General features: G+C 42.4%; 2 protein-coding genes across 2 annotated transcripts; one reads left to right on the top strand and one right to left on the bottom strand.

Moving 5' to 3' along the window:
• Nucleotides 1–24,194: 24,194 nt before the first annotated feature.
• Nucleotides 24,195–39,453, bottom strand: SARAF (store-operated calcium entry associated regulatory factor). Its single transcript, XM_075556734.1, has 6 exons — nt 39,237–39,453; nt 32,034–32,212; nt 28,482–28,899; nt 27,741–27,882; nt 27,214–27,368; nt 24,195–24,982 (listed from the first exon to the last, which is right to left on the bottom strand). Exons 1-6 carry the CDS (start codon nt 39,334–39,336, stop codon nt 24,957–24,959), a joined length of 1,020 nt encoding a protein of 339 aa, XP_075412849.1. The 5' UTR covers nt 39,337–39,453; the 3' UTR covers nt 24,195–24,956.
• A 6,522-nt stretch (nt 39,454–45,975) lies between these two features.
• Nucleotides 45,976–62,092, top strand: LEPROTL1 (leptin receptor overlapping transcript like 1). Its single transcript, XM_075556733.1, has 4 exons — nt 45,976–46,119; nt 53,969–54,044; nt 57,764–57,950; nt 59,580–62,092. Exons 1-4 carry the CDS (start codon nt 46,104–46,106, stop codon nt 59,694–59,696), a joined length of 396 nt encoding a protein of 131 aa, XP_075412848.1. The 5' UTR covers nt 45,976–46,103; the 3' UTR covers nt 59,697–62,092.
• Nucleotides 62,093–72,089: the final 9,997 nt, after the last annotated feature.

Here is a 72,089-nt window from a genome sequence, read left to right as displayed (position 1 = left end):
CTAACTCGGCTATCCTTTTTACTTTCCTTCGTGTGATAAAATTTTATGAGAAAGTGCCGAAAAGCTACATAGTTGGGCATATTGAACTGGTACAAGTATTGGAAATTTCAAGAAATCCCAATTTGGACGTGACCCTTACCAAGCGTTGCCAGCCAGCTTGTCACTAAGCCTGTGGGCCTTCGAGTTGGCCAGGGCGCTTCATTAGTGAGCTCCAAAGGTGGCCTGCTGAGTGATTAGGAGAAAGAATGGAGAGTGAATTTGCATACTTCTAGATTGGAGCTTCTTGTTAACACTGGATAGATGATTAATAACTGTGGAGAAAATAGAGGTCCTGCTGTGTGGCCCACGGGGAGCGATACGTAATTAGCAGAAACATCCCTTGCCAAACAGAGGGCTACTGCGTATGACTGATGAACAACCTCCTGACTCCACGAGCTGGAACTGAGCCGAACTCCTGTCACTTGCTCCGGTAGTTTGTCTGTGTGATTCACTGACAAGAATAGCGGCTCTTTGAGTAAAAACCCTCCCCTACCCAGAGCCTCTCAGTGCTGTCTGACTCCTTTGGAATTCACTCGTTTTCGCGATACGTGATTAAGTAACCTCTCTGACTCAGTTTTTACAATTAAGGTAAATTAGAAAATTAGTGACAATTAAATGAGGTATGGGGAAAGCTCAAGATATATGGCCTGTCAAGATAAAGTTATTACATTCTGTAGCACTTAATATAAGCTCCTCAGGACTTGGGCTCGCTTAGCATCTGAGGTAGTCTTAAATGAACCAGAGCAACGTGTATATTAACATGGATGACCTTTTAAGTGCTATAAATTCATAAAGTTCACATAAAGCTTTGTGTTGTGGGGAGTCAGGGTGATTCAGTTTCATAGTGACTCGATAGGACAGAGTAGAACTGTTTTCAAAATTGTGCTATGCTACCATACCGAATCCCCTAAATTCTCCCAGGCCTTACCCTACCATGGTATCATGGAAGAAGGAAGAGAAAGAGGGGCCCCCGGAATAAGAGGGGAATTATAAATTAAATCAAGCTGGAAAACAGTAGAGTCGTGAAAGAATGTCTGTGGCTAGCCCATTCTTAAAGCTGCGCTTATACAGGGCTCACGGTGAGCTGGTGAAATGTAAGTAGGGACTGTGAGAGGAGCCAAAGTAGTATGCTCTTTTTTTTTTTTTCTTAAACTAGTATATTCTTGAACATTTTTGTTGCTCTTCTTCTTAGGGATCTCTCAGTCAGTTCCAACTCATAGCCACCCTACCTATGTACAACAGAATGAAACCAGATCTTTTGCCACTCTCGGAATTATTGTTAGGTTTGAGCCTATTGTTACAGTTACCATCTCAGTCCATCTCACTGAGGTTCTTCCTCTTTTACATTGATACAGTACTTTACTGTGTTAGTCTTTAGGGAAACAAATACACAGAAACTCTTGGATAAGAGAGAGTTTGATATAAAGGTTAAGTGCACATCAAGAAAACATCCCCACCCAGTGCTACCCAAGCCCACAAATCCAACATTAATCCATTAACCCATGTGTCCAACACCAATCCACAAAGTCCTCCTCCATCTCACAAAACATATGCAATGATGCTGACTGCAGGAGGAAAGCCGAATCAGTGAACGTGTAAGCATCTCAGTGCTGGCAGGGGTCTCCACACGGCTGCTCCAGCACCCAGGGCTGCATCGGGGTAGGTCCATGTGGCTTCTCCTCAGGGATGTTCTGCAGGAAGCTGGGAACTGGCTAAGGCAGCTGCACCCTGGTCCAACCATCAGAGAGTAAGAGACCCAAAACCAAGAAAGGCGAGGCCCACCAAGCCATTTATCTCTCTGCCCTTCAATTAACCCACGTGTGTTTATCAGCCAGGTTGGCACAATAAACTTTAACTCATTTACCACCCATGATGTCCTTCTGCAGAGTCTGGACCCTCCTGATAACATGTCTAAAGTATGTGAGACGAAACATCTTCCCATCCTTTCCTTTAAGGAGACTCTGAAACTTGCTCTTAATCATAGAGTAGATAAAGCACATGGAAGAAGTGATGAAGTCAAGGAGCTCAACAGAAAATATCAAAGGACAACTCCAGAAGACAAAGCAAAATGTGCAAAGACTTCGAGTTAGAAAACCAACAAGGAAGAAGAAGCTCAACATATCTGAAACTGAAAGAACGCAAGAAAAAGTGCAAGCTTCGAGTCGCCACGGTGAAGGATTTTATGGGGCTACACAGAATCACTGTACCAAAAAGAACTAGTCAAGATTCAACCATTTTAAGAAGTAACCTATCAACAAGAACCAATGTTATTGAAGGAAGATGTTCAAGCCGCACTGAAAACATTTGCCAAAAGCAAGTCTTCGGGAATTGATGGAATACCAATTGTAATATTTCAGAAAGCTGGTGAAGCACTGGAAGCACTGACTCATCTCTGCCAGGTCATTTGGAAGACAGCCACTTAGCTAACTGACTGGAAGAGATCCATATTTGTACCCATTCCAGAGAAAGGTGACCTAACAGTATGCTCAAATTATAGGACAACATCATTCATATCACATGCAAGTAGTGTTTCACTGAAGATTATCCAGCAACGGTTGCAGCAGTCACTGACAGGGAGCTGCCAGAGGTTCCGGCCCGATTCAGAAGAGAACATGGAACAAGAGATGTCATTGCTGATGTCCGATGGATCTTGGCTCCAAGCAGAGCATATCAGACAGAGGTTTGCTTATGTTACACTGACTATGCGAGGGCGTTTGATTGAGTGGTTCATAACTCATTATGAGCCTTGTGAAGAATGGAATTTTCAGAACCCTTCATTTGTACGCACGCAGAACCTGTCCGTGGAGTAGGAGGCAGTTGTGGGGACAAAACAAGGGAATGCTGCATGCTTTAAAAGCAGGAACGTGTTTTCCAGGGAATATCCTCTCAGCATCCTTAGCTGATGTATTTGCTTAGCAAATAATCAGAGAGGCTGGATTGTATGAAGAAGAATGCATCATCCGAATTAGAGGACGGCTTATCAGCAATCTGCAACCTGCAGATGGGACAACTTTGCTTGCTGACCGTGAGAAAGACTTGAAGCACTTCCTGATGAACATCAAGGATTACAACCTTCAGTGCAGATTACAATTTAATATAAACAAAACAAAAATCCTCCCAACTGGATCGATAGGGGAAATTTTTTTTTAAAACCTCCAAACTCACTGCCATCGAGTCAATGCCGATTTGTAGTGACCTGTGGGTAACATCATGATAAATGAAGAACAGATAGAAGCTGCCAAGGACTTTGTTTCGCTTGGATCCACAATCAATGCTCATAGAAGCAGCAGTCAAGAGATCAATTGGTTCATTGCATTGGGCAAAGCTGCTGCACAAGAGCTCTTTAAAGAGTTAGAAAACAAGGATGCTACTTTAAGGACCAAGGTGCTCCTGATATAAGCCATCGTAGTTTCAATCGTCTCGTATGCATGTGAAAGTTGGCCTTGGAATAAAGAAGACAGAAGAAGAGTCCGTGTGTTTGAATTGTGGTGCTGGAGAAGTACCATGGACTGCCACAAGAACAAACAAATCTCTCAGAGGAAGCCCGGCCAGAATGCTCCCTAGAGGCCAGGATGGTGAGGCTTTGTCTCATGTACCTTGAACATGTTATCAGGAGGGACAAGTCCCTGGAGGACACCATGTTTGCATACTAGAGGGGCAGTGAAAAAGAGGAGACCCTTGACAAGATAGCTTGCGACAGTGTGGCAGCAGTGGGATCAAACAGAAGACCAGTTATGAAGATGGTGCGGGGCTAGCAGTGCTCCCTTCTGCCGTTCATAAGGAACCTAGGAGTCGGGGACCAGGAGCACCTTATAGCCAGCGTGCTTCAAGTCCTCTTCGATGTCAGCAAGTAAGGGTTTGTCATCCGCATATTGAACGTTATTGATGAGTCTTCCACCGACCCGGATGCCATTGTTTTCATATCATACAATTATTTGCTCAACATACACACACATTGACGAACTAAGGGGAAAGGATACAATCCAGGCACACACTTTTCCTGATTTTAAACCATGCCGTACCCTCCTGTTCCATTTTAACAACTGCCTCTTGATCTATGTAGAATTCAAATGATACAGTGAAAGGTCCTATAATTCTCATTCTTCAAAATGTTACCCAGAGTTTGTTAAAAATCAAATATACTCAATATGACACCAGCAAATGTCATTGTCTGATTTTAGCCAAGGTTCATCCGATCCATCTTCTGAATCCCGTATAAATTCTGGCAGCTTCCTCTCTATGTACTGCTGTGAGTGTTTTTGAAACATCGTCGGTAAAATTTTATTTGTGTTTGATAATTTCTGCAGTCCATTGGGTCACCTTTAATTGGAATCAACATAAACATGAATTACTTCTACTTGCTTAGCCAGGTAGGTGTCTCCCAATTTTCTTGACATAGACTAGTGAGCCCCTCCAGCACTGCACTGATACATTAACACATTCCATCCATTACTGGAGCCATGCTTCTTACCAATGCTTTCAAAGGCTTGGACTTCATCCTTCCACATCACCAGTTCCTGATCACATGCTACCTCTAGAAATGGTTGGTGTTGACCAATTGTATGGGGTGCTGTGATTCTGTATATTCCTTCCATCTTCTTTTGATATTTCCTACAGCGGTCATTGTTTTGTCCATCCCAGCTCCCAGTGCCATCGAGCTGCCCTTCACTGTAGGGCAGTGTAGAACTTCTCCTGAGGGTCTTCAGGACTAGAACTCTTTAAGGGGAAAGACAGCCTCTTCTTTCTCCTTCAGAGTGGCTGGTGGGTTTGAATCACCCACTTGAGGTTAACTATGCAAGAGAATACTTTAATTTTTCTCCTTCAGATGTGAATTTTTTCTTCAGCTCTTTCAGCTTGGAAATGCTGACAGTGTTCTTGCCTTTGTGTTTTGTATCTCCAGGACTTGGCATATTTTAGTATCATTTTTTCTCTATCTTCTGTTTGGAATATTCTGTTCCACTCTTTTACTTAATTATTTTTCCAGGCATTTTAGCTTCTTTACATTCAAGAGCAAATTGTAGAACCTCTGCTGACATACATTTCAGAGTTTTCTTTGCTTTCTGTTTTTGAATGACCCCTGGCTTTCTTCATGTAAAATATTATTGATACCATCCCACAATATTCAGGATTCAATGCATCACATCTATTCTTGAGATGATGTCAAAATCCATGTGGGATATACTTAAACTTATACTTTGGCTCTTGTGGATGTGTTTTAGTTTTCTTGAGCTTCAACCTGAACTTGCATGCGGGTAATTGATCTATTTTACAGGCAGCCCTAGCCTGTTTTGGCTAATATTACCAAGCTTCTACATCAGCTCCTCCCACAGATGTAGTCAGTTTGACTCTTGTGCATTACATCTGGAAAATTCATATGTATAGTTGCCACTTATGTTGTTGGAAAAAAAAGTATTTACAATGAAGAGGTTGTTGGTTTCATAAAATTTTATTATATAATATCATGTCCTTTTTATCACTGAGGCTGTATTTTCTGACTACTAAAACTTCCTCTTTGTTTCCAACTTTGGCATTCCAATCACCAGGAATTATCAAGTCAACATGATTGCATGTTTGATCAATTTCAGAATGCAGAAATTAGAATTCTTTAATTTCTTCATCATTGACTTTAATGGCTGATCTATAAGTTTGAATAATAGACATATTACCTACTTACTCTTCCTTGAAGGTATATGGGTATTTTTCTATCATTGAGAGCATTGGACTTTATGATAGATCTTGAAATGTTCTTTTTGACAGTGAATGTGACACTTTTCTCTTTATCATTCCTGGCATGGTAAACCATATGACTGTCCAATTCAAAATGACCAATAAAAGTCCATTTCAGCTCATGAATGCCTAAGTATTGATCTTTTCATACATTTCTTTTTTTATGACTTCCAGTTTTCCTAGATTCATCCTGCACACATTCTTCATTATGATCGATGAATGCTTGCAGCTGTTTCTTCTCATTTTTAACTGCTCCCCATCAGCAAGTAAAGATCCCAAAAGCTTTGCTCCAACCACCTCATTAAGATCAATTCTACTTTAAGGAGGAAGCTCTTCCTTTGTCATGCTGTGAATAAGTTACAACCGGACAACAGAATAGCAGATACATTTTTTTTAAATCAGCCTGAGTTAGAGAATTTACATGCTGATATTTTTCAAAATACTAACGAAGCATAATGTAGTTCAAAATTTGTACTTTTTAAAATTTATAATCTCCTCGATGATTGTGCTCAATTTTTTTTAATGAAGGTAAACAATAATACCCAAAAGTCACTCACTCTTGTGTTAGGTTGGGTTCCCAGAGAAGCAAAACCAGTGACGCTTGTCTGTGTGTAGAAAGAGATTTATAACAAGAAGTGGCTCATACCGTTGTAGAAGTGGGGAATCCATTTCTACTCAAGACCATGTCAGATACATGCTGAAGGCCCCTTCTGACTGCTGTCACTGACAAACACAAGGCAGGAAGACCCCTGGCTGGTGGGTGCTAAGCTGAATGAATCCGATATTGGTCAAATGAATCCAAAGTCAACAGTCTGCCAATGTTTCCTGGAATTGGCAGGCGACACAACAGGACATCGATGAACCAGATCCAGGATCGAAATCCAGCAGCAGCGTAAACTAGCTTTCACCCACAGTCAACATAAGGAGGCCACCCCCTGAATGAAACCTCCCTCAATCATATCAAGACTGTGACAGATTAAGGAGGGCTATTTTACCTACACCTGCTTGGCGGCCATGCAAAAGATCCCATCATGGACTTGACCACACTATGTTAGATTAGACTGGAGGCAAACCCTGGCGTCCCCTAAGTTGAAACATAACTCTCACTTAAAATCAAAAAAACTCAAGTGTGTCCAAGTAGCACTGTTCTCTCTGGGTTTTCAATAGCTTACTTTTCAAAAGTAGACCATCAGGCCTTTCTCATAAAGCCCCTTGGATGTACTTGAACCTCCAACATATCGCTTAACAGCTGAGAACAATAACCTTTTGCACCACCTAGGAACTTTGAAGTACCCTGTTTTTAAAATCTTGTCCTATTGTGTGTTGACCTGTCTCAAACAATACTCTCTACCTTTTGATCTAGATTTTAGAATCCATTGCAATAGCTACACAGAACTCACAACAATGTTAATTATTATTGGGTTTACTAGGATCAGGACTGCAGCATGTCTTTTTCTCTGTCTCTTTTGTTAATGTGTTATTGTGAAATGGACGGGGTGAAGGCTTGTGGAGCAAATCCATGTTCCATTCAACAGTTCGTACCCATGTTTTCATGGCATGGATTGCAGCCCCCACAGCGTAACATCGCTCATCCCACTTCTTCCCTATGTTTTCTGTTTTCATTCCTGTCTCATGGAGTTCATATTCTGGTGAGGAGAGGTACGAAAATAAAAAATAAGGAGACTATATAATTTACAGGATAAAAAGTGCTATCGGATTGGGAAATGTACCAAAGCTAAAGTCATCCAAAATGTTAGGGTCAAAATGAGGACGTGGAGATTTCATAAAGAATGGTTTCGTTTCATAAGTGTTTTGTTCACCAAATAGATTCGTTTTGTTGGGCTGTGTTTTTTCCATTTCCAGGCCATGATAGGCTAGCATGGTAAGGTTAGGTACAGCCACATGCCTTTCGGTGGCCAATGGGATGAAAGACTAAATGGCGTGTGTTGTTTCTGGAGAGAAGCTTTAATAACAGCGCATGGTTCCCTACGCTCCCTTCCCACTGATGCAGCTGTTGCAAAAAAAGAAGAAGAAAGCCACGCAGAAAGGAGCTTCAACCAGCCAGAATTCCTGAGTGATGACCGTGAGCCCGAGGCAGCCGCTTAATGTCGGCTACGTATTGATTAAGCTAGTAAGATGTGCAGATTGTTTTTCCTGCAGAATAACCTGAACTATCCTAGCTGATACAAATAATCAGAGCAGACTGTGTGAAACAGGCTTGACGTTGGTGCCAATTCTAGACATCTTTTACATGCAGAGATATGACTAAAAAATGTGAATGAAAAGAGAGTAAACTGGATCTGAGACGTCACAGAGATTCCTGGTGTAAAAAGCTACTGTCGGGGAAATTCTGTTGTATTCTGGTAACTTCCTGGGAGAAAATTGTCTACTAGGCCTGCAACAGCATTTTAACCTGTTAAATATTAAGAAAACAAAAAAGCAATTGCATTGCCCAATGTTTTCCTGCTTTATATAATGGAACATTATTGCCCTCTTGTGACAAAAGAGAAGAACTTACAAAATAACAGCCACGTTGACCGCTGCTGAGAAATGCGTGTGGTACAACTCTGGGTGCTCTTTGCTGTTACATGAGCAATTCTGTATCGGGGAAGATAAAATCTATCATCGTTCTTCAAAGCTATCCATCAGTTTCAAAACAGCAAGGATCCTGAAACCCACCTGGCACTGTGATCGCTGTAGGTATGACTTAGTAGTATCAATAATGATACCAACGACAGAAAGACATTTTCTCGTTCTTCACCATCAGTAGGGGAACAGTAACGTTCCAGGTATTGTTAAGTCATTTCTGATTCAGGGCCACTCTCTAGAACAGAACACTGCCAAGCCTGTGCCATCTGCAGAACTGCTGCTGGGTGTGGGCCCATCATCAAAACCCTGTTCTGTCCATCTTGTTGAGGGTCATGTCCACTTGGGATCATAACCCTCTACTTTATCAAATATGATGTCTTTGTCAAACGCTCGTCCCTCCTAGCAGCATGTCCAAAGTACAGGAAAGTCCATTATATCATCCTCACGTCTAAGAAGCATCCTGGCTGTACTTCTTCCAACACAGATTTGATGGAATTATGGTGTTTGTAAAGAATATTGAATAGACCATGGACCTCCAGAGGGACAAGTAATCTGTTTACAGGAGGACGTGTTCTTGTGGCAATCCATGGAATATCAATATTCTTCATATGCACCCTAATTCAAAGGCGTCCATTCTTCTCTAGGGTTCCTAATTCAAAGCGCTGCTTTTGGGTTCATTTAAAGTCATTGAAAACACCATGGTTTGAGTCAGGTGCACCTCAATTCTTAAAGGGACATCTTTGCTAACACTTTAAAGAAATCTTTTGCGCCACATGTGTCAGTGCATCATTTCACTTCTTGATCATTGTTTCCATGTGTGTTTATTGTAGATTGAGTCAAATGAAATCCTGGATAACTTCAAGTTTATCATGATGTCCATTGGTCCAATTGTGAGGGTGTTTTTGGTTTCTGTATGTTAAGGTCTAATCTTTTCTATTTTAATCATTTTATTGGGAGACTCATACAACTCATCACAATCCATGCATCCATCCACTGTGGCAAGCACATTTGTTTCCATCATCATTTTCAAAACATTTTCTTTCTACTTGAGCCCTTGGTATCAGCTTCTCTTTTTTTCCCCCTCCCTCCCTCCTTCACAAGTCCTTAATAATTTATAAATTGTTACTATTTTTTCATGTCTTACACTGACCAATGTCTCCCTTCACCCACTTTTCTGTCGTCCATCCCCCTGGGAAGGGGTTATATGTAGATCATTGTGATTGGTTACCCCTATCTCCCCCCACCTTCCCCTTCCCCTCCTTGTATGGCTACTCTCAATGAGGGGTTTATCTGTCCTGGATTCCCTGTGTTTCCAGCTCATATCTGTACCCATGCACATGCTCTGGTCTAGCCAGATTTGTAAGGTAGAATTGGGGTCACAATAGTGGGGGGAGGAAGCATTAAAGAACTAGAGGAAAGTTGTATGTTTCATTGGTGCTACACTGCACCCTGACTGGCTCATCTCCTCCCTGAGACCCTTCTGTGGGCTTTGTTGCTTCTCAACTAGATGGCTGCTTGTTTATATTCAAGCCTTTACGGAGGTCTAATCTTTATCATTTGAGCTTGTGGCAGTTACTTAATCTCCTATCAACTTGCGAAGGGGTGGAAGCTGGCCTGTCAATCAGGTTGCAGCTTGATGACCTCATTTGGAGGCACTATGGAGATAAATAGCTGACTGGAGGCACTCGGCTTGTCTTCCTGCTGACAAGCCATATGGAGACCCACGCCAGGAATGAGATGCTTCCACAGCCACTGCATCCACAAAACTTTCCACCCACTGGCCCGTGATCTTCCTGCATTCGGCATCATTGCATGTGTTGTGTGAGTCTGAAGAGGAAATTATAGACTGATGTTGGACAGATAGTCTAAGATGGGACTTATAGCCTTGATCTGGACTGGGCTGGGATGTTTTCTTAATGTGCAATTATTCTTTGATATAAAGTTCTCTGTTATACACATATGCGTGTCTCTGGATTTGTTTCTCTAGTCTACCCAGGCAACACAGTGTTTTAAGTTCTTTTCCCTTTCAGCAAACAAGATTGTGTTGTCTTCAAATGGCCTCAGATTGTTAATGCGTCTTCCTCCAATCTTGGAGTCGTGTTCTTCAAATATTCAGTTTCGTGGGTTATTTGTTCAGCATGCAGGTTGAATAAAGATGCTAAGAGAATATAGCCCCAAGGCACAGCTTTCCTGTCTTAAACCACCATATCCCCTCACTATGGTTGAACAATCGCCTCTTGGCCTCTCTACAGGTTTCAAATGGCTTAATTAAGTTGTGTGGAATTTCCATTTATTACAATGCTTGTTATGATTCACACAGTCGAATGCCTTTGTTTAGTCCACAAACCACAGGAAAGCAAGCCCCTTTCAGGTATTCTGTACCAAGATCCATCTGGCTTCAATATCTGGCAGTTTCCTGTCAAGTACTGGGGCAATAGCTTTTCCACTGTTTTTGGCAGAATTGCATTTATGTGTGACATTTGATATTCTAATGGATCACTTTTCCAGATTCTAGTGGATCATTTTTCTTTGCAAAGGGTACAAATCTGACTCTCTTCAAGTCAGTTGGCCAAATTTCTTGCTGGAGATGAATGAGCACTTCCAGAGTTAAATCCATTTGTTGAAATAGCTCGGTTGGTATGCTTTTAATTCCTGATGGCATATTTTGTTTGTTTGTTTTTCACCAGTGCCTTCAGAGCACCTCAGGCTTCTTCCTTCAATATCGTCAATTCTTGGACATTGCCGCCTCCCAGAATTGTTGAATGTTAGCCTTTTGGGTTTTTTTTGTACACTGTGTGTATTCCTGCCACCTTCTTTTTCATTATTCTTTTGTGGTGGTTTGAGTGAAAGTTTACAGAGCAAATTCATTCCCCTTCCATCTTCCTTTGATATTTCCAGCCTCCTTCAGTTTGTTGCTCATAGAATCTTTCCATATTGCCCCTTGGGGCTGAACACGGTTCTTCAAGTTTGAGAAATGCCGAGGGGGTGTTTTTCCCGTTAGGTTTTCTAACTCCAGGTCTCCGCACCTCTCATTTCAGTAACTTATTCTGTCTTCTTGAGTCACCCTTTGAGCTTTTCTGTCCAGACTGTTTGCTTCATCGCTCCTTCCTTTCATTTTACTTAAACAAAAAGTTCAAAAGGAAAAGCTTCTGAGTCCCTTCTGATATCCACTTTAGTGTTTTCTTTCTTTCCAGTCTTTTCAATGATCCTCTGCTTTCTTCAGGTATGATGTCCTTCATGTCATCCCATAACGCATCTACTCTTAGATCTTTAGTGTTCCATGCACCGAATCGATTCCTGAAATGCTCACTAAACTCAAACAGGATAAATCCCGCTTTGGCTCTCATGCACTTGCTTTCATTTGAAGTTGCAGATGAGCACCTGATGGTCCGTTCCGCAGTCAGCCCCTGGCCTTGTGATATCAAGCTTCTCTAGTAGCTCATCCCACAGATAGAGTAGATTTGATTCAAGGGTGTCTTCAATGAGTCACTAGTTAGTCTTGCAAAATTCGATCATGTAACCTCTGGTTTCCTTTCTACCACCAAAGCCATATTGTTCCGTGACTGATCTTTCTCCTTTGTTTCCAACTCTTGCATTCCAATCTCCAGTCATTTTCAATGCTTGAACGTTTGATTAATTTCAGGCTACTGAAGTTAATAAAAATTTTCAATTTTCTCCATCTTTTTCATTAGTGGTTGGTATGTAAATTTGAGTAATAGTCATATTATCTGGTTTCCCTTAGATCTTATTCAATCACTGACAGCATTGTATAGCAGGTTAGATCTTGAAATGTTATTTTTGATGATAAATGCCATGCCATCCCTCTTCAATTTGTCACTCCTGATATAGTAGGCCATATAATTGCCCATTTCAGTCACTAAATGCCTAGAATACTGATCTTTATGTGTTCCATCTAATTTTTAGTAACTTCCAATTTCCCTTGATTCATACTCTATACATTTCCAATTCTGATGATTTATGGATGTTTGAAGCTGTTTCTTTTCATTTTGAGTCATGCATAAAGCAAATGTAGGTCCAGAGAACATTGATCTATGCAAATCATCAAGGTCGACTTTGAGAAAGTAGCTCTTTCCCAAAAGCATTTGAATGACTTCCAACCTGTCAAACTCATCTTCTGGCTCACATGTGAACAATATTCTGCAGCAATTCATAAGGTTTTCACTAGACTTTTCAGAAGTTGGAGGCAGGGCCCTTCCTCCTCATTTGTCTTAGTCTGGCATCTCTGTTGAAACCTGGCCACATAGGTGACCCTGCTGGCATTGCCTGTATCCTGGCACAGCTTGCAACATTACAGAAACCTGCAACGTATAACACACCAACATATGAGTAGTGGAAAGGTAGTGAAGTTCAATTAGTATAATTTGATATTCTAAAATTTGGTTCCATTTTATTTTCATAGTCAATGTACAAAGCAGGCTAGTGGCAAACCACCTGAGTGTAGTTATATGAGGCATGTATGCCACCTTCATAACCTCAACATGAAGAAGTAGTAAAATATACATAAAATATATATCCAGGCCAAGAAAGAAATATATCCACTGAATTTTGCACTGGTACAACTAGTATAGTTTACTTGATCACCTAGACATACAAATATATCTCTTGTTTTTTTTCTATTTAAACTAAGTCAGAACTCTATTAGTCCAGGTTAACTAGAGATGTAGTATGCCTCTAGGGACCTCTCTTCTTCCCCCCCCCCCATTTATTCAAGAATGTCAAGGACATATTCCAAAGTGGATGAACATTAAATGCCTCCTGAATAGTGAACCTAATTCATCTACCAGTAGGATCTAATTTTCAACAGTCACTATTTCTGTTATTGCCCCATTCTAAAAACTAATCTTGCTCAATATGATGTATTCTTGACTACTTTTGATGCATATTCCTGTATAGGAACTGAGATAGTTAGTTTATTGTGCCAGCCTGGCCAATAAACACATGTGGGATTAGTTGAAGGACGGAGAGAGAAATGGCTCAGTGAGCCTCGCCTTTCTTGTCTCTCACTCTTTGAACATCAGACCAGTGTGCAGCTGCCTTGCTTATTCTGTGCCTCAATTTACAGGCTACACTACCTGTGGGACGCCTAGCCTGTGGCCTGGGTCACTGTAAGTTGAGGTCTCTTTAAGACCATATGATTGGAATTTACATCTCTTGAGCTGGGCACTGACAGTTGGTGACCTGGCTGACTGTTGGTGACCTGCCTTGCTGTTTGCTGCCTGTGCTGGGATAGCCCACATCTCTCTACAGAGGACTTTGGCGGCCCTCAAGACTTGAAGGATGGCTAGTGTCTCCCAACTCTCTCACAGAAGTGAGTTGCACTGAGCCATTTGCACTGCTTTATAATTTAACTGTTCATTTCTTGTATTATATATCTATCTATATATGATTTAACAGTTCATTTCTTGTGTTATCTATCTATCTATCTATCTTTATTAATATATATAAAATTATCAGCAATCTGGTTGATCTCTCTAGAGAACCCTGTCTAACACAGCCACAATCATGGCCTTATCTCCTGATTTCCCAGGTTTTAACCATCTAGTTTAGTAGCATGATACTTAAAATTATTAAATATGTAGCTGCAAATTGATTGAATGGTATATTTTAACCTAACTAAAGTTAATGGTTTTTAGTGACTAATTTTTCAAAAATGGGAGACTTCTTCCTTCTTCCAAATATAATGTAACTTAACTAAATATGCATTCATACTGTGGTAGTTACATAATCTGTTGTCAACTTGAGACTATTAAGAGTGAATTGGGTGGAGGTTAGCCTGTCAATCAGGTCTCAGTTGATGACCTCATTTGGAGGTGCTAAGGAGATAAATAGCTTTCTGGGGATGGGTCACACGCTCACTCCCTGGAAGACATCTATGCTGACAAGCTACTTGGAGGTACACACTGTCTGTTGGAGCCAGAGCCCTGGAACTGAAAAAGACACTTGGAGACCCACACCAGCACTGAGATGCTCCCACCACCACTGGATCCACAAGACTTTCCACCCACTGACGTGTGATCTTCCTGCATTCTGTGTCACTGCATGTGTTTCATGAGTCTAAAAGGAATTTATGGACCAGTATTGACAAATGGGGCAATAATGATCTTGATCTGGACTGGGCTGGGATGTTTTCTTAATGTACAATTACTCTTTGATATAAAGTTCTCTCTTACACACACATGAGTGTCTATGAGTTTGTTTCTCTAGTCAACCCAGACTAACACACATACTTTTGAATATTTTAATGTGGAGGGTAGGGGGGTGTCTTTTCTCCCATAACAAAAACTAGAAATGAAAGTCCTAGGGTAGGTGTTATCTAATTAGAATATGATGGTGAAGAGACTAAACACTAGGTAAAGTCAGAAATGACTAGAGAAACAAATTCATAGACACTCATATGTATATAAGAAAGAGCTTTATATGCATGAGCAATTGAATATTGAGAAAACATCCAAGTCCAGTCTAGATCAAGTTCATAAGTACAATATTAGCCCATATTTCTGATAGCAATCTATAAAGTCCTCTTCAGACCCACAAAACACATGCAATGAGGCCAAATGCAGGAAGATCACAGGCCAGTGAGTGGGAAGTCTTGTGGATCCAGTGGCATTGTAAGCAGCTCAGCACTAGCAGGGGCCTCCATGTGGTTTCTCCAGCTCCAGAGGTCTGGCTCCATCAGTCTCTCTCCGTGTGTCTTCTCCTTAGGGAAGTCTCGCAGGGCAGCTCTAAAGAGGATTCCAGGAGTTCCCAGAATCCTCAGGAGAAGACCATCCTCATTGGCTTCATTGGCTATGATCTGATTGATAGGTTAGACTCCACCCCTTCACTCTTACTCCTTTCAAATTGACAAATGATTATATAACTACCACAGATAGAGATCATTTAGACCAATCACATCACACGGAGACACTAAACAACATGGAGGTTGGGGGAATGTGAAAAGATACTGCCCTGAAGGCATCATCTAAGAAAAGCGATAGTGTTGACTGCTCCTGGACCCAGAGGCAGACGTAGGCCCAGGTGGACGAAGCCATCTCTTGGGAGCACTTTCACTCAGGAGCATTTGTCCTTTTCTGAGGGAGTAACTAATAGGCTATGAGACTAGAAGTACCTCTTACTATCTCACAGGGATACCGAAAATAGGGATTGAACTCCAGAGCCCACCAAGAGGGCTTGGTAAATCAACCTACTTGGGCTGAATTCCAATAAAGCTATAGCTCTTTTGGCAGCAATATTTCAACTTTTAATAATCTTAATTCAAAATGAGATTAAGGTGACTCCAAAATGTTTCTCATTCCATCAAGTCAAATGTTCACTCTTATTGAACCCAGAAGACAGGATAGAATTGTGGATATCCGAGATTGTAACAGATCCAGCAGAAACTTTGTTGCTCCCTTCTATCTTCCTGTATGGCTGCTCATACCATATAGATCTGATAGCTATTGATGATTGACCCTACTCATATTCTGGGGCTCGTTGACATGTCCTAACACTTGGTGTTCTTATAGTTATTCCCCATTCATTTGGGGGGGGGGTATAAATATTACAATTCCACCCTGAACAACTTCCACCAAAAAAAAATGTCTTGGCATGCCAACCTGTGTGATCATGAGGTGTCGACAGGAAGAGGTATCAGAAATTCAAAAAAAAAAAGCCATCAAGCCAGCGTGAAGGAGCATAGGCTAAGTGGAGACCGAAAGCCCACCTGGAAGATAAATGGACAGTCCCCGATAGAATGGTCATGAGGAAAGGATGATATGTCCAGGGTGCACTAGAGCACTGATGAAATACATAATTATCCTCTAGTTCTTTAAAATTTCCTCCTCAATTTTTATATCATTTTATTTGGGGCTCATACAACTCTTATCACAATACATACATACATTTTATCAAGCACATTTGTACATTTGTTGGCATCATCATTTTCAAAACATTGTCTTTCTACTTGAGCTCTTGGTATTCACTTCTCACTTTCTCCTCCCAACCCTACCTTCCCTCCCTCATGAACCCTTGATAATTTATAATTATTTTTCATATCTTACACTGACCAATGTCTCCCTTCACCCACTTTTTGTTGTCCATCCCTCTAGGAGGGGGTTATATGTAGATCAGTTCCCCCTTTACTCCCCCACCTTACCCTTACCCTCCTGATATCGCTACTCTCATTATTGGTCTTGAGGGGTTTATCTCTCCTGGATTCCCTATGTTTCCAACTCTTATCTATACCCATGTACATGAGCTGGTCTAGCCACATTTTTAAGGTAGAATTGGGGTCATGGTATTGGGGGGGAAGAAAACATTAAAGATCTAGAGGAAAGTTGCATGTTTCATCGGTGCTATACTGCACCCTGACTGGCTCATCTCCTCCCCACGGCCCTCCTGTAAAGCGATGTCCATTTGCCTACAGATGGGCTTTGGGTCTCCACTCTGCCTCCCCCTCATTCACAATGATATGATTTTTTTGTTCTAGCTCTTTGATGCCTGATACCTGATCCCATCAACACCTCGTGATCTCACACAGGCTGGTGTGCTTCCTCCATGTAGACTTGGAAGCTATATGCACTCAGTGCTTCTTCCATGTGGGCTCTCAGATATATGACTTCTGTGTACCTTCAAACCTTTAAGACCCCAGACATTATGTCTTTTGATAGCTGGGCACCATCAGTTTTCTTTACCACATTTGCTTATGCACCCACTTTGTCTTCAGCCTCCTCCCACTATTATGGCTTTAGGTTTACCTCACTAAATCCTGAAAGACCTGTGTATATACATTGGTACAACCAAGATCTTTTGATGCATGGAATTCAAGATAGGTAAACACCCCAGAAACAGTAAGGAGCCTAATGACACCCTGAGGGTATCGGAAGGGGGAGAGGAAAGCGGGAACTGATAACAACGATGACTGCATAACCCCACTCGAAGGGAACAAACATCAGAATTTTAGGTGAATGGATATATGGAATGGTGTAAGTGATGGCAAAAGAAAACAACAATAATAATAATGTACTATATTAAGGATTCTGGGGCTGGTAGGGGAGGGGAGGGAGGGGATAAAGGAGAGCTTATATCAGGAGTTCAAAAAGGAAACCTGTATTGAAAATGATGATGGGAGCAATTGTACAATTATGCTTAATCTGATGGAACTATGGATTATAATATCTCTAAGAACTCCCAATAAAATATTGTAAATGGTTTTAGCATACATTCTCTAGAAAGCAGAGGCCAAAGCAAAGACTGAATGCTGGCCCTTTGTGAAGAGCAGGTCCAGAGGTACAGGGTGAAGGGGAAACGCCATGTGAGGCATTCACCCATGCTGATGCAACGCCCCGCAGTGGATGACACCACTCTGGCTCCCCAGGAACAACGAGGGCGGCAGGCCGCTGTGGCTACGTGCACTCTGCACACAGGACTTCTTCAGAAGGGTTGCAAAGAGAGAACACCCTTTGTAGTATTTCCTGAAAGGAGGGAGAATTTACTTATCGGTGCCTTCCCATCTCCCTTTTCTACTGGCCCTTGTTTGGTCCATTGGCAAATTCCCTGAACTTGAGAGTTGCTGCATCCGGTCCTCAGGCAGACACTCAGGAAGTCAGCCTTGTAGGATGATGTTTCACTGACATCACAGTGCAGGGGTGACCTGTGACTAGGAGAAAAGGGGGAACTGGGAGAATCTGAGTGGCACACAGTAGTGTTGATGCAGTAAATTTGGAAGTTCTAATGCCTGGGTAGCATTGCTTCCACAAGAGAACAAAGAATTGAGTTTGGCCCTTTCATTCTGGTTTCTAAAAATAATTCAATCCATCAAAATGACATCGTTTTCCAGAATAGTCAAGCATGTGGAACTAAACAGGCCCTGCCACCCAGCAACCACCTTCAGAAATAGGGCATGGGGGCCTTATGCAGTCGTGCGTATGATTGGACGTGGCATAACTATGCGCTAAAACACAGAGGTTCCAATGACCTGGGGACAGGCCCATCACCATCACCACCAGGACCTTGGAGGGCTCTCTTTGGGGCCTCCTGGGATCAGTGAAAATGTCCAAGCTCAGAAGGAATGGCACATCCCTGGGACAATGGAGGCCTTGTACTGAGAACTCTCCCAGTCCTTGGGTGTCCCTGTGCTGTATCCTTTGAGTCTAATAAATGAGTAACAGTAAATCTACATAGACCTCTTCATGGATTCCGTGAACCTGTTCTACAGAATCCACGAACCCCCAGGGGCAGGGCGTCTGCTGGGGCTGGCAGTACAGAATCCATTTGTGTAGACCCAGCTCTCGATTGGGTAACAAAGACTGCATAAGACGTTGATAAGGCATAAAGTACTTCTAGTGAGTGCCTTAGTCCCAGGGGGAGAGAGAGAGAGAAAGAGAGAGAGAGAGAGAGAGAGAGAGAGAGAGAGCAGCTGCTCTGAAGTTTGGGGAGTTGTGCAGACACCTGAGCTTAGGGCTTCTCCCCAGTGACTGAGCCTCAAAACCAAAACATCAAACTCACTGCCATCAAGTTGACGATGTCTTAGCAACCCTATAGGGCAGGGTAAAACTGCCCCTGTGAGTTTCTGAAACTGTAACTTTGTTTTTCTTTGTCCCTCATATGATTTCTTCCTGCATACACAAGTTGCCTTAAAATGTAGGAGCTGAAAACTGCCAGCCTTTAATACCTCCCAGCTTCTGTGCCTCAGAAGGCAGGGGTAACTTGGCTGGGGGCATCTGGTTCAAGGTCTTTCATGCAACTGCCCCCAGAGCTTTCTAGGGTCTACTGGGGACCCAGCCTCATAAGGCTTCTTCGGCTGGCCTCTGCTTGCAAGCTCATGCCTCACAGTTAGCAGGCTTCGGTTCCCTGGGGGCAGCTGACATCGGATACCTATCCACAGGGCTGCTCGGCTTGATATGATCACTTGCTTGCCCCTTTGAGTTATTCTGGAAGCCCTGATCCACCAGGTGGAGTCGGGATCACTGCAGCTTGGGACTGGCCACCACTCCTGCCAACTATAACTCTTTACGGGAGTAGAAAGTCCCATCTTTCTCCCGCAGAGCTGGCTGGTGGTTTCAAACTGCTGAACTGTGAGGCTCACAGCCCAATGGGTAACCCCTATGCCAGCAGGGCTCCAGGGCTCCTCGGGCCACAAATGTTTTGACCTATCTCAGATTCACCGGGAACAAGGTCTGATCTAGCTCTGGGGGTGAGGGCAATTTCCACAGAGGTGGCATCCAGGAACAGAAACGTGGTGAGGCCAGGGTGGTCACTTCGGACTGAGAATCGAGCTCATGCTGATCCTTTCGGCTCAGTCTATGTGAAAGGTTGGGTTTCCGTATAGTGCAGTTCATAGGAGGTCACATTCATGGAAGAAGGTCTCCCCAGAAACTATCACTTGGGTATTTGCCAACACCGCTGTGAAGCCTCTGTTAGCATTCTTCTTCACTGCTACCAATAATCAGTGATTGACCGTGAGGCCTTGGGCCACACCCTCCAGAGAGCAGAAGGAAGCAAGGGATTTAGTCGCCTGCCTAATCCCTAGCTGCAGGGGACAGGCAAGTGTTTACTGAGTCCATACAGCACCCAATAGACCTACACTCACAAAAATGAGTACAAACCAACCTGCAAACGGCAAATTTAAGAAGTGACTCAATTTTCAGGCTATTCTGGAGATGGTTTCCTGTGAGCTGCCATCCAATCCTGACTCACAGTGACCCTAGGCACAGCAGAACAAAAGGCTGCCCAGGCCTGAGCCATCCTTAGAGTTGTTGCCATTTGAACCCATTGTTGTAGCCACCGTATCCATCTCTTCTACGCTGGCCTTCCACTTTACCAAGCATGAAGTCCTTTTCCAAGAACTGGTCTCTCGATCATTTGTCCAAAGGAAGTCTCACCATCTAGGCTTCTAAGTAGTCCTTCTATGAACGATGTTCGTCCTTTTCTTCTTTTTTGATGATCATTTTATTGGGGGCTCTAACTCTTGTAACAATCCAGACATCAACTGTATCAGACATGTTTGTATATATATTACTATCATTCGTTTCTAGACATTTACTTTCTTTTTTTTCCTTTTTATAATCCTTTTAATAGGGGCTCTTACAACTCTTATCACAATCCATACATGCATCAATTGCGTAAAGCACATTTGTACATTCATTGCCCTCATCATTCTCAAAACATTTGCTCTCCACCTAAGCCCCTGGCATCAGATCCTCACTTTTCCCCTCCCTCCCCACTCCCACTCCCTCCTGAACCCTTAATAATTTATAAATCACTATTTTGTCATATCTTGCCCTGTCCAATGTCTCCCTTCACCTACTTTGTTGTCCATCCTCCAGGGAGGAGGTCATATATAGATCCTTGTAATCAGTTCCCCCTTTCCAACCCACTCTCCCTCTACATTCCCAGTATAGCCCCTCACACCACTCGTCCTAAAGGGATCATCCGCCCTGGATTCCCTGTGTTTCCAGTTCCTATCTGTACCAGTGTACATCCTCTGACCTAGCCAGAATTGTAAAGTAGAATTGGGATCATGATAGCGGAGGGGGAGGAAACATTAGGAACTAAAGGAAAGTTGTATGTTTCATCATTGCTACATCACACCCTGACTGGCTAGTCTCCTCCCTGAGACCCTTCTGTAAGGGGATGTCCAGTGGCCTACAAATGGGCTTTGGGTCTCCACTCCGCACTACCCACCTCATTCACTATATATTTTTTGTTCTGATGCCTGATACCTGATCCCTTTAATACCTTGTCATCACACAAGCTGTTGTGTTTCTTCCATGTGGGCTTTGTTGCTTGAGCTAGATGGCCGCTTGTTTACCTTCAAGCCTTTAAGACCCCAGTCTGAGCTAGATGGCCGCTTGTTTACCTTCAAGCCTTTAAGACCCCAGTCTGAGCTAGATGGCCGCTTGTTTACCTTCAAGCCTTTAAGACCCCAGTCTGAGCTAGATGGCCGCTTGTTTAAGTTCAAACCTTTAAGACCCCAGATGCTATATATTTTGATAGCCAAACACCATCAGCTTTCTTTGCCACATTTGCTTATGCACCCATTTGTCTTCAGCGACCATATCAGGGAGGTGAGCACACAATGATGATTTTTTTTTGTTGTTCTTTGATGCCTAATAACTGATCCCTTTAGCACCTCGTGATGACACAGGCTGATGTGCTTCTTCCCTGTGGACTTGGTTGCTTCTGAGCTAGATGGTCATTTGCTTACCTTCAAGCCTTTAAGACCCCAGTCTGAGCTAGATGGCCGCTTGTTTAAGTTCAAACCTTTAAGACCCCAGATGCTATATATTTTGATAGCCAGACACCATCAGCTTTCTTTGCCACATTTGCTTATGCACCCATTTGTCTTCAGCGACCATATCAGGGAGGTGAGCACACAATGATGATTTTTTTTTGTTGTTCTTTGATGCCTAATAACTGATCCCTTTAGCACCTCGTGATGACACAGGCTGATGTGCTTCTTCCCTGTGGACTTGGTTGCTTCTGAGCTAGATGGTCATTTGCTTACCTTCAAGCCTTTAAGACCCCAGTCTGAGCTAGATGGCCACTTGTTTACTTTCAAGCCTTAGACCCCAGATGCTCTATCTTTTGATAGCCGGGCACCATTAGCTTTCTTCACCTTTGCTTATTCACCCGCTTTGTCTTCAGCAGTTGTGTCGGGAAGGTGAGCATTATAGAATGCCAATTTAATAGAAGTATTCTTGCATTGAGGGAATACTTGAGTGGAGGCCCAATGTCCTTCTGCTACCTTAATACTAAACCTATAAATATATGCACAGATCTATTTCCCTATCCTCATATATATATTTACATATGTACATGCCTTTATTTAGACTTCTATAAATGCCCTTTGCCTCCTAGCTCTTACCTCTATTTCCTTTGACTATCCTCTTGTCCCACTATCACACTCAGTCTTCATTTGGGTTTCAGGAATTCCTCTTGGTTACATTACCCTTGATCACACCCTACCAGACCTCCTATACCCTCCTCACCACCCATTAGGATCGCTTGGTGTTCCCTTGTCCCTGGGTTTGTTAACACCACTACCTTTCCCCACACCTCCCCCTCTCCCATGTCCCCCTAGAACTGTCAGTCCCATTATATTCTCCTCCAGATTGTTCATCCAGCCTATCTTATTTAGACAGACCTGCGGAGATAACATGCACAAAAACAAGACAGAATAAAACCAAGCAACAATATACAACAAAAAAACATGACAAAAAAAAACACAAAACACAAGAACGAAAAGCTTGTAGTTATTTCAGACTGCTTGTTGGCCTTTAGGAGTGTTTTCCAGTCCCGTCTGTTGGGACACCAAGCCCTGGACCCAAAGTCCTTCAGCATTCCTTGGGGACCTTGCCACTCCATCCCCTTGCTGTTCTGTTGCACCCCCTTAGTTGCTTCAGTGGGGCTGGATCAGATCAGTAGCAATTCCCATTGTCTCCGGTGTTGTCCCTGTAGGGCTATGGGTCAGTGAGGGACGTCATGTCTCATAGTGGGGCCAGCCATGTGGTCTTCTCTGTGGACTGGCTGCTCTAATCGGGAACATCATCCTCAAGGCCTGGTGGGCTAGGATATGCTCCTCTTTCCTACTCCCCCTTCATCTGCTCCCGTGTGCGCTCACAAGTATGTCCCTCTCCCAGAGCTACAGATTCAGTGCCGTCCTGTAAAATAAATTCTCCTGGGGGGAGGGGACGCGTGTCCTTTTCATCAGTCCACGGTATGCTCAGTATTCTTCACCCACGCCGCGGCTCAAATGCATGACTTCAGATGATGCGTTGGGATTCCAGAATGCACTGAGCACTCATTTGCCTTTGCACTTGGCACACTGAATCTTACGGTGGGACCTGTGAGAGCTGGAACTTGAAATGACGCCTGTTCTTTTGAATCTCCCGTTTTCCACCTTTGATGATTGTTCTCTCCAGAGTAGTCTGAAAAATCAATTAAGTTCATTCTCTTTATATTCCCTTATTACTTGGTAAGTTCCCAATGGCATGTGTTCAAAAGGAAATTTCCAAGTACAGTGGGCTAAGATCCCTCTCCCTGGCCGATCTATCATCGTTAGATTCCCTCAAGTCAGCATGGCTCATGCAACTGAGCAAGATGATGCCCACTCCTGCTCCAGCGCCATAGTCCATTAGAGATTTACTTTCTTTCCACGGAGATCCACAGGGTTTTCTTCCTGTTTGGCGTCATAGCCACGCTACCAGTGGCAGATAAATGGTTGCTGCATGCATGCTTTGGTAAGCAAACAGAAAAAAAGGCTTACAGAGCTTGATTAAGATTAACTGTGAAATTAATTTTGGGTGATACTATGAGAAGCTTGCATTACAAAAAAAAAGTGGAAGCAATTTTAGATTCTCCCACACCATTCCTAAATTACTTGTTAAAACATTTACCAAATGATCACACCCTAAGTACCTTTAGACTGCCAGAAAAACAGGCAAATCTGTCTGGGAAAAAGTACAATCAAAATGCTCTTTGGAAGCAAGGACAGTGAGACTGTCACTCACACGTTGGACATGCTATCAGGGACCAGTCTCTGGAAAAGGACATCATGCTTCATAAAATAGGTCAGTGAAAAGGACGACAACGTTCAAAGCAATAGATTGACACAGTGGGCGCAACAAGGGGCTCAACCATAAGAAATGTGAGGAAGGCAAGAGGATAGGAAGTGTTTCATTCTGTCCTACAGAGGACTCAGTGACACCTGGCAACATCAGGAGCGCGATGGGGAATTCCGATAGATGGGAAATAGAAGTTCTGCATGAGAGAGTAAAATACTTAATACCAATTTGTGTCGGGACTGATATTAAAAAAAATGTGAAACTCCAGAATCCTTGTTTTATTTTAATTCAGTCTTTTTAATGTATGATTGAAACAGATGGTTACAGCAGTATTTGAAATTCCACAAAGAACTACATGCTTTTACTATTACAAGATTTGCTGAAGCACACCATTTTGTCAGCACACAATTGTTCACAACCTTTAGGATGATCACTTTCTACCTTTTCCTACAAAGGTACTTTTCCCTTTCCAGAATAGACCATCCCCACCCTAGGGAGGTTTCAAAGCTCGTGAGCTCAGAGTGATGAGAACCCACAGATTAGTAGAATTAGTAGCCTGAAGCATGGTTAAATGTTCGAAAAACAGCAAACACCAAAGCAATACACCAAACAGAGAGGCTAATATTGTTACCTTAAAGTACATCAGTGAAAACCTCAAGATTGGAATGCTCTGTACTCAGCGTCTACTGGTATACAACCTCCGTTCTGAATGCTTCTTACGGCATTACAGGTTTTGGAAACTAAGCAATGCATCTCCAGCCTTCCACAGTAATTATCATTTTCAAAACTACACTCACTACACATCTGCGCGTCACACTAACATTCACAGCTCTCTACCTTAACATCTGATCGCATAGCAATGCTTGACCTCAAATAATAAAATACAAAAAGCTATACAGGACAAGACACCACGGAACTTTTTAATACTCCCTTTCCCCAGTGGTTAGCAGGTAGCACTTTGCGGGTGAAGAGAGAACGTGATGGAAAAGAATCACAAAGTTTGCATCCAACGTCTGACTTCAACTTGCTACTTTCTTATCTTCTTCTGGTACCTCCATACGCTAGAATGAAAAAGTAAAAATTACATTACTCTTTTGTGCCCAAAACTTACTTAAAAAATTACAAAAGTCATTTATTGTTAGTAAATTACGAGACTCTGAGAAGTAGAAAGGAGGTGCTGGCCAGTGCAGCAGGCCTTGGAAGGACAAAAATGTAAGCCAGCCCCACATCTCCCAGTCATCACCAGGTTTACGCAATCTCCACATGATCCTCCACTTCATACCTTACACATTAATATACTCGATCTAGTTACTGACCTTTAGAAAGAAATATATATTCATACATTACACATTACATGAGGGGTACCCCCCAAAAAAATCAGGATTTTTTTCAAAGCTATGTATTTAAATTTTTTACAAAACCTTATCACCTTCAAAATACTCTCCATTACATTGGTCAAATCTGTGATTCCATTCTTAGAAACATTTTAGAAAGCTTGATTAACAGTCTGACTTGGTGGAATGAGCTCCAAATGCACTATCCCCCTCACATTAAAAAAACAAATGAGCATCAGGTTTGCAGGGGTATCCCATATATATTTATCTATACATATATAGATATCTGAGACCTTTGCTTCATACAAAATACTTTTTTTATATTTTATTAGGGGCTCATACAACTGTTATCACAATCCATACATATACATACATCAATTGTATAAAGCATATCTGTACATTCTTTGCCCTAACCATTTTCAAAGCATTTGCTCTCCACTTAAGCCCTTTGCATCAGGTCCTCTTTTTTTTTCCCCTCCCTCCTCACTCCCCGCTCCCTCATGAGCTCTTGATAATTTACAGATTCTTATTTTGTCATATCTTGCCCTATCCACAGTCTCCCTTCCCCCCCTTCTCTGCCGTCCGTCTCCCAGGGAGGAGGTCACATGTGGATCCTTGTAATTGGTTCCCCCTTTCCAACCCGCTTACCCTATACTCTCCCAGTATCGCCCCTCACACCCCTGGTCCTGAAGGTATCATCCACCCTGGAATCCCTGTGCCTCCAGCTCCCATATGCACCAGTGTACAACCTCTGCCCTATCCAGTCCTGCAAGATAGAATTCGGATCATGGTAGTTGGGGGGAGGAAGCATCCAGGATCTGGGGGAAAGTTGTGTTCTTCAATGGTACTACATCGCACCCTGACTGACCCATCTCCTCTCCTAAACCCCTCTGTGAAGGGATCTCCAGTGGCTGACAAATGGGATTTGGATCTCCACTCTGCACTTCCCCCTTCATTCACTATGGTATATATAATTATGATGCCTTATACCTGGTCCCTTTGGCACCTCGTGATTGCACAGGCTAGTGTGCTTCTTTTATGTGGGCTTTGTTGCTTCTGAGCTAGATGGCCGTCTTCAGCGATCGTATCATGGAGGTGTGCAGCCAATGATATGATTTTTTGTTCTTTGATGCCTGATAACTGATCCCTTCGGGACCACGTGATCACACAGGCTGGTGTGTTCTTCCATGTGGGCTTTGTTGCTTCTGAGCTAGATGGCCGCTTGTTTATCTTCAAGCCTTTAAGACCCTAGACACTATCTCTTTTAATAGCTAGGCACCATCAACTTTCTTTACCACATTTACTTGTTCACCCACTGTGGCTTCAGCAGTTGTGTCAGGAGGGTGAGCATCATAGAGTGCCAACTTAATAGAAGTATGCATGCCTTGAGGGAGTGCTTGAGCAGCGGCCCCAGATCCTTCCGCCACCTTAATACTAAACCTATAAATATAGGCACATAGATCTATTTCCCCATCCTCATATATATATTTGCATATGTACATGTCTTTGTCTAGACCTCTATAAATGCCCTTTGACTCCTAGCTCTTTCCTCCATCTCCCTTGACTTTCCTCCTGCCCTACTACCATTAACCACTTCAATAAAACTCTATACATGTTCAGTGAATTTTAAACTTTCTAACTTCCACTTAATCCAATTCAGAACTTAGTGATCATAGGATTGAACAAGGTGTGGGGAGCTTTAAATCAAAACCTTGCTTAGTAGTATAGCTGAAATTATGGTAAAACAAATCCTATTTGATTTTTTCTTTAAGTGTTTAGAAGTGGTAAAATAAGAATAAATCTGAATTATATTTCAAGCTCCATTATTTAGCATTTTGGGTAGGATGCCATGTAATATCACAATCGTTAAATACATACTGTATCTTCCTTGTAAGTTCCAAAAATATCTCCATTCGTCACTGCTACCTATTAGGAGCATCAATGTTCTTTTTTCTTACCTGATGCTGTTCTGGTTTTTGCATCTGAGCTTGAATACGCTGAGTAGCTCCCTGCGCCTCCACGCAGTGGTGAGTATGCACGACTATTCCAGGCACTGGAGTATGAGGAAGGATGAGCTGGGTAGTGCCATGAGTCTGAAAAGGGTGTCGCTGCTCTGTAAAGACATGAAAATGAAGTGGGCAATTTCACTACGTTTCTAAAGTACATTCCTGTTCCTGAACAATCAAGGGAGTTTTTCTAACTGTCCTGGTATATCAGGATTAGCATAAATAGACTATTTTCCCTTGAGGAACACAACCTGGTTTTAGACTAGCAGTCTAATCTAGCACTGGCTAACATTATCCCCAAAATGAAACTGTGGTAGCCCCAAAAATAAAGTAGGGGATTTGTTCTAATGGATTTCCAGTTCTCCACCTGGTCTAGTTGAGTAGAATCATGTTACTATAATTTATCTTCTTTAAACAAAACAAAAAAGTTGCTAAAGAAAAGGTGATTTAATAAACAAATGAGTGAAGGAAAAGCGTACCTATTGCTGCCAAATAAATATCCTAGCAGTCCTCCAGTGCCGAGGCCCGTCCAGAAGCCCGGTCCGGAATTTTCATACCCTTGCTGTCCTGTGAATGGACTGCCGAAACCAGCAACTCCACCAAAGCCAGGAGTCTGCGGTCCTGCACATGGAAATGATTTATTTACAGTCCATCCTCATTCACGCAGAACACAGGCTATCAAAGCGAAGATAAGACATTTCAATTATCTAATCTGAACTATCTATTAATAATAAGCAGGCCTCAACTTATAAACAAGTTTTATACAGAAAAGTATACTTGTAAAGAATTGGGCACCTATGTCCTCTTGGAAAGCTTAGATTGTCTACTTTTTACAGTACAATCTACAATGCTTAAGGGATTAATTTTTGTGTGTGGTGTGTGATAGGAATTACATAACAAGTACCTATCACCAAATCTGATCAAGGGTTTCTAATTAGGATGATTTATAATCATGCTCTCTTAAAAACAGTAACTACAGTGTAACTTCATAAAGAAGCAAAGATGTAAAAGAAATTGAAAGTGAAAATTAGACAGGAAATACGTTTTGGTTTCTCATACAACCAGGGGGCTTCAAAGAGTCCACGTAAAATATGCCATATGCTATTATCTTTTGATTCCATTTATCAAAAAAATTTTTTGAAGCCTCTATTTTTCAGAAATGAGCTGAGTTCACTGCCTCAGATCTATCCTACTAAGTGCCACCAATCCGAGAAACCTACCTGTGAACTCGGGCTTAAAGCCTGGGGAATGGGCTCCTGCAGAGTTGGTGAATCTCTGGTATCGGGGGGAATATGGAGGATACTCAGAATATGGAGGAGGAGAGTCGTGACTATCACTAAGGAACAGCTTGTAAACTCCGTAGGCAACAGCGAGTAGCACCACAATGGTGATCAAGCCGCTCATGCCAGAGGAATCTGCAGTGTGTAACTTGTTGTAATAATCAGAGAAAGAGTTGAAGCCGTGGCTTTTCCCAGATTCTCTCAGTTTCTTCAGGCCAAGTTCAGTATAATCTAAATTATACTCTAAGCCACAGGACCCACGCAGCACATACTGGTCTTCAGAGGAGTCGTAGCCTTCGCAGCTCACCACGGTTTTCCCAAATTTGTACGCAATGTCTAAGTCAGTCTTACACTCCCACTGTGAATCGCAACAGAAACAGGTTACTGGGATCAAAGACTTTTAACTTATACAGGGCAAATCTATATACACACATATGCATCCATATACATACACACACATGTGTCCTACACCTGCAAGCTCAAGCAAGGGAATGCTCATCAAATTTCGAGACAAAAAGTCCCATGACAGAGGCAGACCAAGTGGGGCTTCCCTAACACTAACGCTGTTAGGGTCCACTTCTTATACGATGCAGTGGGGCCTGAGTGCTCAGTCTAGCCTCGCCCTGTAGTCCTCCCAGGATCTTATATTCCTTGGCATGTTATCAAGTGTTTCACAATTATAAAAATTAAAGCAAATATTTTAAATGTCACCTTTTCCTCACTGTGTTCAAAATTTGTCCTTTAAAAAGGTAGATTTTTCTAAAGTTTATGAATATTCACCTAAGATACAACTATCAGTCTCTATGTGCCTGGAGTAAAAAAAATTGAAATCAAAGATCCAGAAAAGAAACTAGTCCTAAATGCTAAAAGTCAACACAAACCACACCTCATCCTCCCTGAGGCCCTAAGAACTAGATAGTTGCTACCACCACCAACTGTTCTAATCAGGAACATAGCAGATGGATTCTGACAGAATGGGAGTCAAACACGGAAGAAGACATACATTTTTAAAAAAATACAAATTTACTGAATTAGTTGAGACTAGATCACTGCCCAGGGATTATCACCCTAAGGTGCTCTTTAATTCTTGAGCCAAAACTATTCCATGAAGTCATCTTAGCCAAATAGCAGACTGGCTCCCAAAGACTAACACCCTTGAGCACTGTGCTCCTTTGTACACAATCGTCTGAGACCAAGAAGCCAACACTTACTCTACAGCAAAGAGGACAGTAAGGCAAGAGCGTGGGGAAACCAGCTGACTGGAAACAAACTACGAAAGCTGATAAAAACAATAAGATGCCCATGAATAAGATATGTAAAAATTCCTAAACAGGAACTTAATCTTCTGTGTAAACTTTCAATAAAAGCACAATAAAATATTATCCTATGGAGGCCGAAGGGCATGGATCTGACTTGAACAGTTGGGGCCTTGTCAGCTGCTATTGTATGTTTGTTTATGTTGGGGAGTATCTCAGAGGTATTGTCATTGGAGGGCACCCTCTTGAAATTGTGGTTCATGGTTTTCTGTGTTTGGTGTGAGGCCCAGGACTGAGGGACCTGTGGGAGCAGCGGGGCAGTAGAGGGCGGGGAGGAGGAGGTGCAGGGGTGTGGTGGGGTGGTGGAAGGGAGACAGTGTCAGAGTCTGGGAAGAAGGGGAGTGTTTGGGGGATGATCATGGTAGCAATTGCAGTTCTGCTTCACATGGCTGATCTATGGAGTGATGTGACATATGTATTACCAATTAATTTTTTTAAATGGGTTTTTTAATTTAAAAATTTAAAAATCAGATATTTCTAAAGATGGAATCATACTAAGCATAATATATTAAAAGATCAGATATGTATTCTCTTATGGGGCAATTTTTTTTCTATGGAAATGCTATAAAACTATGGACCAATGCTTCAGAGCCCACTTTTATCTAATCCTCTTAAGTTTTGTTTTATTTTTTTAAGATACTCAGAAAAACTCAAAAGAATCCATATTAGCCTCAAAAGCTTTCACAGTAATAAAAAAATATATGTACCCACGTTTACTCTTTAACTTCTGTAACTGTATTTTGAGCAAAACAGAAAATACACTTCTTTAAATATTTGAAGATATAAGCTATTGCCTTTCTAGAAGTTTTTGTACCAAATTTTTCTCTCAAAGTTGAAATATCCTATTTACTTATGTTTGTAACAGCTTAATATAAAATTCACGTACTGTAAAACCCATCTATTTAATGTGCAAAATTCAGTGGTGTTTAGTATAGCTACAGAATTGTGCACCATCACCGCAAGGAATTTTGGATTATTTTCATCAGCTCCAAAATAGCTCTTGCCCATGCTACCTTCTATCTCTTTGCCTCTAAAAATTTACACTTGCTGCCAGATACAGCACTAATACCTTCTCCCTTAAGTCTTCTCCAGACATGACTTTTGGAAACCGTGCTGTGACTACCATTTAATCCTCCCCTGAAATCTGTGTTAGGAGGATGGTGAGCCCATCTTACATACTTCTAAGTACCATAAACTCAAGGTATATTTCATGAATTATGTCTCCCTCTTTTTTCTTTTTTTACACGAAGACTTATCTGGGTAATTTAAAAGGAAAATAGGAGTAAGATCTCTCCTGCTTTCAATAAGGAGGAGGACTCTATGATGCAATTGGCAATGCTGCGTGGGGTACAATTATTAAAGAAATAAGTATCACTCCGTAAACACAGAGTCTACATGTGACTTGCACAGTGTCGATGAACATAAAGATTACATCAAATAAGAAGTGCCATTCTGCTGAAAGAGGAAATCATCGACACAAGTTTTTGTGCCTATTGATCTTAAACCCTTTACAAAGTAGGTAAAGTACAAAGTAGAAACATTGAATCTGAATTAATTTATAAAATCTGCTCCACTTCTGGACTGTGTTGAATTCTGCACCTTCAAGGAGATGCAATGCCTTTTGTGCAAAAGGCCAGTATCCCAAGACAGTAGCACATTAAAATGTTTCCCTGAAGGTAACCAACCTAAGATGTAAAATAATTTTTAAATCAACTATTTGAAGCACACTAGGGACACATGTACTCTTACCCTTGATCAGTTTGGTGTTTTTTTTTTAAAGGAAAAAGTTGCTTCCATAAGAGATGTAACTGGGGGGAAAAAGAGAGATGAAACGGACTGATTTCCAGGGATACAGTTTAAGTTAACGGAGTCCTGGCGGCACAGCAGGCTAAGCGTTGGGGAGCTAACCCAAAGACCTGGGGTTTGAAGGCACTAGTCCCTCCACAGAAGGAAGAAGGGGCAGCATGCATCCATTCCGATTCATAACGTCAGAGACTACTTTGGGACAGTTCTGCCACTGCGTGTGAGAACCAACTCAACAATAGAGGGAGGACTTCTTGTTGTGTTTAAGTTAACCAGAGATTTTCCATATGTGCTTCCCAAAAGACAAAACACCCCAAAAGATATTATTAAATAAAAATCCCATTTAGCCTACCAATAATAGAATCCTTATTACCTGCACATCATAACCATCCCAGCCTTTGTTCTGACACTGTATGACTTTGGGGGTATAGGAATCACATCCGGCTGTGCCTCCAACACATTTCAACTGTGGGATGGGGTCCAGTCTGCGAGAGGTGGTGTAGCGGTCATAGTGGAGGGTGAGGGCCTTTACATCCCGCAATAACATTCTGTCTGAAACAGGTAGGACACAAAGGGACAGCCAGTCAGTAGCTTGCCAACCTGGAAACATTCGGGCTAACAAAGTCTGACCATAGGAAATGCTTACAATTCAAACGGTCAACTTTTAAAGCCTCCGCCTTCGTGGCAAGGCCAGATGCCTCCTACCTGCCTCTATTTTACTAATTCCATGAAATTATTGCTGAATTAGAAAAAAAAAGTTCATTAACATGAAACACACTCTTGTGTAATACCAATGGTTAATTAAAGTGGGGGCGATTTATAAGACTATTCATGAAGCATTGTTGATACAACATAAAAGGGGACTGATTTCAATGTCCATCAACAAAACAATTTAGTCTATTCAAACAATAGAATGTGCCTCCGCAGTTAAAATGAGTGAACTCAGATCCACTCAGAAAAAACAGCAAATACATTTTAAGTAAAATGCAAATTGGAGATTATGTTTCATATGGTGGCTATAAAATTAGGAAATAAAACAGTACTGCACATTACTATTGTATACATATGTATATAGTAACAATATAAAACATGCATGGAACCAAGTTCAAATCAGTGTCTCGGGAAAGAGAAAGGGCAAAGACTTGAGTTCTAGTTGTAAAGGCCTATGACTCTGGAGAATTCTAATTTGTAGCAAATAAGGCAAAATATGAAGAGTTCATAAGATTGGGTATTGAGTTGTTGTTCAGTGGATATTTTGAAATATTTAAAATGTTTTAAACAACACACTTGTAACATTTTTTAATATTTCATAAATTAAAAATCATTGGCAAAGAAGTTCAAATGCAGGAAGTCAAACAACGAGGGGTGTTTCTATTTACCACACAGTTTGGGGATAGAAGTTATTGCTGCCGCACCCTGGTGTGGTTTCCTGCAACGCTCAGTCTCAAAACCTCATTGTCTCGGATCCCAAAAGCCATTTCAGTTCTCTCAGAGGGACACAAGCAGGTTCTGAGGAGCAGATCTTGGGCTCCAGACATTGCTCTGTCCTTCAACTGGAAAAGCACGATCAGGAAAAGCAGGGTTTGCCTGGCACGACACCACCATTCCATTCCCACTGCAGCTGAAGTACCAACTACCACCTTCTGCCATTTTGTTAGTACCTGATCCCATATATTCGACCCACTTCTACTTGCAGTAGCCTGAGTTATTGCATATTCCTGAAACATTTTCATGAATGTGTACTAAAAGGCTTATTTTTATAAATGACAAAAATACTAAAATTCTTTACTTCTGGTATTTCCTCCATAAATACCACTAAACTGGTCATTGATTGTTTTGGTGATATGAACAAATAAGATCAGAAAAACCAGAAGAGAGGCAGCAGCATTTTAGAAGGAAAAGGTAGATGGACTGGGTGACTTCCAGCAGGATGGTGAACTAAGCAGACACACGACCCAGACCTCCACAAGAGAGAGGGAAACCAAAGGAAACAGATGGGGATGGCAACAGTAATCCTGGAACCCTGTGCTTCAAAGGAAAGGGTTAAAAAGTGGAGCAGACAAGCCAGTCAGGGTGTGATGTAGCAACGATTAAACATACAGCTTTCCTCTAGTTCTTGAATGCTTCCTCCTCCCCCACTATCATGATCCCAATTCTACCTTACAAATCCAGCTAGACCAGAGGATGTACACTGGTACAGATAGGAACTGGAAACAGGGAATCCAGGGCGGATGATTCCTTCAGGACCAGTGCTGAGAGTGGCGATACCAGAAGGGTGGAGGGAAGGTGGGGTAGAAAGAGGGAACCGATCACAATGATCTACATATAACCCCCTCCCTGGGAGACGGACAACAGAAAAGTGGGTGAAGGGAGACTTCAGACAGTGTAAGACATGGCAAAATAATAATAATTTATAAATCATCGAGGGTTCATGGGGGAGGGAAGAGAGGGGAGGGAGGGGAAAAATTGAGGAGCTGATACCAAGGGCTCAAGTAGAAAGCAAATGTTTTGAGAATGATGGCAACAAACGTACAAATGTGCTTGACACAATGGATTTATGTACAGATTGTGATAAGAGTTGTACGAGCCCCCAATAAAATGATTTTATTAAAAGTTCGGAAAAAAATAAAAGTGTTGGAAAGCAAAAATAAAAAGTGTTGCAAAATGGGCGGGGGGAGGGGATTGCCAAACAAGAATTACATACCCAGCAAAAATGTCGCTCAAATATGACAGTGCAATTAGAACACCCTCACACTGTACTGTTGCAGCCACTGTGCATCCCCATCTTGCTGAGGGGCTTCCTCATTCTCACTGCCCATGGACTTTTTTACCGAGCTCCATGTCCTTTTCCAGGCTCTGGCTCTCCTGATTACACATCCAAATGATTGAAACAAAAACCTCACCATTCTTGCTCCCACAGAGTGTCTCATCCAAGACAAATGTGTTTCTTCTTCTGGCAGTTCAGGGTACTTTCAATATTCTTTGCCAGCATAATAATTCAAAGGCATCGATACCTCTACAGTCTTCCTTATTCAATGCCCAATTTTCACATGCATAAAAGATGATTGAAAATACCAGGTTTGGGGTCAGGCGTCCCTTAGTCATCAAAGTAACCTTGCTTTTCAACACTGTAAAGAGATCCTGTGCAGATTTTTCCAGTTCATTTTGTCCTTTGATTTCTTGATTGCTGCTTGCATGAGAATGGAATGTATATACAAGCAAGATGCCGGTCTCGATAACTTCAGTCTTCTGTTTATCATGTTATCTTATTTGCCCTGCAGTGAGGATTTTGGGTTTTTTTTACATTAAGTTGTAATTCATTGTGACTTGGGTGGGGTTGTGATGTCGCTAACTTAATTTCTTATTGTGTTATTTATATCTCCTCTTCCTTTGTTAGATTTGGCTTTGACTTGTGGATCATATTAACCTTCTAGTCTTTGGATTCTTTCTATAAGGTTTCATTTATTTCTGCTCTAGTCTTTTAATTTATTCTCTTCTAGTGAAATAGGCTCACTTTGCTGCTCTTTTTAAATTGTTGCAGGTGTTGAATCAAGGTGCTGATTTTCATTACTTTTGGGTATGTGTATCTCTTACTATAAATAGCCCTCTTGAGTTCTACGTTTGCTGTGTCCCACAGGTTTTGTCTGCTGAGTTTCCATGTCTGAACGCATTGTTGCGGAAGGCCTTCCCCTTTCCTCTACCCTTCTACTTTTACCAAGCATGAGGCCCTTTTCCAGGGATTGGTCTCTCGATCTCTAGCTTGGACATGTTCTCAGGAGAGATCAGTCCCCGGAGAAGGACATCATGCTTGGTAAGGTGGAGGGGCAGTGAAAGAGGAAGGCCCTGAACAACAGTGACAAATGGCTACAACAATGGGCTCCAACAGTAATGACAATTGTGAGCTTGGTTTCATGCTGTCCCAGAGGGGCACTATGAGTCAGAAGACTGAATGGCATGTAGTAATAATAACATCGGGCCACTCTGAGTTCAGTCAACTCCAGGGCAGTGGTTTTGAGTTGTTTTGTTTGATGTTTAGTTTTCTGAAGAATTGTACTAACAAATTTGAAAACCTAGATAAAAATGAACAAATTTCTATAATCATGTTACTTAGCTAAATTAGCACAGACTGAAGTAAAAAATATTGATATACCAATGACAAAAGAACTTAAACATTGTAAATAAAATAAATTGCAAAATATAAATAAAAATCCCAACAAGAGTCCTATCCCAAACCGCTTGACTGAAAAATTCTACCAAACATTCAGAGATTTCATACCATTTCTATACAAGCTATTCTAGAATATAAAAAAATACTCTCAAATTAGTGTTATGAAGTAAATATAACGATAATGCAAAAGCCAGGGAAGAAAACATTTAAAAAAGCAATTATACATCAATATCCCTTATGAACATAGAAGCAACATTCTCAACAAAATCCTAGTTAACAGAATACAACAATGCATCAGGTGGGGGAGGGAGGAAAAAAAGAGGAGCTGATACCAAGGGCTCAAGTAGAAAGAAAATGCTTTGAAAATGATGATGGCAACATATGCATAAATGTAATTGAAACAATTAATGTGTGGATTGTGATAAGAGCTGTTAAGAACCCCCAATAAAATGATTTTTTTAATTTTGAAAGAATACATCAACATAACAATAATAGTATACCATGGGCAAGTGGGATTCACACCAGGCAAGTAAATATGGTCCAGTATTAGGAAAACTATCGCTATAATTCACCAAGTAAATAAAACAAGGGAAACATATCACAAAATCTCATCCATCAATGCATAAAAGACATCTGATAAGATCCAACACCCATTCGGATAAAAAATGATCAATAAAATAGGAATAGATGGGCTATTCTTCAACATAATGAACTTTTACTCAACTGGGGGAGGTGGGAGAAAGGAAGACTCGGTCACAACGGTCGACATATAACCACCACCGCCACCGCCAGAGGAACGAAGAACAGAAAAGTGCATGAAGGGACAGCAGATGATATAAGATATAAAAATAATAATAATTTATTAAGGGTTCATGGTGGGGAGTGGGGAAAGGCGGGAAAAAATAAGGAGCAGGTACCAAGGGCTCACGTAGAAAGTATTTTAAAAATGAAGACGGCAGCGTATGTACAAAAGTGCTTGACACAATGGGTGTTATGTACGGATTGTGATTAGAGCTGTAAGAGTGCCCAATAAAATGATTTTAAATGACAAAAAATAAAAAGGGGTTTTGCTTTTTGCCATTGAGTTGATTCTGACTCATGGGACCCCATGTTTTACTGAGTATAACTGCGCCCCTGGGTTTTCTTGGCTGTGATCTTTATGGAAGTAACCACCAGGCCTTTCTTCTGTGGCACTAAAGCTGATCCAAACTACAAACCTCTGACACATTGCAGGTGAATTTAAAGGATAAGCTACAAAAGTAAGCAAGCACTATAAACACTTGAGGTATCATTGCCATAACCCTACAGCATCTTTCCTCTGGAGAGGTTCAAAAGACCCAATAACAAAGGGGCCACACCCATATCCTACTAGTTTCATCAGCCTACAGACCAGGAATCCACACATAAATCAATATCCACTTGCAGGTCTCCAAAACAGTGCTCCCTCCACCACCAAATATTTGCTTCTCTATAAGAAGCAAGTCTGTTACAGAAGAATTTTTTTAATGAAAAAGTAATTTTTGTACTTTAAAACAAGAACAGCATACTGTGGCTAGTGAATGATCAAGAATATTCTGTCAGTAACAGTTATTTTTTTCCTTTTATGATGATATTAATCAGAGTGGTACACACTATCATATAGTTTTAATTGCTTATTCCTAACTTACATTAACCCCCTCATATGTACAATGAAGCGTATGATTGAAAGGAAGGAATAAACTCATTATTTTAAAATTTAGCAAGTTATTCCGAAGAATAATATGTATGTTTCTTCGAGATATCTTCCCCAAATCCATAAATTGCATTAATCTTACAATTTTTTTAAAGGAAAGAAGTAAGGAAGATGTATTTGCATTTAAGTTTAACGTGCTTCTCATTTACTGGTAATTAACTTTGCATACCATACAGGTTATTCAAAGCAAAGAGTCTGAAAATAGCACCTTCTTTGTTATTTCAGCTTCAGGGAAAAAAAGAGGAAAGTATGGAAATAATCAACTGATTTTATTTTGTTTTTTTTTACATCAACTGCTTTAGTATAAAAATGTTATTTCCAATCAGAACACAAATACAAATTTGGTATACATTGCATGCCTTAACAATGTTACTCCCAATATTCTTTCTTTTAACATAATTTCTCATTTAATAGCATGCATACTTTATCACATTATTAATATTTACCTAATAAACTTTTTCTGTGAACATGTATATACAAAAGAGGGCTTCAAAAAGTTTGTGGGAAAATGCCCATTACCTCCAATTTTTCTGCGAACTTTTTGAAGCCCACCTCCCATGTACATATATTTATTAACTATATGGAATGATTCCATAAAATTTTGGATTACATTAACGTCTATAAATAAGAACAAACTCTCCACAGCTATCACCAAAATTAGTAAAACGAGGGGCGCTTGATTTCTGCGTTTAAGGTGGAACATCTTCAGAAAGCCTAGTGTAATGATTGATACTTCCCTGTAAAGGTCAAAATGAGAATGAATGAATGAGTTCCGCTCACAAAAACTGGCCATCTAAGAATTCTTCCTACAACAGAGCATGGCGAGGCTTGGTCTCATGTACTTTATTCGGGGTGGGGGGGGAGTGTGTGTGTGTGTGTGTGTGTGTGTGTGTGTGTGTGTGTGTGTGTGTGTTCAGAAGGACCAGTTGGAGAAGGAAAACTTGCGAGGCTTGGTCTCATGTACTTTGGATGTGTGTGCGTGTGTGTGTTCAGAAGGACGTGTGTGTGTGTGTGTGTGTGTGTGTGTTTTCAGAAGGACCAGTTGCTGGAGAAGGAGAACCTGCGTGGTCAAGTACTGAGGAAGACCGTCGATGAGATGAAGTGCCACAAAGGCCGCATTAAACCTAACAATCGTCGGGATGAACTGTACGCAGGGTCGCTGGGAGTGGGATCCCACTCGATGACAACCAACAGTGACAAGTGTACTGCAAGCCATCTACCAGCATTACAGCCCTGTCCACCAAGTGGGATTTGGAAGGTGCGAGAGGCTGCCAGTGGCATGGCAACTGCCAAGTCATAGCAACAGGCAGCCATGACAACAGGCAGCCAGGATGACATCAGGCGGTGGCAACAATGCAAGCTACGCAGGTGAGCGTCCAGTTTGCCAGTCGGTCCGGGACTGAAAAGACCCTGAGCAAATGAGTCGGAAGCAATGAGGGGAAGAGGGAGTTAAGAATAACCGCGTCGCCCGCCTCCTCGCCCACCGTCCCGCTAGTCCAGCAGGGCGTCTGGGATCAGCAAAGGGGTCGCGCAGGGCCCAAATGGTAGCGAAATGGAAGGAAATTAGGAATAGGATCGGAAAGGCTAGCGAGAAATGGGGGCGCTGGGAGAGGGGGGCTCCGCTCGTCGTCAGAGGCAGGGAGGGTGAGGGGTCTGAGGACCCCGGGAGCACTCACCAGGGTCGTTCCAGCCCAGAGCGGAGCCCGAGAAGAACAGGAGAGAAAGGAGGAGCAGAGGCCAGCGCCCCGCGTCTCCCGGCCCTCCGGCTGCGGCCATGGCGCTTGGTGGAAACGACGCGCAACCAACCGCCCGGCGCTCGAGGGGCTGAACCCGGGCTGCGGAAGTTCTCACGCCCCGCTCGGCCACTCCGGGGGCTCGGGCCGCGGCGAACGGAAGAAGAATCCGCAAAGAGGCAGCCTGCGGAGGATTCGTGCGCCAGCTGCCTGTCACTAGCGCTGCGACACGTAGCGGGCCCGGAGTGGCCGCCGCCAGCCCCGCCCCTGGAGCTCCGCGTGCCGGGAGTGCTGATTGGACGCCCCCGGGGTGGCCCGCGCAGGGGGCGGAGTCTCGAGCTGGGGGCGGAACCGGAGGCGGGGTATCGCGACTGATGCGAACAGAATAGTGCTGTTGCGCTGTAGTCTGACCTGGGGTTTGGGAAGGTTGCTTGCGATCCTGCTATGAAATTTAAACGTAGTAAAGTGCTGTATTTTTAAAGTCCAATAACCTTTCCAAGGTTATTCCACGCGTACCTTCTGTAACCTTACTTCTTCAGCGCCTAACATAGTGCCTGACATATGTTCAAATGGTGTTCTGTTTCTCATCTTTAAATACAGAGAAGATTCATCTTTATTCTTCTGGCAATTCATGGAATATTCAGTATTCTTCAGCACAAGAGTTCAATTGTATCAATACTTCTTCAGTCTTGCCCATTCATCTGTCCAGCTTTCACATAACAAATGAAGTGAGTGAAAATACCATGGCTTGGTTCAGGTGCACTTAGTCCTCAAAGTGACATCTTTGAGCTTTAACTCTTTAGAGGCCTTTTCAACAGATTCGCCCAATGATTTTCTTAATGCTGCCCCCATGGCTGTTGACTGGGGATGCAAGGAAAATGAAATCCTTGACAACCTCTAACTTTTCTCCAATTATCATAATGTTGCCTGTTGGTAACGTTGTGAAGAATTGTGTTTCTTTACATTGAGTAGTAGTAGTCCATAATGACAGCTAGACTTTGATCTTTGGTACTTTAAGCCCTCTTTCTTTTCAGCAGGCAAGATTGTGCCATCTGCATATCACAGCTGGTTCAAGAGCCTTCCCCCAATCCTGATGCCATGTTGGTTACTAGAGTTATGTTCTTTTTTCAAAAATCCCTTCAGAAAATGTTATGAAATGCTAAAGATGAAATTATATTATGCCTGAAATTTTCTTTGAAATAATATAGGAAAAAGTCATGTGAGGACTGGGGATATAGATAAAACAACAGTGACCATGTGTTGATAATTGTACCTTGTTGGTGGTGCATGTCCTGGGGGGAATCATCACGAAGTTTTAAAAGTGAGGTCAAGCAAAATTTTATTCAGAATATATGTTAAAAGTGAATTAGTGCTTGAAACCAAGGGACCCCTGACAAAGCTCCAGTTTCATCCTGTGGTAGCTGCATATTTCATGTCAACTTAAAGATATATGCTGGCATAGGGGTGGTATTTAATCGGTCAATCAGGTCACAGTCCGATGGTGACTCCTTGAGTGCATGGCCTTCTCATGAGGGTCCTGGGAACATCCCCCCTCTGCCTTCTCCTTCCTACTGGCTGGTCACTCAGACCTGCCAGAGCCTTGTGATGTTTCCACAGCTATTGGATCCACAAGACTTGGCACCCACTGGCCTGTGATCTTCCTGCATTTTTCATCATTGCATGTGGCTGTGTGAGTCTGAAGAGGGATGTATGGACTAGTATCGCATTTATGGACTTGAGTCGGACTGGGCTTGGATGTTTTCTTGATATACAATTACTTCTTGATATAAAGTGAAGAGTTCCTTACACATGAGTGCCACTGATTTTGTTTCTCTAGTCAACCTGGTCTAACACACATCCAATCCTGTATTGGACAGGGTTCTCTAGAGAGACAAACCAGATTGCTAGTAATTATATATAAATATATTTATAAAGATAGATATATAATTCTAGAAATAAACTGTTAAATTATATACAGATAGATAATACAAGAAATTAACAGTTAAATTATAAAGCAGTGAGACACTAGCAGTCCTTCAAGGCTTGAGAACTGCCAGTTGCCAGTCCCCTTCTGTAGAGAGAGCTGGGCTGTATATATCTAGGCAGCAAACAGCTAGGCAGGTCCCCAACTGTCATCAACTGTCAGTCCCCAGCTCCAGAGATGAACATTCCAATCATGTGGGCTTAAAGGGACCTCAACTTACAGCGACACAGTCCACAGGCTAGGCATCCCACAGGTAGTGTACCCCTTTAAACTGAGGCACAGAACAACCAAGGTGAGGCTCACGGAGCCATTTATCCCTCTGCCCTTCAGTTAATCTTACTTGTGTTTATCAGCCAGGCTGGTACAATAAACTATAGCACATCCTAAACTTTAAAATAGTCCAAATGCCATTTGAGTACCTCAAATTCATTTTCTGACCAGCATGCTGCCACGATGAAGTCCCAAGGAGACAGGGAAGGGCAAGTAGCCCTGAGCAATATGGAAAACAGATGGAGGAGGAGCATACACATTGAGTAGATAGATGGAGGAGGAACAAACACAAAGAACAAGGGTAGACATAAGGAAGTGCTCCCTCAGTCCAAAATAGGCATACAGAAGCAGAGCTCCTGAGTCCTCCCTGACTCTGGCCTGATGTATCACAAAAGACCCTTCCTGACTCTTTGACACCAAGCTTTTGACAAAGATTTTGCAGAAGTTCCTGTGCATGTTTATCTCATTTCTTCTAAGAACTACACCACTACCCCCTCTGTATTTTAAAAAACCAAATCCGGCATGGCCTTTCAGATTTTGTCAGACATAACTTTGATGGTGGGGCAGGCCATCTCTCTTCTCTGTGCCACGTATGTGAAACAAAATTCTGTTTGCCTTCACTATTAGAATCCTTTGATGATCTTCCCCTAGGGCAGAGAAAAGTGAAAAGCTATGGTTTATTCACAGTTAGTGGTGGTTTGATCTTTTCAATAGACAAGGTCGACATAAATAGTAACTTCTCCTAAGGTCTCTGTTAAAAGCCTTTGTAGTAAAGACAGAGGGGATGTGTTGAAGAACAAGGATGCCACTTTTGAGACTAAGGTGCAGCTGAGCTCAAGCCACGATATCTTCAATTGCTTCATATACGTGTGAAAGTTGGACATTGAACAAAGCAGATCAAAGAATAGATGCATTTGAATTATGGTGCTGGTGAAGAATATTGAAAGCATCCTGGACTGCCAATTAGAACAAATAGATCTGTCTTTGAAGAAGTCCAGCCACAGTGTTCCTTAGAAACAAGGAAGGCCAGACTTTATACTTTAGACAAGCTATCAGGAGCAAGCAGTCCCTAGAAAAGGACATCGTACTTGGTAAAATAGAAGGGCAGTTGATAGTGGGACAGGAGGAAAGTCAAGAGAAATAGAGGAATGAGCTGGGAGGCAAAGGGCACTTATAGACGTCTAGACAAAGACATGTACATATGCAAATATATATATGAGGATGGGGAAATAGATCTATGTGCCTATATTTATAGGTTTATTACTAAAGTGACGGAAGGACATTGGGCTTCCACTCAAGTACTCCCTCAATGCAAGAATACTTTCTTCTACTACATTGGCATTCTATGATGCTCAACCTCCCGACACAACTGCTGAAGACAAAGCGGGTGAGTATGCAAATGTGGTGAAGAAAGTTGATGGTGCCTGGCTATCAAAAGATATAGCGTCTGGGGTCTTAAAGGCTTGAAGATAAACAAGCGGCCATCTAGCTCAGAAGCAACAAAGCCCACATGGAAGAACACACCAGCCTGTGTGGTCACAAGGTTCCGAAGGGATTAGTTATCAAGCATCAAAGAACAAAAAATCATATCATTGGGTGGACACCTCCATGATACAATTGCTGAGGACAAATGGGTACATAGCAAATGTGGTGAAGGAAGCTGATGGTGCCCGGCTATCAAAAGGTATAGCATCTGGGGTGTTAAAGGTAAACAAGCAGCCATCTAGATCAGAAGCCACAAAGTCCACATGGAAGAAACACACTAGCCTGTGTGATCATGAGGTGTTAAAGGGATCAGGTATAAGGCATCATCAGAACAAAAAAATCTTACCATAGTGAATGAAGGGTGAAGAGCAGAGTGGAGACCCAAAGCCCATTTGTTGCCCCTGGAGATCCCCTTGCAGAGGGGTCTAGGGGAGCCAGTCAGGTACAAAGTAGCACCGATGAAGAATACAGCTTTCCTCTAGTTCCTAAATGCTTCCTCCCCCTCTTCCCCATCATGATCCGAATTCTACCTTGAAAGTCTGTCTAGACCAGAGGATGTACACTGGTGCAGATAGGAGCTGGAGGCACAGGGAATCCAGGGCAGATGATACCTTGAGGACCAGGGGTGTGAGTGGCAATACTAGGAGGGTAGAGGGAGAGAGGGTTGGAAAGAGGGAACCGATTACAAGGATCTACATATGACCTCCTCCCGGGGGGACGGACAACAGAAAAGGGGGTGAAGGGAGACGTCTGACAGGGCAAGATATGACAATCATTTATAAATGATCAAGGGTTCATGAGGGAGGGGCAAAAAAAGAGGACCTGATGCCAAGAGCTTAAGTGGAGAGCAAATGCTTTGAAAATGATGAGGGAAAAGAATGTACAGATGTGCTTTACACAATTGATGTATGGATTGTGATAAGAGTTGTATGAGCCAATAAAATGTTTAAAAAAATAGAAGGGCAGTGAAAAGGAAGACCTTCAACAAGATGGGATGACAGTGACTGTAACAATGGACTAGCGCATAGGAATGGTTATGAGGATGATACAGAACCAGGCAGTGGTTTGTTCTGTTGCACTAAGGCAGTAGTTCTCAATTTTCTTCATGCCGCGGCCCTTTAATACAGTTCCTCATGTTGTGGTGACTCCCCAGCCATAAAACTATTTCTTTGCTGCTTCATAACTGTAATTTTACGACTGTTATGAATCAGGCGACCCCTGTGAAAGGGTCGTTTGACCTCAAAAGGGATTGAGACCCACAGGTTGAGAACCACTGCACTAAGGATTGTCTTAAAGCAGACCGACTCCGTTGACATCTAACAACAAGCTGGCTAAGGGCCCAATGTGGTAATCCACTTTCTAATGTCCTTACTTTGCTTAAGGACAAGACTATTCACGTCTCAAATTAACAGTCAAGAGGAATTCAGTGAGGGCTTAATCCATGTGAGAACTCTGTAAAGGGATTCTGGGTTTCTGCAAACTGGGTATTCAGAATTTAAACTCAAATCTAATCTTGAGGACTTCTGGTAAAGTAATGGTTACATGTTAGGCTGCTAAGCTTGAGGTGATCAGTTCAAAAGCACCAGTTGCTCCTAGGGAATAAAAATGAGGCCTTCAACTCACATTGTTACTGCCAACAAAATAAATAAGCATTATTAAGGAAATCCTTAGGGGCAGTTCTACCCTGTCCTATAGGATTTCTATTAGTGAGAATGGATTTGATGGCAGTGCGAGGGAAGGAATACAATCTTTAAAGATAGAAAACCATTCTATGAAGACTATTGAAACTGGAGAATCCCCATTCGGATTAAGCTTCCACTGAATTCCTTCCAAAATGAAGGCAGGGATGTGCTTAGAATTGTCCTCAGGCAGAGAGTACTGGCAAGTGGGTTACTTATACCACTACCACCAACCCCCAAGCCCAGGGAGCGATGGTTTCCCTTGAGAGCTTCTCAGATGTGTCCTCGATGGAATCCCACAGTCATGAATCACAAGACTGCCGTGGTCTGAAGGTCCTGGGCCAATCTCGGAAAAACTCTTCAAACTAACGTAATATGCATGTCCCAATTATGGTTCTGTTCCCACTTTTCTAGTCCCACCTGTGACTGTGATGTATTGAACTATAACCAATCATGAGTTTGTAATAGTAACTCTTGTATTCCATGCCTCATTTAAGTAGCTGCTCAATTGTAAATCCTTGGATACCATTATGACCTCATGCTAATGGTCTGTCTCATCAGGATGATGTGTCTTTATGCCTGTCCTGTTTAAGACTTAACAAATGTTCCCTTAAGTGATAATTTGAGATTTGGGATCTCTCGTGTACCCTAAAACACTGGGCAACCATGGGTTTGGGTTGGGTGGTTCTAAGACTATTTGAGAATGGGTTCTTTGATATATAATGAGACATTAGTTTAGGGCGTGTCTCTCGAGTCCATCTCTGAAGATGTCAAAGGAACACATTAAACAAGGAAGCAGAGATGGGTAAGATGGGTGCAAGGACCTTCCCCCAGAGCCAATGGCGAGAGAAAGCTTTCCTCGAGGGCAGGCACCCTGAATTCAGACTTCAGGGTTTGTTAAAGCCATGCACTGTGCTAATTCTATTAGAAACAGCACTAAATTTAAAGACGAGCCATTCTAGCCTTCCCTCTCCTTATATTACGATCTGGGGGCGGGGGAGAACGGTAACGCGAAGAGGGTGAAATTATCCTCAAAGGACAACCTCACCCTAAGTCTTCCAACGGATGGCAGCGAGTGGCGCTCCCTTCTCAAAGAGCACGGTCGTGGCCTGAGAAAGGGCTCCTTCGTAACCGCTCAGAGAGGAAAAGGGGGGGCCGGCGCCCGCACCTCAGCGCGCCCACCCCGCCACTGGCCGCGGGAAAGGGTCGGCCTCGCCGCCGGCGGCCGGCGCCCCCCTCACGCCCCCGCGCGAACGCGGCGGCGGCGGCGGCGGCGGCGGAAGTGCTTCATCGTGCACTTCCGGGTGTTGTCTCTCGCCGCCGCCGCGCGTCCCCGGTCTCCCGGCCGCCGCCGCCGCCTCGAGTCCCGGAGCCAGGAGCTACGTCACGGCCATGGCCGGCATCAAAGGTGGGCCTTGGGCGCTGGGCCGAGGAGTGTCCGCTCGGGAAGAAAGGGCAGGAGGGCCCGCGCAGCCCCGCTCCTTCCCGGCCCGGGCGCGCGCCGCGGTCCCTGCGCCGGGCGGGACGCCCTCCGCCCGCCCCCTTCCGCCGCTGGGCGCTCGCAGCCCCGGCACGGAGGTGGGCGCGGCGCCCCCCAGGGAGGAGGTGACCCGGACGGAGCCGCGCGGGGTCAGCGCGCGCTGGCTGTGATGTCTGCAGCCCGTCCCCCGCGCCCCCATCACCCCCAAAGAGCAGAGTGGTTCTTGGTGTGTGCGGGGTCCGCCGGGGACCGGGACCGGCTGGCCCGTTTTGGCAGGAGTTTGCATCGGGGGGTTGGGGCTGTTTGGGAAATGAGTGTCTTTTCCCCGACGGGACCGTCCGGAGGCCCCCTGGCACGCCCTCGGAGAGTTTAGGAATGGGTTTTGCGGAAAGCCGGCGATTCACATCCGCTCCCGCGACAGTGCTGCGAGAGCGGGTGCATTTTGCTGTAGGGTGTTTTTGCCCCGGGGTAGACGCTATATATGTGACTCCAAAGTGCCCCTAGTTCTCTTTACCCTGTTGAGGTTTTAAGACTTAAAAGTTTTGTTTGGTGTCCAATAGATAAACTAGAGTTGTTTTACTTTAACGTTTACAAGCCTTTTGTAAAAGATTCCAGTCTTTAGTAAGGTAGGAAGAAAAGTATATGGATTCTTTCCCACAGTTTGGTAATTGTATGGTCACTGTAAATCGAAGCAAGCTCCCGTATTCGTGCTTTCAATTTATTTATTAACGAATTAAGCCCATTGCCCATCTTGCTACCTCGTAGTGAAACCCCATCAGCAGAGTCCCAAGTAGGATTTCGTAGACGGGAGGAAGCCAGCGTTCTCCCCCCCCCCACCCCATGTTGGGTTTTATCCATCAGCTTGTGCTGAACCCGCAGCACCACCAGGCTCCCTGCTGCTTCATAGCATGGCCAGGAAAGCTGGACTGTAGCCCTTTGAAAACAGCGTGCCAGAGCGCACAGAATTACAGCAGAGAGGCAGTTACAGCAGAAAGAAGGCTAGTTGCCTGTTGCCCCGTTCTTCCCGATTTCTTTGGGGTGTGCAATCTTATAATGTGGAACCCTCTCAGGAAAATAGCTTTATAATTTCTATCTCCCAACCTAAATTCATTGCTCACCAGGAGTGGATTCCAACTCTTACCGACCTACCAAGCAGATCAGAACTGCCAACGTAGGTACATTTCAACCATATGAAAGTGTCTCAGTTGCACTCCCCACTCGTGGTCTGCATATGCTTTTCCTGGTGGTTGTGATTGTTTATCAGGCATCCATTTTTTTCTCACTGCCTGTTGGCCTAGCATCTATAGTGCTATCATGAGAGGCCATAGATTTTTCTTGCTGTGTTTGACTCAGGGACAGCTCATCCTTGCTCATTAATGCTATGTAAATTTGCCCCTATTTCAAAAGATTGAACCCAACCCCTACTTGTAACAAATTCTTCATCCCTGACGTTTTCACTGCTGCCCATGCAACTTGTCAATCACTGAAAAGGCTTAGAGCAGCTGGTGCATCAGTGACCAATCTCTTGGTTAGTAGCCGACCACTTGAACCACTGTGTCACCAGGGCGCCTCTTGTGTCCACAAGGAAGGCTAAATAAGAACCAACTGACCTACAAATTCAGTTGAAAGGCACAGAAGAACTGATCCCACAGACTGCCTGTATGTTGAGTTTTTCTGTTTACGCCCAGGTTAGGAGGGAACAAGCCCTTTCTCCTCTATAATTTGTTTTCTTGGTACCGTAGTGGGTTATGGGTTGGGCCACTAACCACAAGATTCAAAGTCACCAGCTACTCTGCAAGGAAAAGGAGGCGTGCTACTCCTGTAAAGATTTATAGTTACCAAAACCCAGAGGCAGTTCTACTCTTACTGTAGGATCTCTTTAAGTTGCAATTAACTTGGTGGCAGTGAGTTAGTTGGTTTGGAGTGGTGGTTGGTTGGTTTGACTAATGTTTTCCCCTTTGTAATCACAGAACCCACGTATTGTCTCTAGAGGTGATTGTGCTGTTCCATTGCTAGCCTTAGAGGCTTTGGGAGTAGAAACCAGATTCCTCTTCCAAATGTTGCGTCACTCACTAGTGTTTAAGTTCTTGCCACATTGATGTGTCATGAAGAGAACAATTTATATACAAGTAATGACATTTATAAAAAGCCATCCTAGTTGCTAATTTTATAAGACTGGAAAAACTGCAAATTTTGGGTATACTTTTGAGCCTTTTACTTAGCTTCATTGTCCTTTATCGTACCCAATATTATTAAGAGTTGAGATGCTACCTGAGATTGTTTTTGACACCTGATACCTCATTTTAGTTTCTGCATTTTTTAAATGAATTATCCTTCATTAACCTCTTAAGAGTGTACTCAGATATATTTGATGACTGAGGATATAAATGAGTGTCATAATACCAGGCTTTTAAAATTCTGATCTAAGAAAATTTGCCTCTTACTGAGATTTCTGTACCTTTTGAGAATGTCCTACTGATTAAGAAATATTATTTTCATATCCCCTCTCCTAGCAGAGGGCAGATTCCCCTGGTATCCAGCTCCTCCTCCTCTTCCGTTTCAGTCTGAGCAACCCCGAGGCAGAGGCAGAGACAGGGAGACTAGTCCAGAGGATTTTCTAGGCTTTCCTTTCCCACAGGGCACTATCAGGCCTTTCTCCTGAACGCACCAGAGAGAGGGAGAGAGAGAGAACACACACCTGCATACAGCCGACCTTTTGGTTAACAGCTGAATGTTCAGCTATTGCACTACCAGGGTGCCTTATTTCAATCCAGGGAACAACTTTGTGTCAGGAACAGGTAACAGTTATCACTTCTGGGAAGGAAAGCCTGGCTTTTCATTTAATTCTGTCCTAGGTACATGAATTTACCTTGTTAATAAAATATAAATAAGCGTAGAGGAGTCTTTAAAATAATATTTTATACTGTTTGGATTCACACAAAATTTTCCAAAATATGAATAACCTCTGAAGAAGAGCCTGGAGAATATTTTAATGCAAAGTTTTAGTATATGGTCTTTGTGACACTTATTTTATCTCTTTAGTAACCTTTGCTGTTTCCAAGCGCCTAAGCTATGTATATGAATTTTAAGGTCCTCTGAGTAAGTGAGATGTTATACATAGTGTTGTTAGTGATAAACTTAGCTTGGCAGTTCAACTTCAAAAAATGGGGATGATTTTTTACTTCTTTAGTGAGTACGTCTAGCATTCAGGAATGGTTTTCATTTTAGATCTAGTCCAACATTTTCATTTTATAGAAGAATGGAGACTTCATAAATGATCATTGGCTAGCCATAATGCTGTCATTAAGAGCTCCACTGCTAATCAAGAGGGTGGTAGTTCAAACCCACCAGCCACTCCATGAAAGGAAAGACATGGCGGTCTCCTGCCCTAAAGATCACAGCCTAGGAAACCTTACTGAGCAACTACTCTGGGCGAAGTCAGTTGAAATTGACTTGACAGTTCACAATATAGGGACGAGAGAGAGATATGTATGTATGTGTCTGCTAACTCGTGTGTGTGTGTGTGTGTGTGTGTGTGTGTGTGTGTGTGTGTGTGAGAGAGAGAGAGAGAGAAACTTGGCAGTTCACAATAAGACAGTAGGGACGAGAGAGATGTGTGCGTGTCTGCTAACGTGTGTGTGTGCACGCTAACTCCTGTATTGTAGTCCCTTGGTTTCCTTTCATTCATCCTACAGGTTCTTGCTGTTAGTGGAAAGAGGTGGACCATGAATTTTAACAACAGAAAAATGCATTCTCTGCTCTCCTGGAGCGGGCAATTTAGCAGGGAAGACAAATCCAAATCAACATGAAATTGTAGCTGTGATAGCTGAGCAAAGAGGACCTTTGCCCATGTATGTCCCTCTACTTGCAGTGCGTATCCATAGGTGGCCGTGTAGCTTACACCCTCATTTCATTTGCTCAGGTGCACCTCAACCAGGAAGCCTCCCCAGGCAAAGCACTCCTATCCCTTTACCCTGCTTGATTCCCCCCCTCATGGCACTTGACAGTAGCTTACTTTTATCATTATTTTACTCTCCCACGATAACACAAGCTTTGATTGTTTTCGTTGCTCTGAGCCTAGTCTCCAGAATAGCACATGGCCCACATGAGGTGCTCAGTCACCATTCATGGACTGAAAGAGTACATAAATATAGAAGAAACTGGTCTAGTGTGGAGAATTGGGAAACGTCACTGAGGAACTGAGCTCTGCATTGAAGGCACACTAGGTGCTCACTTGGAGGAAAGGAGCAGCACAAGAGAGCAAGCCTCATGACTGCCAGCGGGCCGTGCCTCCTTGACTGCCACATCCCGGCCCTCGCTACATACTTAGGCAATCAGCCAGGAGTTCCTGAACACACAAAAAGGTATCTGAGGTAAAAGGTCCAAGATCTGCACAGCCATGTGGGTGAGGGACCCAGCTGACTTCCAGGAAACAGAGCAGAGAACAGAGAAATATGTGTCGAGGCAAGAAGGCAGGGACTAGATCAGAGGACCCCCTTTGAACTAGGTAAAATAAATGATAAAGTCAGTGTTTTCTCAGTTTATGTTAGATTTCCTTTGTATTCTTAATTGTGCCCCTTTCTGCCTGTCTTTCTGCTTTTGAAAATACAAGGGCATTAAGGACTTTAGTCGATGTGTTTAGAATTGTCATGACCTACATCAGGTCATGAAATCCAAATCTGCCAGGCCACTGCATCAGTGGATACAGATCTTTGACCATAACCATATAACCATTTTAAATCTAAGAAGTAGACAGTAGACTTTGACCGAATTTAACCCCTTTGCTCTTAATTTTAGTTTATAGAGTTTAGCTTTTGTCTTAGTAACTCTAAGACAACCAGAAATTATTCTGCTAGTCAGTTTATATAGAACTTAAATTGGTAACCTACTTCTTTGCTTTAATCATAAGCCATTCACTGTAGTGATTCTAGAAAGTTATATCTACCCACTAGCATAATGAAAGTACTTTATAAAATATAATGCAATGCATTGTATGAGTATATATACACACATAGGGTAAGTCGAGAAATATTGCTACAAAATCATAGAAACCGGTATTAAACAAAAATACCAAAATGTGAAGCCATTCTTTCTCATGATATCCTCCATCTAGGTCTATACATTGCTAAAGGTGTTTCCACCTCAAACCTTTCCACAAAGGGTTCTGTGCTCTTTGATTTAGGCCAGTGGCAGCTTACGCGTGCTTGAAGAACTTAAATTGTGTTCATTTTCAATTTTCTTTGCGTTTGGAGACAAAATCTGAAAGGCAAGATGAGGGCTGTAGCGTGAGTGGGGTATTAAGATTTCCAAACAGTTCTCATAGGCAGCCCTTAGTACTTTGGAAGAGCGAACAGGTAAATTGTCATAATGGAAAAATTTCTCAGTGCAACTTTCCTAGCCTTTTTCTCACCAATGACGTTTTCGACTAAAACTTAAAACTTTTTCATAATAAGCCTCCACGTTTGCCCTCTGTAGAAAATCTTTCAAGACTCCCCCTCTGCCCCCTTGCAGCTACATGATGGGTTTTGATATGTTGTTGGTTAGCAGTTTGAACTTGAAAGAGCTGCTCAGGAAGTTTCCCCCTGGCACCAGCCTCCATGCTCAGGGCAAACCGCTCAGTAGAGTGGGAGATCAAACTGTGTGGCGCCGTAGCTCATGGGTTACTACGGCTCACGGTGGAACTGCGCTTGCCTAGACTCCTCATACGTACAGTGCCCAGAGTGCTGTGTCCTCATTGGAAAAACTGATGTTACAGTGCAGTCACCTTGTACCCCAGGGGGGTACTGACCATGATTAAGTTTTCTGTTTTGATGGGATTTTTTTCCCCTGCATTTAGTTTGCTTGTTTTTGTTTGTATCTGTTGTCTGCTAGTTGATTCGTGGCTGCCGTTTGTGGTGTTGGTCTCATGGGGTTTTGAATTTGTCAAAATACAACTACCAAAACAAACCTGAGTCATTCGGATCCCAGGGACAAGCAGATGGATTATGGACTTCCATTGAACTCTAGCCCCAATCCAAGAACAGTTCTGATCACATGGCCTTCATGAAATGGTCACTGAAGATAAGGGTGCGACAGCAAAGTGTGGTGAGGAAAGCAGATGGTGCTCAGCTGTCGATCGGAATAACGTCTGGGTCTTAAAGCTGGCATTCAAACAAGCAGCCATGTAAGCAAGGAGTCAACTAAGTCCACATGGAAGAAGCACACCAGCCGGTGTGATCTAAAGACAATAACAAAATCAAATATCACAAAGAGAAAAGTATCAGATCCTAAATTTCGAACTCCCAATTTGTGAAGGACAGTGGGAGGCCAAAACCCATCGTGAGAGTCTCTAGTCTGATTAAGCATCTGGCAGATCCCACGAGACTCTTCTAGATGCAAGTATTTCTTGCTTGCTCCATGACAAAAATTTCTTCCCTGGCCTTTTAAATATTCATGGTGGTCTTTTCCGTCTTACTCACTATTTGTGTTTTTATCTCTGTATTATTATTTCATCCTTACCACTTTATTTTTTCTATTTTTTACTGTTTCTATTGGGTTTCCAGTTTGTGACGCACAGGAGGAGTAGAGGCAGAGATACCTGATGCAAGGGTCCCTAGGGGAGGTGGGTGGGAAGTGAGCAGATTAGGGAGCAGACAGTGTATGTGGGAGGTGGGAGGGAGCCCTCTCCAGAACTGAGAGTGACTACACAACTCATTGTAACCGTGGGGGTGGGGGAGTGGGGAGAGATAACATGTTCTTAAATTGATTATGGTAAGGGTTACACAACTCTTCTTGTTATGATTAAACTATTGAATTGTGTGATATGTGGATTAAGTAAGTGCCAATAGAACTGTTTAAAAAAAAAGAATACCTCTGGAATCTCAAGACACAGTTGCCATAAGCTCTCCACCTTGAATTTAGCTGGCTCAAATCCCCTTGGAAGCCACTGTTTTGATTGGACCTTTTTGTGTGTAGGAAGGCACCCTAAGTTTAAAAGTGAGAGAACATTTCGATAGCCCTCTATTGATCACAGAGACAGATTCAAACCCTTTCTGTTAGCAATAAACCTATGCTTAGGTGACCTGGAACCCTAATAGCAATGTGTTTTGGCTTCCCCTCTTATAAAACCTTAGACCTGTACTTCACCTTTCGAAATTGTATTGTATTTCATTTACTTGTGATACTGCCTTAATATGGTGATACTACAGATTGTACCCCTTAGCCTTTTAATTTTCTAATGTATAAAGATTAAAGGAGAAAATGCAGCTAGTTTTGCAAACTAAAACTCCGCAACAAAATTAACGATTTAAAATTATTAGCTACCAATAAACTTGGATACCTTTTTCAAATGCATTTCATCTATATGGGAGTTGGGGTGTATTTGCCAGAAGCAAGGGCTAATCAGGAGCGGCTTTCCCATTGAGTGAGGCCAATGAAGCGGAGAGTTGCCCTGCAGTCGACTCTGTAAAAGTGTAGCGGCCTGTGCCTGTGCCGCCAATATGGCCACGCCACGCACGCCTGTGAGCCAGGGCATTGGTCTTAGGGCCATCGTGCTGCCTCGGAGAGAGACCTAATAACGGATATGTGGCGTGCTAGCCCAGGGCTTTGAAAGGAAGTAAAATAGCACGCTATTTAACCTTGAGGATGCCTTAAGACTTCTAAGATAACTCATTTTTATGACATTTAGGTTTGGAGTTTAGTTTCTGTATTATAGATATTGTTCAAGCTGTTGGTATTCAAACTACAACTTAATTCCACTAACTGATATTTCCATTTGACTTGTTAATTTGCTTTGCAGCTTTGATTAGTTTGTCCTTTGGAGGTGCAATTGGGCTGATGTTTTTGATGCTTGGATGTGCCCTTCCGATATACAAGTATGTAAAAATCTTGTCTTTTTGAGTGTTTAAAAGTGAAGATATTTATTTCTAAAGCTTTTTTAAAAATTATACTACTGTTAAGCATTACAGAAAAATGTTCATTTGCTATGCATAAATCTTTCTAAAAGTTCAATCTGTAAATTTTGTTTGTAAAAATTCTAGGATCCCAAAATAGGGATTTTTGAAAACTTGCCTGCTGCGTCTATAATGTCAAAATAACAACATTCTAGCCCATAGGTTCCCAAACTTATTTGGCCTACTGCCTCCTTTTCAGAAGAACAATAACTCAGCATCCCCTGGCAATGGAAAACTTTTGTGCCATAGGCCATAATCCAGATTAAAGTATAGGTATCTGTTTTTGCAGCTTCCCTGGATTGTTCCTGTACCCCGGGGGGAGGGGGGGCGGTTTCACCGATTTTGGAAAACTGCTCTAGCCTGTCCTCAGTTTCATACAGATGGGAGTCCTTTAGTGGGGCAAGCAATTAACAAGCTCAGTAGCAAAAATGTTGGAGGTTTGTGCCTATCCAGAGACCTCTCAGAAGAAAAAGCTGGCAATCCACTGAGAAATCAGCCACGAAAAACCTACTATAATTCTATTGTAACACATGTAGGTTGCCATAAGTCAGTCTTGACTCAGCAGCAGTTGGTTTTATTTATAAAATTAAGCACATGAAAATTTAAACCTTTACCTGAAAGGATGCCGTCAGCAAAGTTATAATACATCAAAATCATGTAAACCGTTAACTTGGCCTAGCATATGCTTTATATAGAAACTCAAGTCAAATTCAACATAAACATTGTTCGCTTTTCCCCTTCTCTTCAGTTCTGATGACCGTACCACAGTTCTTTCTATGACCGTAACCACCTGGAGCTAGGTCAGCTCCCACAAGTTAAGTGGACACCATCCTTCAGACGCCCACGCCAGCTCAACATTTTACATGCCAGCTGCAAACCAGGGAATACCCAGCATGCCCTTTGCATGCAACCTGTTGCCTACAAATTCAGAGTAGTCCAACTATTTTTAAGTTCCAGCCACAAACTCAGGGCCTCCTCAGAATCCCTCACTTCTCACCTAGAGAGAAGTCTGTGTATTTGAGCATTCCCTCTTACTCTCTCAGCAGGCTGTCCATAAGCTCAGAGGTTTCCCAGATCCTCTTATGGTAGGACCTTCTGGCTCTCACTACTCATTTGGGTGTGGTGATTTGCTGGCATGAAAAGAAAAAACAAACACAACTCACTGTCTTCTAGTCAATTCTGACTCATAGCAACCTTATAGGACAGAGCAGAACTGCCCCCGTGGGTTTCCGAGACTAACGCTATGGGAGTAGAAAACCCGTCTTTCTTCCGCAGAACCCCGGGCAGTTTCGAGCTGCAAGCCTTGTGGGTCACAGCCCAACTTTGTAACCACGACACCACCAGGGTCCTTTGCTGGAATGACTCACAGAAATCACACTTAGGATTATAGCTTTATAATAACAAAATTGGATAACAGTTGGAAAGACACATGAGCAAGGTTTGGAAGGTTTTCCAGTGCAGAGGTTCCATGTTACCCTTCTACATGCATGGATGACTTTTGCCAGCCAGGAAGCCATGTCCAGGCTTTTGGTGGGGATCTCATGATGTGATGTAAACTCCAGCCCTTGTCTCCTCAGTATCACATGGTGATCACAAGATAGCTTTCAGCCTGGCCTGCCTCCACCCCAGAGCCATCCGTTCCCCTCTCCCAAGTTGTTCCTTAGGTAGAGTCCCTATGACTCTCACTGCTTTGGGGCAGTGCTTGCCCATGGCAGCCCAGTAGGGAAGAGAGGGCTGCCCTGTGAATTTCTGAGATGGACTCTTTACTGGAGTAGAACGCCTCATCTTTATCCCAAGGAGTTGCTCGTGGTTTTGAACTGCAGAGCTGTGGTAGGAGCCCATTGCATAAGCACTACACCATTGGGGCTTTCTGTTTTGTTTTTTTAAGAGATTATTTTTTGACAACTGAGGACAAAGACCAAATTCTCTGGGTGGTGGTAATGTAAACCCCACAAGATAGATAAAGTTTTTTAAATTAACAAGAAAAACACGAACTGTTTTAGAAATCTGAACAAATATAAAAACTGAAAATTGCTAGTAAATTAGTGAAATCTGTGAGCCAAGATAAAAACATGTGGGCAAACAGGCTTTGTCACGTACTGTGGGTCAGAGTATAAATAGGTACAAATATTTGGGAGGCCAGTGGCCTGTAGCTCTCAAAACATCAACTCTTTAGCCCTTAGAATGTCTCATAAACATATACTTGTAGATGTTTGCAAAGACAGGTTTGCAGGGAGACGGTTTGGAGTTGGCAGCCGTGTTTAGAAGAGGCCTCCCTGGAGGAGAGAAAGCAGGTGGCATTCTCACTGCGCATCAAGAGAAAAGTGGTCAAGGCGTGATGCATCTATTTATCCATGTACTTGCTAGACAGTCTTTAAAGGGGAAGGAAGAGCTGGAAGTATTGATAAGTAAAAGTGCGCAGTGTGTATCATCACATGGAGAGAGAACAGAGAGGGACACGGTTCAATAGGGAGACAGAAAGCTGGAGAGATGTGGGGAACTTGTCGTTTTCACTTTCACTTTTGTATTTGAAATTTTTTTCTTTTGGCTTATAGAGTATTTGGAATTCATGTCATAATATTTAGGAAAAATATAAACATGAATGTTTACTTATTAAGCCATGAAGTGTAAATAAATCTTTGCTCTGAGGTAGGAGCCTTGGGGGTGCAGCGGGTTGTCTGTTGGGCTGCTGATCCCAAGGTCAGAGTTGAACCTGTCGTTAGAGAAAGAGAGGGCTGCCTGCTCCCTTATAGGTTGGCAGCCGTGGCACCAACCTGGGCTGTCCTGAGGGGTCACTGGCTCCCTGGCAGTGATGAGTGAGTTTCAGTTTAGTTTGGTTTTGCTGGGGTCTGTTTTTGGTGTGGCTAGTGTGATGTGTATTTTCTTTTACAGCAGTTTTAAAGGCCATCTATTTCTTGATAACTTTTTTGTCTTGAAATGATTTAAACTTTAAGAAGTTGCAAAAACAGTACACAGAAGTCACCTGAGTCCTTCAGTGTTTCCATTGCTATCACTGGGTATTATCAGAACCAGGAAATGACATTGGCATAATACAGTTAACTAGGTTACCGACTCAGAGCCATTTTCTTATGACTTCTGAGTGAAGATCTTCAAATATGACTTTGTTTTTTTGCTTTGTTAGTTTTTCCAAATATGACTTTCAATTAGTCTTCCATATTTTAGTATTTTGGGGATTCCTGCTGACTTAAGGAAAATGTGTGTGCATGGCAGGTTGAGGTTATTTGGGCTGCTCTGTCAGGATATGTATATATATATTTATATATTAGCATTAGAAATCAAGGGCATGACTCTTGAACTTTTAAGAATTACTACTTTAATTGCCTTATTCTCCTTATGCCTCTTTATAATTTAAAATGATTTTTAAGGCTTGATTGCAATTGTTCTAAAGCATTTTATTTTAATATGAGGAAAATATATTGAATTTTAATGTATTCTAAGGATACTATAATCCAAAATGTTATTTCCCTTTTCATTGTTCATATTATAGCTTGTTTTTAATCCTTTTCATGTCTCGTGCCTTGCAGTATTCCCCTGTGTCTTATTTTAAGATAAGCATATTTGCAGGTAGGAAAACTGTGTGAACAGCAAAACACTACATTAACTTCTTTTTCTTTTTCTAGCCAATACTGGCCCCTCTTTGTTCTGTTTTTTTACATCCTTTCGCCGATTCCGTACTGCATAGCAAGAAGACTAGTAGACGATACCGATGCGATGAGCAGTGCTTGTAAGGAACTTGCCATATTTCTTACAACGGGCATTGTCGTCTCAGCTTTTGGACTCCCCATTGTTTTTGCCAGGGCACACCTGGTAAGTGGTAAACTTCTTGGATGCTTCCTTCAATTAGTGATTTTATATTAGACTCTCTTAAATTTTGTCCCCAACAAAAACTTGCTGTTAAACAGCTTAAAAAAGACACGAGACCTATGACCTGGAGGACAGAGCAGAAAATCTAACTGTACTTGTTAGCTGATTAAATGCTGTTGGAGCGCGTGGCCTGGGTCTACAGCAGCAGATGGCTGGCTCGTGCTAGGTTCTCAAGGTTCCGTGCATCAGCTGACAGTGCTCAATAACCAGAGGCCTGTCTTGTCCAATTTAAAACGTGGGCATGTTCGTGCTGGCAGCACTAAAACCTACAGACTTTTCTGTAAGAAGAGTGTTGAACACCAACGCCACAAGTGGCACGCAGTACAAGCAGGCAAAGATTCTCTGTGTGCCCTGGGACAGGCAGACTGGCTATGGGGGGCAGACGAAGCCAGTGTCCAGAAAAAGCTGAAACTACAAGAAAATTGTGCTGAAACTTGAATGTGTTGAACCCAACTGCAAATCTAAGAGAATGTTGGCTATTAAGAGATGCAAGTACTTTGAACTGGGAGGAGATAAGAGAAAGGGCAAGTGATCCAGTTCCAAGTGTCATCATGTTTTATTGACCAAACAATAACATTTTGATGACACATTCAAAAAGTAAAAATAAAACACAGCATACTGGGGAGATTGTGTGTTCTCTGCAGGTGGGAAAGTCTTAGAGAGAAGAGGCTGAGCGGCGTACACTCAGAACTCCCCCTCAGGCTCACCTTCAGATTCACTCCTCCACTGGGAACTGGAGGACAGGAACCGAGCGCCCTTCCATGTGCACACAGAGGCTAGCTCCCTGGCTTCTTTAACAGTGTATACATCTCTGTCATTTTCATCTCTGATGAAAATCGACTTTAGAATAAGGTGACCAGATTTGAACATTGGTAAAGCAGGACACCATTGATAAAACTCATATCCTGGCGAAATAGCCACATGGCATCTGAACCGTGTACCCTAGCTTGTCGTGCATTCTTTCCAAAACGCCATGGGATGCGGGAAAAATTGTTAAAAATCGGGGCTGTCCCGCCAAGAGCGGGACATCCGGTCACCTTACTTTAGAAAGAATTTTAGCTTCACTAAGGAAAGTTAGGGAAAGCTTCTTTATAAATAGAAAAGTAGGATTCGGTGCTGCCTCCTGTTATTCCAGAGTTAAGCCTGCTTTTGAATACTTCCACTACTTTTTGTCATATTGAAGCAGGGGTTCTCAACTTTCCTAATGCCGTGACCCTTCAATACAGTTCCTTCTGTTGTAGTGACCCGTGCCCCCCCCCAACCTTAAAATTATTTTCGTTGCTGCTTCATAACTGTCATTTTGCTACTGTTGTGAATCAGGCGACCCCTGGGAAAGGGTCCTTCAAACACCCCCCCCAAAAGGGGCCGTGACCCCCCAGGTTGAGAACCGCTGCTTTAAAGGAACCAAGCATAAACAAAACACCATTCAGTACGATTAAACATTCCTATTACTAGTTTTTATGACAAATCATATTTGTTCGAGTTCATGATTATACAACTAGAATCTTGATTTGCTTTTCATTTTCTCTGTTTTTGACCTATTAGCTGAGTGTTTCTATCTTGTTTCTGTAGATTGAGTGGGGAGCTTGTGCACTTGTTCTCACAGGAAACACCGTCATCTTCGCGACTATCCTAGGCTTTTTCTTGGTCTTCGGAAGCAATGATGACTTCAGCTGGCAGCAGTGGTGAAGCAGCATTGCTGGACTCTCATCAGATGCACTCTGCCACGTGTTGCCGCCATGTAAAGGAGAGGGGCAGTGTGCTGAGTGGACGGGCGAGCCTCCTGGGGGTGTCCGAGGCGCCCCCTTTCACTGTCAGTGGAAGCAGACTATTGTCTCACAGACTTGCTGGAGGATTAAAAGGATTTTTTTTTCGTTTGGAAAAGTTTGATTTCACACTCATCTACAGTATGCCTTTTTGTGATGCCCTGCTGGATTTAAATATTTATGTCTCCTGTTCAGGTTTTGTTTTGTTTTTTTAATTCAATCTACAATGTTAAACATTTTTAAAAATGTAATAACCATTATCATTGGTTAAAATTTCAGAATTCTGTTGGCTGTGTTAATAGGTCCGAGTACATCTTTTAAAATTATTTAACCTCCGTTATTATAAAAAGTTGTAAAAATAAGTTTTCAATCAGTCAGGATGAAATCACTCCCAACTTTATGCAAACACAGAGACTGTTGGCATACCTTACAGAATAAATACTAAGTGCAAATGTTAGTTGCATTTATACCTCAGAGGGGCCAAGTATTGATGCCCATGCCCTCAATAAGGGTTGAAGGTTTTACTAATAAACAGCAGGTGTTTTGTGAATTGAAATTATTTTATGGAACTGCTACAAAGGAGTGTTTTCCTTAATTGTTAAAGGGTTTATTGTTCAACTTGTAAGCGTGTGAAAACTGATTTTTGAGATACGGTTTTTGTTTTTTCAGTTAAAAGTAGAAAGCGAGTGAATTGCATTGTGGGAAGAAACCATGAAATTCCATTTTTTTAAAATCCTGTTTGTATTTATAAGTGAACTTTTCTCTTTTTTTTTTTTTCCTATCAGCCTTTCATGTTTTACCATTGGTAGAATGGACATACATGGAACTACTGATGACGGAAAGTTGTATGTTTGCACCATATATTCAAGAAAGCCTTTCCCTGATTCCGCCTTTTAACTTATTTTATACATTATATATATTAAGGAAAATAACTTCTCAAATACAGGTTATTAACACAAAATTAGAAGTGTTTAACTTACCTGGACAATAATTGCTATGCCATACATTCAGAGTGCCCCAAGTCCCGCAAGGCCTTGACACGATTAACAAGAGATTTGTTAGTCTTGCAGATGCTTTATACATTAACAATTTAAGGTTTAGACCATGATAATTGTAGTTGTCCTTCTCTAAGATTATATCATATGTAATTTAAGAATATTTAGGACAGGTTTCCTGTGCATTATTTTGATTTTCTAATGATAGGCCAGCTGTTCCTTTTAAAAGGCATTTATTGTGTGAATTAATGCAAAGTAGCCAAATTCAGCCGTCTAACAGCTTGAGACACACACTTGACCAAAAATTTCCCAGTGCCCAGTCCTGGTCCAATTGTAGTCATTATTTGCATCTCACAGTTACCAGGACTTTTTCCCAGGAGCGGGTTGTGACAATGTTCAAGTTGGTCTGACAGTATTTTGTTAAGGGCATTTGTTTGTATGCGTATTCATTGTACTTAAAAACTGTTTTGCCTTTAGACAAAATCGAATAATCATGAGAGCTATCTTCTGTTGTTTTATGAAGTTTATTGCTCAAGAGATTGGGAACATATTTTGGATTTGTTTAGCTTTTTACTAAAGATGCCTAAAGCCACAAATTTCATTGTCTAACACAGGTTGTTGCTTTTAGCTGTGAGACGGAAAGCAAGATGAAATGCTAGCATGTGGCTGTACCATGTGCACATTACACTGAAGATGGTTGTTACAGTGTTCTCCGTAAGTTCCCAAACTTATTTGAACTCCCATCCCCTTTTCAGAAAAAAAATTACTCAGTGCCTGCCTGGCAATTAAACCTTTTGTGTAGTAGCCCCTAATCCAGGATAAAGTATAAGTATCTGCTTTTGCAGGCCCCACCCCCACCCCTGGATCACTCCAGTGCCCCAGAGAGCAGTATCATCCACTTTGGGAAGCCCACTGTTCTAGACTCTTAATGACCCTCCATAAAACGGAGAATTCAGGTACCCATGAATTAGACAGCTCTGGATGCAATCGGAAACTCTTTGTGCCTGTGGCCTAATTGATCTACAGGGAGCACGTTCTCTATTCCTCTTGTTCTGTTCAGGGTGTCAGTGCAGTGCACTGCTACTGTTGATTCACTTTGCCCGTGCCCTTTTTCCTAACAGCTGCATATTCTCTCAGTGTACTCACCGCACTGGCAGCATTGCGTCGTGGATCGTGCACACTAGCTGGACCTAGCGCAGTCTCTGATTTTTAGGCTAGTTACTTGGAGTGGGAATTTTCCATAGGATATGCACTGGTAATAGCATTGCCATTCTACTATGGAAAGAAACCTTTTGATGATGAAACAATAAAGATTTTAAATATCTGTTTTCGTTTGTGGATATTTTTTTAACATTTTATTAGGGACTCATACAACTCTTATCACATCCATACATACATCAATTGTATAAAGCACATCTGTACATTCTTTGCCCTCATCATTTTCAAAGCATTTGCTCTCCATGTAAGCCCTTTGCATCAGGTCCTCTTTTTTCCCCCCTCCCTCCCCACTCCCCCTTCCTTCATGAGCCCCTGATAATTTATAAATTATTATTTTGTCATATCTTGCCCTGTCCAGCATCTCCCTTCACCCCCTTTTCTGTTGTCCGTCCCCCAGAGAGGTCACATGTAGATCCTTATAATCGGTTCCCTCTTTCCAACCCTCTCTCCCTCTACCCTCCCAGATTGCCCCTCACACCCCTGGTCCTGAAGGTATCATCCGCCCTGAATTCCCTGTGCCTCCAGCTCCTATCTGCACCAGTGTACATCCTCTGCTCTACCCAGACTTGCAAGGTAGAATTCGGATCATGGTAGTTGGGGCGGGGTGGGGGGTGAGGAAGCATTTAGGAACTGGAGGAAAGCTGTATTCTTCATCTGTGCTACATTGCACCCTAACTGACTCATCTCTCCTAGACCCCTCTGCAAGGGGATCTCCAGTGGCCAACAAATGGGCTTTGGGTCTCCACTCTGCACTTCCCCCTTCATTCACTATGGTAAGATTTTTTTTGATGATGATGCCTTATACCTGATCCCGTTGACACCTTGTGATCGCACAGGCTGGTGTGCTTCTTCCATATGGGCTTTGTTGCTTCTGAGCTAGATGACCGCTTGTTCACCTTTAAGACCCCAGACTGTATATCTTTTGATAGCTGGGCACCATCAGCTTTCTTTGCCACATTTCTTATGCACCTGTTTGTCCTCAGCGATCGTATCATGGAGGTGTGCAGCCAATGATATGATTTTTTGTTCTTTGATGCCTGATAACTGATCCCTTCAGGACCACGCGATCACACAGGCTGGTGTGTTCTTCCATGTGGGCTTTGTTGCTTCTGAGCTAGATGGTCGCTTGTTTATCTTCAAGCCTTTAATACCCCAGTCACTATCTCTTGATAGCCGGGCACCATCAGCTTTCTTCACCACATTTGCTTGTTCACCCACTTTGGCTTTAGCAGTTGTATCAGGAAGGGTGAGCATCATAGAATGCCAATTTAATAGAAGAAAGTATTCATGCATTGAGGGAGTGCTTGAGTAGAGGCCCAAGGTCCTTCCGCCACCTTAATACTAAACCTATAAATATAGGCACATAGATCTATTTCCCATCAGATATATATTTGCATATGTACATGTCTTTGTCTAGACCTGTATAAATGCCCTTTGCCTCCTAGCTGTTTCCTCTATTTCCCTTGACTTTCCTCCTGCCCCACTATCATGCTCCATCCCCACCTGGGTTACAACTATACCTCTTCCTTACGTTACCTTACCCTTGATCACTCCCTACCAGGTCTGCCACTCCCACCTCACCACCAATTTGTGGGTATTTTTGCAATGAAACTATATTGCACACTTCTACTTCTGAGGTACATTTTTACCTTTTCTTTTTTCCTTTTTAACATTTTATTGGGGACTCATACAACTCTCATCACAATCCATACATACATCAATTGTATAAAGCACAGCTGTACATTCTTTACCCTAATCATTTTCAAAGCATTTGCTCTCCATTCACCTTTTCTAATGTAAAAAAGTAAATAGGACATTTAGTTACACTGTTAGACTTTCAGGTGTTTCACTGCCATATTGGAAATTGAAACTGCGGTACTATACTGCCATCAAGCCCTCTGATTTTTGAAGCTTAGTAAAAAGACGGTAATCTGAAGAAGTAATACTTTAATGTAGCCTTTTGCAAAAACAGTTACAGTTACTGGGTGTTAAATTTTCAGAACTATATGATCATGTTATAAGATCATTGGGGTATTTTTAAAATATATCGCAAAGCTAAAGCTGAAAATATTCTGTGTGGTACACAATATGAGTAGTAAAATACTCTATTAAACAGTCTTAAACTAAATTGTCTAGTTTTTAGTATTCTGTACACATAAAAAGTTTAAATTGACTCCGGATAGGGCAAGATATGACAAAATAACAATCTATAAATTACCAAGGGCTCGTGAGGGAGGGGGCAGCGGGGAGGGAGGGAAAAAAAAAAGAGGACCTGATGCAAATGCTTTGAGAATGATGAGGGCAAAGAATGTACAGATGTGCTTTATACAATTGATGTATGTATATGTATGGATGTGATAAGAGTTGTATGAGCCCCTAATAAAATGTTAAAAAAAAGTTTAAATTGATTGAATGATGGATTGTTACAAGATCTGTAAGAGGCCCCCAATAAAATGATTTCCAAAAGAAATAAAAATATTTTTGAAATATTAAAGGGTGGCTCAGGAACACAAAGTAAATCATTACAGTGAAATATACATACAAGAACATTTGGATTGTAGGTTCTTAGTACTACTTCAATCTTGTTGCTTAGACAATCCGAATTTTGAAAGTTAACTCTAAAATGTTTTTATGGAATGTGACTAAATCTGTAGGTCTCAGATGACTTTAAATCAGCACACCAAGTTTACCAAGCAGCCATGTAGTCTTATTACTGAGTGGTACATAAATTGTTTATCTCAGGATGCCTTATAATGTGGAAAACTCATGGAAAATTCGTATTCTACATAAACCTGTTTGACCCTTGCTCCTCAGTGGAGAGCAGGGAGCTTAAACTACTGGCCACCTACTTTACAGCACCCCCAGGAAAGAGAACTTAACTTGTCACAACAATGGAAGGCGAACCCCTGAAGAACTAGCGTTTATTTTAATAAAAATACTGTGTGGATCATGCCCTCATGTGTTTTCATAGAGTATATTAAAACATTTTTAATTTCCCTGGTAACATTACAAATTAATTAAGGATTACCAGTGTTAATTAGTTCCTTCTACTTAAACCTGCTTCAGACCCATATTTTTCTGGAATTGTGTTTTTTGCTGGCTTGGCTTTTATAAATGCGTGTGTGTTCCCAGCACCCTAACTTTCTTTGTTACTAATTCGCTGAGCTACAGGACATTCGTGTCTTAGTGAAAACAGTGGACTGGGGGGTCTATTAGAAAATGAGACACAGATCGTCCTGAAGGAATAGTCGGATTTTGTGAAATGGAGCCCACACAGCATCTCCAGAAAAAAGGCCCGAGTGTCCTTGGAGAAGCAACTAGTTTTTATGTGGTAAACAGGGGAAAGGAAGAGCATTTACAGGGAGTGGTCAAATGACTTTGTTTTGAAGTATTCAGCATACCAGAACTGACATGACGGCGTTGGGATGGAGCCGTGTTGTAAGTCAGGGACTACCTGTACTTTAATTAAATATATCTCCTACTCAAGTAATAGGTATTGGGAAGCTATTTTCTCCTAAGTAGTAGATACAGAAAAGCTTTCTTTAGTACCTTTAAAATGAAATAGAAGGGGGGGAGACTCCGGATAGGGAAAGATATGACAAAATAACAATCTATAAATTATTAAGGGCTCATGAGGGAGGGGCTAACGGGGAGGGAGGGAGAAAAAAAGAGGACCTGATGCAAAGGGCTTAAGTGGAGAACAAATGCTTTGAAAATGATTAGGGCAAAGAATGCACAGATGTGCTTTATACAATTGATGTATGTATATGTATGGATTGTGATAAGAGTTGTATGAGCCCCTAATAAAATGTAAAAAAAAAATCAATTTTTTAAAAACGCTGGGATTGCTCTGCTAGCACAAAGCTAATTGGAAAAAATAAAGCTTTTTCTGCCAGAAATCTCAAAACAATATTCTACAAGATGGGAATTAATCAAATTTAGTGCCACTTTAGAGAAAGGCTATTCAGCCCTCACCCTCGAGATTCACAACTGGCCAACGAAGTATACAGGCTGCAGTATATGAAGTTACAACGTTCTAAGACCCTATGAAACAACAAATCTTTGGGGGGAAGTTTTTTGTTTTTTTTTTGGGGGGGGGAAGTTTTATAAAGCCAGTTTTCATAGACTTTTAGTTCCTTATTGTAGCCCACCCCTTCTTAACAATGAATGGAGTATTTTACTGCAAAGAAAGTTTTAAGTATCATTAGCCATGGTTTTTTGTCATCACGTGAATGCTGCTTAGTGCCATTATCCAAACAACCATTTGTGCCCACAGTTCACTTCTGTAATCAAAATTTAAAGGTTTACATAGGTATATCGGTGAATATTGAATACTAGGATACAATTGAACATCCATGACATCTGATGTTTTACAGATCGCAGTATAAGATTTATTTTTCATCCTCTTTCATTTGAGTGAACTGATGTAAAAAATCACTTAGAAATGCACATATGAGAAATGGTTACAGACAGCTAGGTTTTTAAGAAGCAACTTCATATTTCACGTCCCCTTGTATGTAGTTGTTGAAGCCTTGTATGTTCCAGCTGCTCCCCTTCGCCTGCAGAGGTTGCCCAGGTAAGACAGAGACATGCTTGACTTCTTTGATGCCCCGGGCTTTCTGGAGCTCTTCATCTGTCTTTACTGGCTTCGTTGTGAGAGTAGCTTGACGTTTCTGCTTTATGTCGGCAGCTCTCCATGCTTGCCCTCACGTTTCACCCATAGTTTTCTCCTTTCTTCACTTTCTGTATTCCGGTGGATTATCCACTGTAAGCCCTTTCCCAGCTGCTTCTTGGGATGCTTCAGGCCACCTGACCTTGAGAGGATTCCACTTCTTTGTCAAGTTTGATGATATTTCGATTTACAGAATAGAAGTGCCTTGCGATGGTGGTGGACACACCATGCCCTGGCCTGGCAGGCGGGCCTGGAACAGAAATCATTACTTCTCAGTACCCATGTAGACACTCACATGGTTGCCCCCACACCAACCCCCCCTACACCAGAGGCTGAGCTGGGGAGCTCGGCTCACTGAACTCTACTATCTACCTGTGAATTTGTTTCCCAAATTGCTTCAGGTGATCTATTTTTCTCATCATTGCAATTTTCAATTTTCTTCAGATCTCATAATCCTCACTATCCTCCTATATCCTTTGTGGAAACTCTATCAAGATTATCCTACTGCCTTGGCTGGTTACTCTGCCTTGAATTGAATAGGCCTAGTATATCTCTTCAGAAGTCGATTTTGATGGGACTTTTTTTTTCTTAAATAGCTTTCTTGAGATATAATTCATGACATAAAATTCACTTTTGTAAGTGTACAATTCATTGGTTTTTAAAACATATTAAAAGTTGTGCAGCACTACCACTATCTAATACCAGAACTCCGCAAGCATCCCTCCAAATAGAACCCCTTATCCAGTAACAGCCCTCCAGGTCTCCCTCACTGTGCATTTCCTTTATTCTAGACTTTGATAGAAATGGGATCAGATAAACGTGACCTTTGTGTCTGATTCCTTTCCCATAGCATGTTATTATCTAGGGTAATCCATGTTGTAGCCTGTCACAGAACTTCATTTCTCTTTATGTCTGAAAAAACAACATGTATCATTTTGCTTATCCATTTATCTGTTGGTGGACTCCCTGTCATTGTCCCCCCACTCCGTCCCAGCTATTGGACTCCCTGCCTGCCCCTCCCCCAGCTATTGTGATTAAAGCTGAAAAGAACAACCCTGGTGCACAAGCATCTGTGGAATACTTGCTTTCCGTTCTTCGGAGTTTGTCTTTAGGAGTGGAATTGCGTGGACCCTTTTTAAAGGCGCCCTAGCAAGACTAAGAGCCTTGGTGGGATGGTGGGCTGCACATGAGCTGCTAACCACACGATCCAGCTGCTCCCTGGAAGATGAGGCTGCCGGTCCTTATGGGGGCACACAGCCTCATCTTTCTCCCATGCTGTGGCTGGTGGGTTTGACTGGCAGCCTTGACTAGCAGCCCAGCAGTGCCACCAGGGTTTCTCTAGCGGCAAGGGGGATGTTAAAAACAAAGTATAGCCCAGTGCCCGGCCACCATTCATTGGGCACTCTCTTTTTTTTTATTTCCTGTACTTGAAAAATTTTTACTTTTCAAGGTTGTTTTGACTACTGTGGGTCTCTTACAATTCCATATGAATTTGGGAGTCTGTCAATTTCATCAGAAGTCAGAAAGAATTTGAAAGGGATTACATGAAATCTGTTGCTTAATTTAGTATTGCCAACTTAACAGTAAGTCTTGTAAATGTCTAGAAAAGAATGATGGAATATATGTATGAATATGTCGAATACAATTGATGCATGGTTTGTAACAAGAGTTGTAATCATTGGGCACTCTCATGGCAAGAGATTTGAACCAAAGTCCAACGTCAGCCAGTTCTTTGTCCTTAGCTAACAGCTACCTGCTTCACTCACTAGGGAGGTTCAGCCTTAAGTCCAAAGGGTACAGGTGAGTTGGAGGTAAAGCTCGGCTCACTTACTGGGGTTTTCACATAGGGCCCTTCTGGTGACCTATGAAGAAACACACCTCAAAAGAATGGAATCGAAAGTCTAAGGAGTCTAGAACACAGACACTGGGTCACCCAGGGCTACATAGAAACTAGGTCAAAAGTGTCTAGTTAGGAACCTAGTACTAGGTAAATCCTCCCCTTGGGTTCCACTTAGTATTGCGATAAGCGTTTTTGTTTTTTCCCATTGGGAGGTTGCTCCTCCTCATTTACCTACCAATAGATTAATTACCTTCTCCGAGACATACATGCCCTCTTCCTCTCATCTTGATTTTTTTTTAGGTAGTTTAAATTTGCATTGAATGTTGTCTATTAACTAATCTTTTCAACTTGTACATTTAAAACAGTGTACCTTCTAAATTGAAGCACTTTTAATATTATGCCTTAAAGTTGACCTTTTCTGCAGTACTTTTTTTTTCACTTGCTGCAACACACAAATGCTGGTGACATAGTCACATATAACTGTTCTCATTTACATTGAAAAGATTGGTGGACCCACAAGAATTCCTGCAGTCACTCCAGGGAGCAGACTATATCAATATTTCAATAGTTTATTCCAACCCATTTCTTCTTTTAAACTCTAAAACATCTTCATTATGTTGCTTGATGAGACAGGCCCACAGGAAGACTGTGGAGCCCAAGGACAGCCCGACTTTCAGCCAATCGGGTTTGCTATTTGTTGGCTCCCAAAGGTAAAACTTTGACCTTGCTGAAAGCCCACTTGGTAGCCCGGCCAGGGTCAGCAGGCAGAAGAAAGGATGCAGACACTTGGGTGGCACCATCTTGCCAACCTGTTTCCCTGCTTGAATTTCCAGTGTGGTTTCCTTATCACACTGGTGGGACGTTAGATTGGGGTAAACTTGGCACAATCTTGTAGGGGAGCAACTGAATAATAATCTCCCCCTGTCTAGATTTTTAAAAACTGGCTGCAGCTGAAGTGAGATCTCTTCTGTTGAAGGAGCTTTTAAGATGTATGCTTAGAGGGAGTGGTGTATGTTTCGTGGACACTACACAAGCCCTCTACCTCATTGCTTTGTCTCACATACTTTTAACATGTCAGAAACCAGTCCCTGGAGAAGGACATCATGCTTGGGTTCTCTAGAGAAGCAAAACAAATGACTTGTATATATATGTACATGGAAACAACTATCAAGAAATGGCTTACGCAGTTGTAGAGGTGGGTAAGTTCAGTCCAGTTCAAGTCTGTAGGTCAGATATAAGCAGGAGCAGGAGGCTTCTCCTGACTTTTGTAGTTGCAAGGGCTGAAAACCAGAATCAGGAAGTGGCACAGAGCTGAATGAATCTGACCTTGACCAAGTGAACCCAGGGCTGGGAGTCTGTTGATGGCTCCTGGGATTAGAGGTGAAAAAATGGGAGGTCAATAAACCAGATCCAGCAGAAAGAGAGCTTTGGCACACTGCCAATCCATACCAAGAATTGGCCACAACATGCTACATCATACCCTTTGAGAATCCTGGCCCACTCAAGTTGACATAGATGTTAACCTATCAGCTTGGTAAAGAAGGTCTTCGAAAAAAGAGGAAGACTGCTGGATAAGATAGATTGGTGCTGGATAAGATAGATTGGTACCATGGCTGAAACAATAGGCTCCAGCATTGTTGGGAATATGGAGGGTTGTTGGTATGGTGCGGGGACAGGACATCATCTTCTGTTTTACACGGGGGTCACTGAATCAGAACTGGCTTAACAGCATCTAACAAAAACATGGCAGTTCAACAACTTCAAGATTATTTTCAGTGGAAAAGAATTAAACGAGCATCAACCACCAGTCCCTATCTTGTAGTTCAAGATAGATCCTGAAATGTCCTTTATGACAATGAATCTGACACCATTGTGTCTGTCATTCAGAGCATAGACTGTTGCTTGTGGTCCAGCTGTCCTGGCAGCTATCTTTCCTGAAGAAATCTTTGAAAATGTGTGAGATGTGCAGCCCTCAGAGGATGTCACTCCTCTTTCCCTTGATACAGAAACTGCCGGCGGAGTCCTGACTTCTCATCAATTACAAAAGCATCTTTCCTGCCACGCAGACGCAGACCTTCACAGCCTCCTCAGACGACCTGCCTGGTGTCCTCACTTAGGCTTGTAAAAGGCAATGTGCCACGCTAAGGGTTACAACTTGCTGGGCAAGCTTGAGCTCGCTGGCATTCCTCCTGCATTCCACGGTACTCCTCCGATTGAAGTCACTTGTGACCTTGATGCCCAGGGTTCCCAACATCCCTGCTGTGGCTAGGAGAACAAGACTGCCATCACTGATGACCAGGACCTTTTGATGGAGAGGACAGCGGACACATGGTGCAGGCAACTGAGAAGAACAAAGCTGAAGATGAGAAACACTGGAATTCTTTAAGAATCCACTGGCCTCAGAAGAATTTATTTCAGAGGACAGCACTGAAGCTGCAGCTCGGGGAGAGGGACATATCTGATCAGAGCACATGGAAGCAAATGAAGGGGGAGGAAGAGAGAGTGGAGCACATCCTGGCCCACCAAGTCCTGATGACAATATTCCCACTCAGAGCAGCCAATCCACAGAGAAGACCATATGGCTGGCCGCACTGTGAGACACAGCATCTCTCACTGAACCATAGCCCTGCAGGGGACAACACTGGAGACACAGTGTGGGAATTCCACCCGATCTGATCCCACCACACCAAGGCAAAACACTAAGGGCGTGCAACAGGACAGCAAGGAGAACAGGGCAACGAAGTCCCCAGGGAATACCAAAAATAGACTTTGGTTTCAGGGCTTGGCACCCCTTCAGACTCAACCGAAAAACACTCCTAAAGGCCAACAAACAGTCCTTGAACTAATGACAGGCTTTTCTTTGTTGTTTTTGTCATTGGCTTTTTGGATTTTTGTTGTTTTCTTTTGCTGCTTTGTTTTGCTCTGTCTTGTTTTTGTGCATGTTATCTCCACAGGTCTAAGTAAGATAGGTTGGATGAACAACCTGGAGGAAAATACAATGGGACCTACAGTTCCCGGGGGACATGGGAAAGGAGGGGGCGAGGCAAGGAAGTGGTGTTAACAAACGAACAACCTGGAGGAAAATACAATGGGACCTACAGTTCCCGGGGGACATGGGAAAGGAGGGGGCGAGGCAAGGAAGTGGTGTTAACAAACGCAGGGACAAGGGAACAAGTGATCAAAATCGGTGATGAGGGTTTAGGAGGCCTGGTAGGGAGTGATCAAGGGTAATGTAACAGAGGAATTACTGAAACCCAAATGAAGACTGAGCATGATAGAGGGATAAGAGGAAAGTAAAAGGAAATAGAGGAAAGAGATTGGAGGTAAAGGGAATTTATAGAGGTCTAAATACAGACATGTACATATGTAAATATATTTATATATGAGGATGGGAAAATAGATCTATGTGCATATATGTATAGGTTTAGTATTAAGGTAGCAAATGGACATTGGGCCTCCACTCAAGTACTCCCTCGATGCAAGAATACTTTGTTCTATTAAATTGGCAGTCCATGATGCTCACCTTCCCAACACAATCACTGAAGACAAAGTAGGTGCATAAGCAAATGTGAAGAAAGCTGAGGGAGCCTG

Source organism: Tenrec ecaudatus, chromosome 8 (assembly GCF_050624435.1).
Source record: "Tenrec ecaudatus isolate mTenEca1 chromosome 8, mTenEca1.hap1, whole genome shotgun sequence".
NCBI classification, from domain to species: Eukaryota; Metazoa; Chordata; class Mammalia; order Afrosoricida; family Tenrecidae; genus Tenrec; species Tenrec ecaudatus.
This window is presented reverse-complemented; position numbering and strand designations above follow the sequence as displayed.

Coding starts and splice junctions, on each gene's coding strand:
- SARAF (XM_075556734.1), bottom strand. CDS start 39,336: ATGGCCGCAGCCGGAGGGCCGGGAGACGCGGGGCGCTGGCCTCTGCTC. Junction 32,213..39,236: donor TCTGGGCTGGAACGACCCTG/GTGAGTGCTCCC, acceptor TACCTGTTTCAG/ACAGAATGTTATTGCGGGAT. Junction 24,983..27,213: donor AAAAACCAGAACAGCATCAG/GTAAGAAAAAAG, acceptor TTTTCATTCTAG/CGTATGGAGGTACCAGAAGA.
- LEPROTL1 (XM_075556733.1), top strand. Junction 54,045..57,763: donor TGTGCCCTTCCGATATACAA/GTATGTAAAAAT, acceptor TTCTTTTTCTAG/CCAATACTGGCCCCTCTTTG. Junction 57,951..59,579: donor TTTTTGCCAGGGCACACCTG/GTAAGTGGTAAA, acceptor TTGTTTCTGTAG/ATTGAGTGGGGAGCTTGTGC.